This window comes from Ranitomeya imitator, chromosome 2 (assembly GCF_032444005.1).
Source record: "Ranitomeya imitator isolate aRanImi1 chromosome 2, aRanImi1.pri, whole genome shotgun sequence".
Classification (NCBI taxonomy): Eukaryota; Metazoa; Chordata; class Amphibia; order Anura; family Dendrobatidae; genus Ranitomeya; species Ranitomeya imitator.
In genome coordinates this window covers 257,473,091-257,545,179 of record NC_091283.1, presented here as the reverse complement: position 1 = coordinate 257,545,179, position 72,089 = coordinate 257,473,091, and the positions used below count along the sequence as shown (strand labels likewise).

Genomic DNA, 72,089 nt, shown 5'->3' with positions numbered 1-72,089 from the left:
TATAGAAAAGGGCTTTCAATGACCAAAGTTATTTGAGCAGTTTTGGGTGGAGGAGAATGTTGTGGTCTAAAGGCAAAATGGTGATCATGGTAATATGGCCGGACTACACCACCGATAAAGCAGCCACAGCCGGTGATGAGAAGAATCTGTGACCTCTCTGCATTTAGTGGTTACTACTCACCTGGGTAGTCATATGTGGGAATCTCCTCTTTACACCACTCATCATCTCTCACATATGTCTCTGTAGTATTAATATGGGTCAGATCTTCACCCTGAAACAAATATTGTAAAAGTCACCGACAGATGGAGAAGTCACATCTATGATCAGCTCTAATCCTGCCATCTCCACCGTTCTCATTACACAAGTATAAACATATAATACTGGTGGATAAAACAAGACTGAGCACAAGACCTTCACCGGCATCTACACATCATAGGGGAGATCTCCTGACACCTTCTCTCCATCTACCTGATGGTCCTGAGGAGCATTGGGATCTTCTTGGTTACAGTCCTGTGGAGGAAGAGGACGGGGACATCTCTCTGGTGTTGTCCTCTTACTGGATAGATCTGGAGGGAACACATACAGGGAGTGAATTCATTCTTTACATACAGATAATTATAGGCCGTGTGTATTTAGTCCTGTCTATTACCTGGAGATGTGAGGGGCTGGGGAACCTCCATTATGACGTTCTTGTACAGATCTCTGTGTCCTTCTAAATACTCCCACTCCTCCATGGAGAAATAGACAGCGACATCCTGACACCTTATAGGAACCTGACACATACAATGATACCGTCATCCCCCGATCCCGTCATAGTGTTACTGTATAATGTCCCAGCATTCCCAGCAGTGTCACCTCTCCAGTCAGCAGCTCAATCATCTTGTAGAGGAGTTCTAGGATCTTCTGGTCATTGATGTCCTCATGGATCAGGAGGTGAGGTGGAGGCCCCGTGATTGGGCTCAGGGGTCTTCCCCATCCCTCAGCGATCACTAGAGGTCTTCTTCACCACTGTGTAATCCTGGTAATGGAGAGACACATTAATAAATCTCACTACAGACATTTCCAGAGTCCTCACCTCTCCAGTTCTGTCCATCTGTTATTCCCATAGATAAGAATGATGTAATGTGACGTCATCAGAATCTCTCACCTCTCCAGTAAGCCGGAAGAGGATCTCTAGGGTGAGGTGTAATATCCTCTCCGCCATCTTGTCTCTGTCCATATCCATCTTTGATGGGTAAATCAGGAAAATGTTCTTTTGTAGAAGATCTTCACTGAGAGGATCCGATATTGTAGAGACCTGAATGAGAAGATGAGCTGATGTAACATCATAAGAATCCTGTGTAATAATACAATTACTGGAGATAATAAGGGAAACATATGAGGAGATTTATTATTTTACAGTATTTAGTTTCCTTCTTTACATCTACTAATAAATCCTATATATTTAGGCTACAGTCACTGACTCCATCACCACCGGCCTCTATATGAAGGTTTCCCGTCTTCCCAGCACTGTAATCTTCTATCACGTTAGATCTCTGCTCTGATTCACACACAGAAGTTTGAGGCTTTAATAAAAGCTTTTTTGTTTCCACAATCAACGCGGACAGAAATGATCTGATCCCAAAGTCTCCGTGTACAGTGATTTATGGGGTTTATTTCTGGACTTAGGCTTTCCTATATTACAGGAAAAACACCAGAAGATATTGAAATATTTCTAAAGAACATTGGCTCCAACAATTCTTGTAATTTCGTGATATCTTCCCTCTGACTATCAACCACATTCGGATCCTTCAGACGGATCCTGAAAACCAACCTCTTCAGGAAAGCCTACAGCCTGCACTGACCCCGCTGCCTCCTCACCAACACCGGAGCTCCTGCAACCCCCAACCTACTGTCTCCTTCCCCACCATCCTGTAGAATGTAAGACCGCAAGGGCAGGGTCCTCTCCCCTCTGTATCAGTCTGTGATTGTTAGTTTACTGTAAGTGATATTTGTATGGAACCCCTCCTCATGTACAGCACCATGGAATCAATGGGGTTATATAAATAATAATAATAATAGTATATGGGTACTGGACTATGGGATGCAGGATGTGTGATGATCTCCCGCTTCGACTTCTGCAACATCCTTTTCTGTGGCCTCCCTGCTAAAACCCTTGCACCTCTCCAGTCCATCCTTAACTCTGCTGCCCGACTAATTCATCTCTCTCCTTGCTACTCCTCTGCTTCTCCCTGCAAATCTCTTCACTGGCTCCCATTCCCTCTTGCCTTGTCCATGTGTGGTTTGGTCCAGTAGACCATTTATCATCAGATTGTCCTGGTTCCTCGACATCTGACGTGGACCTTGTTAATCCAGGTGACTTCTGAGCCGGCATGACTCTCTTTGCTCGTGACACTCTCATGTTTATGGAGGTAGGCACCATAGTGTTATGGACAACTACTGGTATATTATGTCCCACAGGGCAGAGCCAGGATTTGAACCCCAGTCTCCCACATTGGTGGCTGTGATTTTACTAAACGAGGCACATGTATTGCCGGCTTCTATTATATCTTTCACCGAATGCTACCGACTTTTTCCGATCTTAAGAAAAATGCTCGTGTTACCGATCATGAATCCGAATGCACCATATTCCTGCCGAATTTATGTTCGGTGATCGTTTTCTGAACATATTTGCTCATCTCTAATCATGGCCACCACAACCTGCTACACAAAATAATAACCCCCACTCAGTATGGAAGCATTTACAGTCCACCACAACCCCAGTATAATGGCCCCTACCAGCCACACATTCAGTATGAGAGTCCCAACAGCTCTTCTCTTAATATGATGCCCCCACAATTCCTGATATAAACCACACACTACTCAGCCATCCCGGTTCCTGAGGAGCGCTGCTCTGGTCTGTGCGGTGTGAGTACTGAGGCTCCGTACTACAGGTGTGATGTAGTGACGTCATTGTGCCTGCAGTGCACGGAGTCTCAGACTCAGAAGTGAAGGCTGAATGGTGGATCAGGAGCTTTCCACTCCCTGATCCACTAATCTATTCAGCGGTATCACCGTCATGGGAATGTGGATATCGCTGACATTGTGATGATGGGAAGGAGAGGGTGACCAATACCGCACCCCACCGAGCCCTGTCAATTCATAGGTATCATAGCAACCGAGTGGGCGACCTTTATGGATGATACACTCCTGCCTATCCAACTATCGTATGGTAAATATCTCATAGATCCTGGGTTCATTAGTATCTGCACCAAGAATGAGAATAAGTGAGTATTTATTAACTCCTTCATGAACTTGGGATTTTTCGTTTTTCCGTGTTCGTTTTTCACTCCCCTCCTTCCCAGAGCCATAACTTTTTTATTTTTCAGTCAATTTGGCCATGTGAGGGTTTATTTTTTGCGGGACGAGTTGTACTTTTGAATGACATCATTGGTTTTAGCATGTCGTGTACTAGAAAACGGGAAAAAAATTCCAAGTGCGGTGAAATTGCAAAAAAAAGTGCAATCCCACACTTGTTTTTTGCTTTGCTTTTTTGCTAGGTTCACTAAATGCTAAAAATGACCTGACATTATGATTCTCCAGGTCAGTACGAGTTCATAGACACCTAACATGACTAAGTTATTTTTTACCTAAGTAATGAAAAAAAATTCCAAACTTTGCTAAAAAAAAAAATTGCGCCATTTTGCGATACCCGTAGCGTCTCCATTTTTCATGATCTGGGGTCGGTTGAGGGCTTATTTTTTGCATGCCGAGATGACGTTTTTAATGATAGCATTTCGGTGCAGATACGTTCTTTTGATCACCCTTTATTGCATTTTAATGCAATGTCGCAGCGACCAAAAAAACGTAATTCTGGTGTTTCGAATTTTTTTCTCGCTACACTGTTTAGCGATCAAGTTAATGCTTTTTTTAATTGATAGATCGGGCGATTCTGAGCGCGGCGATACCAAATATGTGTAGATTTGATTTTTTTTTATTGATTTATTTTGATTGGGGCGAAAGGGGGGTGATTGAAACTTTTATATATTTTTTATTTTTTTTCACATTTTTTTTTTACTTTTGCCATGCTTCAATAGCCTCCATGGGAGGCTAGAAGCAGGCACAGCACGATCGGCTCTGCCACATAGCAGTGATCTGCTGTTCGCTGCTATGTAGCAGAAAATCAGGTGTGCTGTGAGCGCCGACCACAAGGTGGCGCTCACAGCTACCGGGAATCAGTAACCATAGATGTCTCAAGGACCTCTATGGTTACAATGGAGACGCATCACCGACCTCCGATCATGTGACGGGGGTCGGCGATTATGTCATTTCCGGCCGCTCGGCCGGATGCGGTAGTTAAATGCCGCTGTCTGCGTTTGACAGCGGCATTTAACTAGTTAATAGGCGCGGGCAGATCGCGATTCTGCTCGCGCCTATTACGGGCACATGTCAGCTGTTCAAAACAGCTGACATGTCCCGGCTTTGATGCGGGCTCAACGCCGGAGCCCGCATCAAAGCGGGGCTTCTGACCTCGGACGTACTATCCCGTCCGAGGTGAGAAAGGGGTTAATTGTCGGTGGTCGGAGGAAGTCAGTGAGATGGATGATACCATATTGTGCATGTAGGGGACAGTACTGTGGGAACATTAGAAAGTGGGGGGATGGCAGTACTGTGGGGACATTATACTGTGTGTGAGGGGGATGCCAGTCCTGTGGAAACATTGTCCTGTGCCTGTGGGAAGCCACTATTGTGGGAACAAAATACTGTGTGTGTTGGAATGGAGGTACTGTGAGAACATTATACTGTGTGGGGGTATGGCGGTACTGTAGGAACATTATATTGTGTGTGGGGGTATGGCGGTACTATGAGAAGATTATACTGTGTGTGGTGGGATGGAGGTACTGTAGGAACATTATACTGTGTGTGGGGGTATGGCGGTACTATGAGAACATTATACTGTGTGTGGTGGGATGGAGGTACTGTGAGAACATTATACTGTGTGTGTGGGGTATGGCGGTACTATGAGAACATTATACTGCGTGTGGTGGTATGGCGGTACTGTAGGAACATTATACTGTGTGTGGTGGGTATGGTGGTACTATGAGAACATTATACTGTGTGTGGGGGTATGGTGGTACTATGAGAACATTATACTGTGTGTGGTGGGATGGAGGTACTGTAGGAACATTATACTGTGTGTGTGGGGTATGGCGGTACTATGAGAACATTATACTGCGTGTGGTGGTATGGCGGTACTGTAGGAACATTATACTGTGTGTGGTGGGTATGGCGGTACTATGAGAACATTATACTGTGTGAGGGTGTGGCGGTACTATGAGAACATTATACTGTGTGGGGGTATGGCGGTACTATGAGAACATTATAATGTGTGTGGGGGTATGGCGGTACTGTGAGAACATTATACTGTGTGTGGGGGTATGGCGGTACTATGAGAACATTATACTGTGTGGGGGTATGGCGGTACTATGAGAACATTATACTGTGTGTGGGGGTATGGCGGTACTATGAGAACATTATACTGTATGTGGTGGGATAGAGGTACTGTAGGAACATTATACTGTGTGTGGGAGTATGGCGGTACTATGAGAACATTATACTGTGTGTGGGGGTATGGCGGTACTATGAGAACATTATTCTGTATGTGGGGGTATGGAGGTAATATGAGAACATTATAATGTGTGTGGGGGTATGGCGGTACTATGAGAACATTATACTGTGTGTGGGGTATGGCGGTACTATGAGAACATTATACAGTGTGTGGGGTATGGCGGTAGTGTGAAAATACCTTTTTTACGAGAGCTGCCAGTACTGTGGAAACATTATACTGTGTGAGCGCCATCATATATATTACATAAGGGGTGTAAAAAGGAGAGTCATAAAAAAGACTCCTCAGGGCTGTGCTGCATTTGTACAGACTGCTATCTGCCGTCCAGACGGGACCATGTGACATCAATGGGAAGAGGGAGGGTTTCCGGAGGGAAGAGTCTAGCGGGTGCACCTGGTCAGGAGACCTTGATGACGCAGTTACTGATATTATAAAGGCCGGAGCCCCAAAGGCAGAACAGATTTGGCGCCAACAAAGGAAAGGGGTGCGGGGAAGAATCTAAGGTACCAGCTCATGGTAAAGTGCCCGAGGCAGCTGGGTGTGGGGCAGAACCTGCTTACAGGGCATAATGGGGGCATTACACTGTGTGGGGCCAAGAAAGGGGCCCTGTACTAGGAGAACAATCCGCTCCCTCACTTCCTGTCCTCCATAGTTGGCTCGTATGTATCTATTACAGGAAACAGAACAACAACGTTATGATTCTTATAAAGAGTCTCCGTGCAGAAGGGGTTAATGTCCCCCCCGCGCTCAGTAATGGGGAATCTCCACATACCTCCACCTGCAGAGCCGCACTCCACATATATGGCTGCTCTGTGCGCACAGGACCTGTGATGAGGTCACAGGGGGAGGAGTCAGGGGTCACGTGATCCGCAGTGAAGACGCTACATGGAGACTTCTCCTCAGTAATGCCGTAGCCGTGTTGGTTGTGGCATTACAGTGATTGGCTGGCCGCACAGCATCATCGGGTCTATAAGAGACCTGGCACCGCCCTGCTCATCACATTCAGATCTGGAATCAGACAGTGTAGGGAGAGCTTCTGCCGAGATCGGGTCAGATGTGGGGGGTTTTCAGTTAGTGAGGGTCTACCATCATAGAATCCACAAATCCAGCTAAACCAACAGTCCTTCTAAGGACTAATTCCGGAGTATATAGATTGCAGTGCTAGGTAGGCAGGGAGTGTATGTGACTCTATACAGTGGCGTAACTACAAAGTTATGGGCCCCGGTGCGAACTTTCAAATGGGGCCCCCCCCGCCAAAATATTTTTCACCCAAATCCACATCCTGCCCATGCTCCTGCCCCATCCGACTCCGCACTCTGCCCCATCAGACTCCGCACTCTGCCCCATCAGACTCCGCACTCTGCCCCATCCGACTCCTCACTCTGCCCCATCCGACTCCTCACTCTGCCCCATCCGACTCCTCACTCTGCCCCATCCGACTCCTCACTCTGCCCCATCCGACTCCGCACTCTGCCCCATCCGACTCCGCACTCTGCCCCATCCGACTCCGCACTCTGCCCCATCCGTCTCCGCACTCTGCCCCATCCGTCTCCGCACTCTGCCCCATCCGTCTCCGCACTCTGCCCCATCCGTCTCCGCATTCTGCCCCATCCGTCTCCTCACTCTGCCCCATCCGACTCCTCACTCTGCCCCATCCGACTCCTCACTCTGCCCCATCCGACTCCTCACTCTGCCCCATCCGACTCCTCACTCTGCCCCATCCGACTCCTCACTCTGCCCCATCCGTCTCCGCACTCTGCCCCATCCGTCTCCGCACTCTGCCCCATCCGACTCCTCACTCTGCCCCATCCGACTCCCCACTCTGCCCCATCCGACTCCCCACTCTGCCCCATCCGACTCCTCACTCTGCCCCATCCGACTCCTCACTCTGCCCCATCCGTCTCCGCACTCTGCCCCATCCGTCTCCGCACTCTGCCCCATCCGTCTCCGCACTCTGCCCCATCCGTCTCCGCATTCTGCCCCATCCGTCTCCTCACTCTGCCCCATCCGACTCCTCACTCTGCCCCATCCGACTCCTCACTCTGCCCCATCCGACTCCTCACTCTGCCCCATCCGACTCCTCACTCTGCCCCATCCGACTCCTCACTCTGCCCCATCCGTCTCCGCACTCTGCCCCATCCGTCTCCGCACTCTGCCCCATCCGACTCCTCACTCTGCCCCATCCGACTCCGCACTCTGCCCCATCCGACTCCTCACTCTGCCCCATCCGACTCCTCACTCTGCCCCATCCGACTCCTCACTCTGCCCCATCCGTCTCCGCACTCTGCCCCATCCGACTCCTCACTCTGCCCCATCCGACTCCTCACTCTGCCCCATCCGACTCCTCACTCTGCCCCATCCGACTCCTCACTCTGCCCCATCCGTCTCCGCACTCTGCCCCATCCGTCTCCGCACTCTGCCCCATCCGACTCCTCACTCTGCCCCATCCGACTCCGCACTCTGCCCCATCCGACTCCTCACTCTGCCCCATCCGACTCCGCACTCTGCCCCATCCGACTCCTCACTCTGCCCCATCCGACTCCGCACTCTGCCCCATCCGTCTCCGCATTCTGCCCCATCCGTCTCCCCATTCTGCCCCATCCGTCTCCGCATTCTGCCCCATCCGTCTCCACATTCTGCCCCATCCGTCTCCACATTCTGCCCGATCCGTCTCCACATTCTGCCCCATCCGACTCCTCACTCTGCCCCATCCGACTCCTCACTCTGCCCCATCCGACTCCTCATTCTGCCCCATCCGTCTCCACATTCTGCCCGATCCGTCTCCACATTCTGCCCCATCCGTCTCCACATTCTGCCCCATCCGTCTCCACATTCTGCCCCTGTCTCCACATCTCACCAGAACAGCAGGAACCGGAAATCTGCTGCTGGTTGATACCAGAGAACACGAGCTGCACACAACCAGGACTGAGCTGCTGAGAGCTGAAGGACCTGTGGTGACGTCATCGTCATGTGATCAGGAGGCGGAGCTGATAAATGGTGAAAGCCCTATGATAGTGATGACGTCACCACAGGATCTTCAGCTCTTCCTTTCAGATCAGGCGTCGGCTGCTGATCTGATGTGTGCGCCCGGCAGGTCAGGTGGAGGGCCGGTCTGTCTGTTGCCGTGCGGGAGGAATCACCTGCACGGCAACAGTTTTTAACTTTTTGCTGGTGTCGGCGTGCATCTGACCTGCTTGGGCCCCTGACTTCCCCCGGGCCCGGTCGCAGTGGCGACTGCTGCGACCGTGGTAGTTACGCCACTGGCTCTATACATATCAGTACAAGGCCTGCAGGCGCTGTATGTGGGTATATAGATATCACTGCATACATCAAGAGGGCCCATTCATCACTGTCTGCTGCTGCCTATTACATATATACATAGCCCCAGGTATCAGTGGCCAGGAATAATTTTTTTTTCATCTTAATCTTGATTATTTTATTCCAGATCCCCCTTTTTTCTCCATTTGCTTGTTGACACTGCAGACTACAGCCAGATCCTTTTCAGAGTTCAGCGTAAAAATCCGGCTATTTTACACGGGTTTGTCCGTCCCAGCGATCATATCTGAGTGCGCAGAAAATTCTGCCATTTTTTGTGGTACTGTAACATTTTTTGCAGTGTCTTATCCAATTTCTTGACACCATTTTGCTGCCCAAAAAATATTTAGCAACAGGGCAGATATTGTAAACTGGGTTTTATACCCCACACGCATCACATATCTCTGCGCTCATGATTGCGCCATTTCAGGGGTCCATAGAATTTTTTTGTTGTTGTGCCATTGCAACTTATTGACACAGTTTTGCTGGCCAAAAAAAATACAGGCCTGATATATGATTGAAAGTGGCTCTCTCTGTCACACGCCTCATCTATCTGTGGGCTACAAATTGTGGCATTTGAGGCCTCCATTGAACTGTTTTTGCTGTGTGTTACCCTAGTTATTGACCAGTTTGCTAAAAAAAATCTTGTTACCTACAGGGCAGATATTGTAAACTGTGGTTTTCCCGCACACAGATCACATATAAGTTCGCTCCAAATTCAGCCATTTGTAGTGAATGTGAAAAATATTGTAGCCCACTTAAAATGGGCAAGGTGCGAGGCAAGGGATGGGGAAGTGGACGTGATGGTGATGGTGCATGCAGAGGCCGTGGGAAGATGAAAGTGGCCACAACAAACACCCACATTTGCTGGCTCGACCTTCCTGTCCCAATTACTAGGGGACAGCAGCAGGACAGCAGTATTGGAGCCAGAGCAGTGTGAAAAGGTTGTTGGTTGGATGGCGGATAATAGAAAATAGCAAAAAATGGAAACCTAAAATAAATATTTAATAAGACTATTAAAATGACGGACACAACAACAAAAATCAAACCTATATTTAGCAAAAGCTAACCAGATAGGAAGCAGATTATAAGTCCAGAGACCACTAGTTAATATACAAAAATAGGTTGCACTCTATCGTGCCAAAACATGTCGAATATGAAATACATGAAATATGAATAGCAAAATGGCTTTTTGAACGTTAGGAAAAATATTTGAGAGACCCTTTGCACAGAATTTGGCCAAATAGTGTGAGCCCATCAACCATCGTCATGGTGGTCTCATTAATCTGATGGGTCCCTGACCTCCCTGTCCATGTGCCAGTCGTTTTTCTGTCATTTCTATGTTAGCTTACTGACTGAGCACTCCTCCCGTCACCATGTGGTTTTTAATTACATCTATCACACTTGGTTCCGGCCAACCCATATGTAGGCTTTACTGACAGAGGTGTCCACATTCACCCAGGCATACAGACATTAGCCTTCGGTAAGTGTTCACATTTGGACAGGGAGGTCAGGGACCCATCAGATTAATGAGACCACCTTGACGATGGTTGATGGGCTCACACTATTTGGCCAAATTAAGTGCAAAGGGTCTCTCAAATATTTTTCCTAATGTTCAAAAAGCCATTTTGCTATTCATATTTCATGTATTTCATATTAGACATGCTTTGGCACAATAGAGTACAACCTTTTTTTGTATATTTGTGTATGGAGGTAGCTGCTCCTGGTATGCACCTATTCACACTAGTTTGGATGTGCCAGTCGTTTTTCTGTCATCACTCGTTAATATAGGCAGACTTCCCTGCTCCCTTAACTTGAAACAGTCACTAAACTGATAGACATTTATAATCAAGCAGAGGAAAGAAACAAGGTACATAGATCCAAAAGAATAATACCACCACTGCCAGTAATATTGGTCAACATTACTGAAGCGCAACCTGCCCTACCCTCTCCTAGTGTATCCTCACCCATCCCTGCAGACTGTGAGCCCTCGCGGCAGGGTCCTCCCTCCTTATGTACCCGTGTGCCTTGTTATTTGCTCATGTTTAATGTATTTGTCTATATTTGCCCCATATTCACATGTAAAGCGCCATGGAATAAATGGCGCTATAAAAATGTATAATAATAATAATAATAACATGTCCAAATTATTACCCATTAGGAAAATCAGTACCACTGATAATCATACAGATTATGTTAACAAAGAAAAGATCGGGGTACATGAATAATTGGAGCAATCTCACCAAACGATGGGGATGCCTCATGGAGAATAAACCCTCCTATTACAGTTCAACAGGAATCCGTAAGTTTGATACAGGATTTCTCAAACCATTCCTATATAAGACCACCTCCCTACATGTTTCATCTCGGGGGGACTCATCAGGGGATAGGGCAGACAAGTGTTAATCTAAAGGATGGAGCGCTCCGCCATCGCTGGCCTCTATATGGAGCCTCTCACAAGAAGGATTCCACATGAACACAGATATCTAGGCACAAAGAGATCAAGGACATCAAAAGGAGGTCAGGAAACCTAAATTAGAGAAAGTCGGGCACCAGCACCAACAGGAGTGAATCACACTGCCACTATGAACCGGAATGGAAAAGGAAGGAGTAAAAAGCCTACGTAATACCCTACCACCTTCCCCTATACTAAATACACCCTACCTGACAGCGGAGGTGGCACCCTAGACCTGCGCAGTGGCGCCCCCACTCGGCGGCGGCTCACCCTCACTGGAGGACCTGTCCATGTAGTAATATGTGATCCCAGCCCAAACCCCTTTACTATACTGACTGATTGCATTATTCAGTCATTTCTCATTTTTTTACTCGTTTCCCTAATGTTTGGCAGATTGTGATTGTTTATGACACAATTTCTAAATGCCCCTCAATTACGTCCAGTGTTATTTAATAATTATGGTAACATACGACACCATCTAATATAATGCTTATATGTGATCCATGTGCGGGAAAACCACAGTTTACAATATCTGCCCTGTAGATAACAATATTTTTTAGCAAACTGGTGTCAATAACTAGGGTAACACACAGCAAAAACAGTTCAATGGAGGCCTCAAATGCCACAATTTGTAGCCACAGATAGATGAGGCGTGTCACGGAGATACCACACTGTAAAATATGTGGCCTGTATTTCTATTTTGTACAGCAAAACTGTGTCAATAAGTTGCAATGGCACAAAAATAAAAATTCTATGGAATCCTGAAATGGCACAATTTTGAGAGCAATGATATGTGATCCGTGTGCCGTACAAAACTCAGTTTACAATATCTGCTCTGTTGCTAAATATTTTTCTGGGAATCAAAATAGTGTCAAGAAATTGGATAAGACACTGCAAAAAAAATTATACAGTACAAAAAATGGCAGCATTTTCTGCAGACTCAGATGTGATCGCTGGGACGGACAAACCCGTGTAAAATAGCTGAATTTTTGCCCTGATTTTTGGAAAGGATCTGGCTGTAATCTGCAGTGTCAACAAGCAAATGGAGAAAAAAAAGGGCTCTGGAATAAATAATCAGGATTAAGATGAAAAAAAAAATATTCCTGACCACTAGTGTTGAGCATTCCGATACCGCAAGTATCGGGTATCAGCCGATATTTGCGGTATCGGAATTCCGATATCGAGTTCCGATATTTTTGCGATATCGGGAATCGGTATCGGGATGAAGATTGATGTGTAAAATAAAGAATAAAAAATAAAAAATATTGATATACTTACCCTCGGACGCGTCCTGGTTGAAACCGCTGCAACCGCCATACTTCCCTTCCTAAGAATGAGCGCGTGAAGGACCTTCGATGACGTCGCGGCTTGTGATTGGTCGCATGAGCGGTCACATGACCAATCACAAGCCGCAACGTCATCGAAGGTCCTTCACGCGCTCATTCTTAGAAACGGAAGCATGGCGGTTGCAGCGGTTACAACCAGGGCGCGTCTGAGGGTGAGTATATCAATATTTTTTATTTTTATTCTTTATTTTACACATGAATATGGATCCCAGGGCCTGAAGGAGAGTTTCCTCTCCTTCAGACCCTGGGATCCATTACAGGATACCTTCCGATATTTGTGTCCCATTGACTTGTATTGGTATCGGATATCGGTGATATCCAATATTTTTCGGATATCGGCCCGATACCATCCGATACCGATACTTTCAAATATTGGAAGGTATCGCTCAACACTACTGACCACTGATACCTGGGGCTAGGTATATATGTAATAGGCAGCAGCAGACAGTAATGGAATGGACCCTCTTGATGTATGCAGTGATATCTATATACCCACATACAGCGCCTGCAGGCCTTGTACTGATATGTATAGAGCCACATACACTCCCCTGCCTACCTAGCACTGCAATCTATATACTCCGGAATTAGTCATTAGAAGGACTGTTGGTTTAGCTGGATTTGTGGATTCTATGATGGTAGACCCTCACTAACTGAAACCCCCCACATCTGACCCTATCTCGGCAGAAGCTCTCCCTACACTGTCTGAATCAGGAGCTGAATGTGACGAGCAGGGCGAGGCCAGGTCTCTTATAGACCTGATGATGCTGTGCGGCCAGCCAATCACTGTAATGCCACAACCAACATGGCTATGGCATTACAGTGCGTGGCAGACAATCCCTGCATGTTTATTGGCTCTCAAAAGAGCGCCAAACATGCAGGGCGCGGACCCAAACTCTCGCCGAGCAAACCCGGAAATGCATTAACCATTGGGTTACATATTTGTCTTCTGCTTCAATGGATTCTTTCCCAATAATCCTATTTTTTCAGTCCGATGCTGATCCATCAAGTTCACTAGTGGTGCACAGCTTTACACCACTATACCTGTGACTTCAGAACCTTCCAGAACACCAGGTCACATTTCATACAGGAAACTACTGACACAACTCAATAACACCATTTATAAATGATTTATTTACTGGCAAGAACTTTCTCATTCACATCACATACATGCTTATTCATTCTTTTAGGTGACCTCACTTCATTCATAAGTACTTTTTAATATACGGTAATTAATGTATGTAAATGTTTTTTTTTCATAAACCATCATTTATTTTTGCTTGTCAGACTTCCTCATGAACTTAGACATATCGTACTTTGTTTGGATTTTTTTTTCATAAAGACTGCATTTAAAATGTTCCACACTTGACATGTTCATCCGCTATCAGGTTTGTCCTGAGGAAGAGGTCCTATGTGACTGTGAAACGCGTTGACTGTGAAAACCTATGTGAATAAATGTTTTTAAGGAAATCTCCATATCTGATAGTCTTCATCAGCAGTGCAGGTACAGACACATTATACCCGGATCAGCTATTCTGCTCGGTCTTTGGCCCCGTGTCCTGCAGCAGCTGATTTATACATTGAACATGTTGCTGAGGTGCTGCTCTATCAGGTGAGTGTAATACTCCTCTATTCTCACTATATCTTGTTATCAGATAAGACCCTATTTTTCGCTTGTTTGTTCCTCAGGATCTCGACTACAAGAAATCTCTAACGCTTTCAGGTTACTTGGTTAGAAGCAATCAAGGACTGCTTGGACCTTAACGGGGTCCATCTGAAACCCCAATGCAGAAGCCAAATGTCCTGAGAACTGGACCTGCTGTACCACAAATTGCCATTTTTCCAGGTTAGCAAATAAATAGTTGTCACGTAGAACCTGGAGAACCTGTCTGACATGCTCACCATGTTCCTCCAGTGTACGTGAGAAACTCAATATATCACCCAGGAAAATTACCACAAATCCACGAATCAGTGAGAATTATATAATTAATGACATTTTCAAAGACTGGAAGCATTGGTTACCCCGAATGGCAGCATCAAATGTTCAATCTGCCCCTCAGGTGTATTGTGTGCGGTCTTCCATCCGTCACCATGGCTTATACGTATAAGGTTATATGCCCCTCTCACGTTAAGGCCGGCATCACACTGGCGAGTTTTGCGGACGTATGAGCGCAGAAAATACATCCGTAAAATACGCATAACACACAGCCCAATGATTCTCTATGGCCCAGCTCCTATCAGCCATATTTTACTGATCCGTATTATACGGTCTTCTACGGCCGTAGAAAATCGCAGCATGCTGCATGCTGCGTTTGTCACCATATTGCGCAAAAAATCCGCCAATGGAAGTCTATGGGGGCCAGAAAAATATGGATTACACACGGACCAGCAGTGTGACTTGCGAGAAATACGCAGCGGTGTTAGAGAGAAAAGCCGGCAATTCAGTGCGGTGTACAGTAAAATCACACTGACAGCTTACATTAGAATAGGTAGAATAAATGTGTACACATAGAATAGGTATATATATATATATATATATATAATGTCAGTGAGACCAGTGTACCTGGTAGCCACTTTACGGCATCTCTCTTATACCAGGTCCTACCCCTCCACAGAGAGAGAGAATTTTAGTCTAGGAAGAGGTTTCGCATGTACCCATTCAGATGGAGACGTTTATTCTCAGCGAGGTAAGGCAAGTGTAGGACCTGGTATAAGAGAGATGCCGTAAAGTGGCTACCAGGTACACATAAAATTGGCCATTTTTATGCGCTAAACGCTCTCATTTTTCATATTTCTAGTGCAGTAATGCAGTTCAAATTTCGTGTTTCAAGTTTGCATGTTTCAGCGCTGCAGTGTGCTGCCTTATTTACTTAACTATATACGAGTTGGCGACTCTAGGTTCAGCACCTGTTCACACTTAGTCTATGTTGGATGTGCCGGTCAGGTTTTTGAAATGTATTCTTTAGCCTTCTGATCGTGCACTCCGCCTCCTAGCCACAGGTGTTTTAATTACAGCAGGTCCATTACCCCTCCACAGAGAGAGAGAGAATTTTAGTCTAGGAAGAGGTTTCACATGTACCCATTCAGATGGAGACGTTTATTCTCAGCGAGGTAAGGCAAGTGTAGGACCTGGTATAAGAGAGATGCCGTAAAGTGGCTACCAGGTACACATAAAATTGGCCATTTTTATGCGCTAAACGCTCTCATTTTTCATATTTCTAGTGCAGTAATGCAGTTCAAATTTCGTGTTTCAAGTTTGCATGTTTCAGCGCTGCAGTGTGCTGCCTTATTTACTTAACTATATACGAGTTGGCGACTCTAGGTTCAGCACCTGTTCACACTTAGTCTATGTTGGATGTGCCGGTCAGGTTTTTGAAATTACGGTTATTGCCCCCCCCCCCCCCCCCGGCTAAAAACATCTGCCCCCAGCCACCCCAGAAAAGGCACATCTGGAAGATGCGCCTATTCTGGCACTTGGCCACTCTCTTCCCATTCCCGTGTAGCGGTGGGATATGGGGTAATGAAGGGTTAATGCCACCTTGCTATTGTAAGGTGACATTAAGCCAGATTAATAATGGAGAGGCGTCAATTATGACACCTATCCATTATTAATCCAATTGTATGAAATGGTTAAAAAAACACACACATTATTACAAATTATTTTAATGAAATAAAAACACAGGTTGTTGGAATATTTTATTATCCTGGTAATCTACCTGAAGACCCTCGCTCTGTAACAAAGGAAAAATAAAAAAACAACAATATCTCATACCTTCCGATGATCTGTCACGTCCCACGATGTAAATCCATCTGAAGGGGTTAAATAATTTTACAGCCAGGAGCTCTGCTATAATGCAGCTGTGCTCCTGGCTGTAAAACCCCAGCGAATTAATGGAAAGTAGGTCAATGACCTGTAGTTACCTTCATTCGCGGTGATGCGCCCTCTGCTGGTTGTCCTCATATGAACTCGAGCGTGGGAACTTTTCAGAATATTTTCCCAGGCTCGACATTAGTAGTGTGGAATATGCAACAGGGATATGAGATGGTTTACTGTATGTAATCATGTCTCATATCATGTCCGGTTTAGGAACGAGATAGCAAAAGCCGGCAATTGAATTACCGGCTTTAAAGCTATCTCGTGCTGGATGAAATATTAATATATATACATATATGTGTCTACTGACATATATATAAATATATATATATATATATATCTATAGACAGTATATATGTTGTTACAATTTTTTGAGCACATGGATCCATTGTATATCCATATGTCGGTTTTGCAAGCCTGCGAGAAAATCTCGCAGTACGGATGCCATACGGATTACATACGGAGGATGCCATGTGCAAAATACGCTGACACACCCTGCCTATGGAGGAGATACGGACCACTATTTTGGGGACTTTTCTGCGTATTACGGCCGTAAATTACAGACCGTATTTTTATACGCTGAGTGTGATGCCGGCCTAAAGGCCCCTTCACACATAGCGACGCTGCAGCGATACCGACAACGATCCGGATCGCTGCAGCGTCGCTGTTTGGTCGCTGGAGAGCTGTCACACAGACAGCTCTCCAGCGACCAACGATGCCGGTAACCAGGGTAAACATCGGGTTACTAAGCGCAGGGCCGCGCTTAGTAACCCGATGTTTACCCTGGTTACCATCCTAAAAGTAAAAAAACAAACACTACATACTTACCTACCGCTGTCTGTCCCCGGCGCTCTGCTTTCTCTGCACTCCTCCTGTACTGACTGTGAGCACAGCGGCCGGAAAGCAGAGCGGTGACGTCACCGCTCTGCTTTCCGGCCGCTGTGCTCACAGCCAGTACAGGAGGAATGCAGAGAAGCAGAGCGCCGGGGACAGACAGCGTTAGGTAAGTATGTAGTGTTTGTTTTTTTTACTTTTACGCTGGTAACCAGGGTAAACATCGGGTTACTAAGCGCGGCCCTGCGCTTAGTTACCCGATGTTTACCCTGGTTACCAGTGAAGACATCGCTGGATCGGTGTCACACACGCCGATTCAGCGATGTCTGCGGGAGATCCAGCGACGAAATAAAGTTCTGGACTTTGTTCAGCGACCAACGATCTCCCAGCAGGGGCCTGATCGTTGGTCGCTGTCACACATAACGATTTCCTTAACGATATCGTTGCTACGTCACAAAAAGCAACGATATCGTTAACAATATCGTTATGTGTGAAGGTACCTTTAGTCTGTAAAACCATTTATCTCCAGGTAATTGGCGAAACAGGTCAGATATAAGGTGTAAAGGATAGGGAAGGTGAGCTGCGATTTTATTACTCTCTCTGAAGTCCAAATATTGACGCCGCCCTCCATCCTATTAACAAAAACCCCACAGCGACTGGAGAGGTGCATGGCCGTATATGACCCTAAGGCCGGGGTCACACTAGACCGTAATACGGACGAGTGCAATGCAATAAAAAATTGCATAGCACTCGTCCCAATGTTAATCTATGGGGCAGCTCCCATCATCCGATATTTTCTCGGCCGTATTCAGGATCCGAGTGAAATCGCAGCATGCTGCGATTGTCAGCGTATCTCGGCTGAGAATCGCCAATGAAAGTCTATGGGGGTGAGAAAAAATAGCACAGCACACGGCCCATCAGTGTGACTTGCGAGAAATTCTCAGGCATTGGGCAGGTGACAGGAAAGGCTCAGCCATTATTTGCTCATTTTGCAAGTGTGTTAGAAAATCTCACCATACGGATGCCATACGGATGTCACACGGATCATTTGATGCGAGAAAATCGCATCCTCGCACTGCACACGGATCACTGTTTTGGTAACATTTGTGCGATTCTCATCCGTCAAAAACGGACCGTTTTTTTATACGTTGTGTGTGTCCCCGGCCTAAGGCCGGGGTCACACTAGACCGTAATACGGACGAGTGCAATGCGATAAAAAATCGCATAGCACTCGCCCCAATGTTAATCTATGGGGCAGCTCCCATCATCCGATATTTTCTCGGCCGTATTCAGGATCCGAGTGAAATCGCAGCATGCTGCGATTGTCAGCGTATCTTGGGGCGAGACTCGCCAATGAAAGTCTATGGGTGCGAGAAAACATCGGATTACATACGGACCATGCGTGTGCATTGCGAGAAATACGGAAGACTTCTCCAGGTGACAGGAAATTGAATCATCCATTATCAGGAAGCTTTGGAATGCTAATTTCTGGCCCACGCCCGTTTGCAAACCAGGAAGCACGCCTCCACGGAGTGTTCTGTAGTAGCAGCATGGCCAGGCATATTAATGTGGAGATGCTCATTGCTCTGGTCCATGATAGGCCCGAATTATGGGACCAACGCGACGCACATTATGCAGACCGTGCACGTAAATACGCAGCATGGAGGGCAATATGTCGCCACATGTTCCCCGATTTTGATGAGCGACCTCAAGAGGTTAAGCAAGAAATATGTAAGTACCATTCTTCAAAATTTTTTTTTTTTTTCATGTAAGCCTGAAAGCATCATATGTGTTTTGCTTATGATGTTAGTAAATCATCCATGCTCTTGGTTGAAGATGCCAAAACATTCCCAAGAGACACAAATATGGCTTTAAATTAATTTAGCTATAGTCCGTTAATATAGGGCCAAAGGAATTTTATGTCCCCCTAGCCTCCTGGGCCCATGTGTTTTGGCAAAGCCTGTAACTGTTTGTGTGTGATATTTATCTCAAATGTTTTGTACATTTGCAGTCAATGATGTAAATAGACGCTGGCGGAGTTGCCGGGACCAATACCGGCGTGAGCGTCAAGTTCATGGGCGGAGTGGTGATGCAGCCCCCCAAAAAAGGAAATACCTTTATTATGACCGTCTAAATTTTCTTGCCCCGGTGATGGAGCTACGACCGTAAGTGCATGCATGTGTACAAATATTTAACACATTTTATGATGTGAATATGTATGTATTTTTTAATATAAATAATGTTTTGTGAAATACAGAACAGAGTCAAATCTGACTGAAAGAGAGACTGGATCTGACTTTGAGTTGCTGATTGACCCTGTTGCTGAAGATGCAGAATTGGCTGGACCATCTGGGCAAGCAACAGGCAGCAACCACCCTCCCCCACCACCACAACCAGCAGCAGCGTCTACCGCTCCACAGGAGGCAAATCCTGAGGTTGATGAAGGAGGCCAGAGCAGCAGTCCAACATTGGTTCTGGATACATCACCACAGCCTACTACCAGACCAAACCGTGGTCGTCGCAGAAGGGTGGCTTTGAACATTGGCACCAGGAGGCAAGTTGATACCGGGGTGTTGGACTATTTGTCCCGAGCTGCCAATGATGATGGGGAGGAAGCTTACTTCCGCAGTCTTGCCCGCTATTTACGTCCCATTCCCCGCTCACTCAGGCTGCGGACCAGAGGTTGCATCCAAATTTTGCTAGATGCGGCAACACCCCCAAACAACCCGACTAATATCTTTAATTATCTTGAACGGTGGCAAATGTCATCTACCAACCTTCTGGCGGTGCAAGACCTTCCACAGGACCAATCACAAACTGTGTCAGCACCACCCCCGCAACCTATAGCTCCACAACAACAGCCTGCACAAACCACACAACAAGGCCAAAACAGGGGTATTTATGATTTTGCAGCACATCCCCAATCTGACCACTTGAACAGACACATGTTTGGAGGCTGGTCCCAACATGTGTCTGCTCGACATGGCCATATTGGGGGTTCGGAACAAATGGGTCAAGCCAGTAGCCAGGACTTGATGCCCTTCTACCCTCCACATCAAGTGTTAGGTCATACACATGATCGCAGCTTGCAGCAACACCCGCAATTTCTATCTGCAATAACACAGGTAGACAGAGTGGTTGGTCAACCACCCAGGCCAAGTTCCGCACATGCTGGACACCCGCCATCACCATCACCACCCCCAACCTACCATAACCTGTAATGTTTTGGATGTTAGATTTTGCCTGTCATTTTGGCCTTTTGTTGGCCTTAGTTTTTTGTGACCATGGCATGTAAAGCTGTGTTGTTTGTTTTGTTTAAATTACATATGAAAATTGAAATATGTTTTGGGAATACATATATATATGCGCAGAGCAGTAAAAATTTGTTCTGAAAACAGAGTCTTATGTCTTGGTCCAGCTACATACATGATTTGTCAACTTTACACACTTACATCTTTTCATCATCAGATACATATTACACCAATTTCTGAAGGAAATTATGTGAATTATTAACTTAGAATCTAAACAAAAATTAAGGCAAAACAGCATTGTCTTGCCAAACCGTAGATCCCTCTGGTGACACAAAAAAATTGGTTAAAACATCACGAACTTTTAGGCCAGAGGGCTGACGACGTGAAGGACGAACACGTGTAGTTGTCAAGACAGTATTTGCATAATCAATGTCATCTGCAGCAGATGATGGGCAATCATGGTCTCTTGTAAAGTTGTGAAGAACAACACATGCTTTAATCACACCATTTACATTGCCTTCACTCAGTTGGATTGCAGACTGAAGGACCCGCCATTTTGCACTGAGAATGCCGAATGAACACTCGACCAGACGGCGGGCACGGGAAAGACGCAAATTAAAGATTCTGCGCCGGTAGTCCAGGCCTCTCCGTGGATAGGGTCTCATGACGTTCCTTGATAATTGAAAGGCCTCATCTGCTACCATCATGTAAGGCACCGCATCCAAATTAGCACCTGGTATGTGACTTGGGGGTGGGAGATCCAATTCATTGTTGTGCAGCCGCCGACCCATAATGGAAGAACTGAAGACTCTAGAGTCTCCAGTTCTCCCATAGGCCCCAATATCTACAATTATAAACCTGTAGTTGCTGTCGACTAGGGCCAACAGCACTACAGAGAAAAACTGTTTATAATTATAGAATTGGGTCCCTGAACCTGGCGGCTTACGCACACGGATGTGCTTTCCGTCAAGAGCCCCAATACAGTGCGGAAACTGGCATGTGTCCTGAAATCCTTGAGCAATACGTAACCAGTCTGCAATTTTTGGTTCAGGCATCACCTCTTGATGGAGTCTTCTCCAGATTTCCGTGCATGTATCCCGCACAATCCCAGAAATTGTAGATTTGCCCAATAAAAACTCTAAATGCAGGGCCGCATATGATAGGCCAGTGGCAAGGAAGCTAAAAGACAAAATAATATTTTTATCAAAGATAAAATTAACACAATACAGGGTGATATGGGGCAATCAAACACTTTTTTTTAATTTTTAAAAAAATGAGATGCTATGGCTTTGATCTTTTAAAAAAATTACATTAAGAAAATAAGGACAAATTATGTTGAAGTTACTTAACCATTTAAGTATACAGGAAAGAAAATGCGGTACATTCTGGTATCCTCCATTTTGATACAGGAAAGTATCAAAATCCATTTAAGTATATATCCATTTAAGTATAATCCATTTAAGTATAATCCATTTAAGTATATATAGTATAATCCATTTAAATTTAAATTTAAATTTAAATTTAAATTATAGTATAATCCATTTAAGTATATATCCATTTAAGTATATATATATAATCCGTTTAAGTATCAAAAACCATTTAAGTATATAATTTGAATAAGGGGTATCGACAAAAAAATGAGTAACATATTGGGTCAATTAGTATTAAGGCATACCGCAAGGTAAGGATAAGGCGCTCCTCAGCTGAAATAGATTTGCGCATCCTGGTGTCCTTCTTCGTGATCCCTGGACGCAAAATCTCCAACAAAATGTCAAAGGTTTGAATCCTCATCCGACAATAGTTGAAGAACTTGTCCGGATTAGTCCTCAGAGCAGCATACAGACGGCTGAAATGGCCTTTATTGATACGTTGTTTGATAAGTGGATGTACCCACATCCGTCTCCGCCTCCTCGGATCTACAATAACTGGGTATGGCTGCCCAAAACGTTGGGAAAGTACCCAGTTGAAAAGCACACGCTCTGTGGTGTTGAAAGTCAGTCGATCAGACATGTTGCTCATCAATCCGAAGTGCATCAACACAAGCAGGGACTCTACTGCATAGATTGGTGGGTGGCACCTGTGTTTTGGGCCATTAAATAATGTTCTTGGTGATGATTTAAATTTTTTCAGGTGGAAAAACCGTTATATGTCCATTTTGCAAGCCTGCGAGAAATTCTCGCCATACGGATGCCATACGGATGTCACACGGATGTCAAACGGCTCATTTGATGCGAGAAAATCGCATCCTCGCACTGCACTCGGATCACTGTTTTGTAAAAATTTGTGCGATTCTCGTCCGTCAAAAACGGACCGTTTTTTTATACCCCTAAGGCCGGGGTCACACTAGACCGTAATACGGACGAGTGCAATGCAATAAAAAATTGCATAGCACTCGTCCCAATGTTAATCTATGGGGCAGCTCCCATCATCCGATATTTTCTCGGCCGTATTCGCATGCTGCGATTGTCAGCGTATCTCGGCCGAGAATCGCCAATGAAAGTCTATGGGGGTGAGAAAAAATAGCACAGCACACGGCCCATCAGTGTGACTTGCGAGAAATTCTCAGGCATTGGGCAGGTGACAGGAAAGGCTCAACCATTATTTGCTCATTTTGCAAGTGTGTGAGAAAATCTCACCATACGGATGTCACACGGATCATTTGAGGCGAGAAAATCGCATCCTCGCACTGCACACGGATCACTGTTTTGGTAACATTTGTGCGATTCTCGTCCGTCAAAAACGGACCGTTTTTTTATACGTTGTGTGTGTCCCCGGCCTTAGCCGGACACTGGAAGGGGGTAAATAAGCGAGATTTCGGCATTTTAGCTCCTGGTGTGGAGGCGATAGCACAATCATATGCCGCCATATACTAGACGTCCGGTAACCGGTAATAATTCCCTCATGTGTGGGGTCTATTTGTCTCCAGAGAAATCACACGTTACATTCCACACATAACATTGTGTAGAAAAGGCGGCGCGAGGTAATTGTGCCTGTAGTGAGGGCGAATAATGGCGGAAATGTCACTGACTGAGGAGAAGTCTCCATGTAGAGTCTTCACTGCGGATCACGTGACCCCTGACTCCTCCCCCTGTGACCTCATCACAGGTCCTGTGCGCACAGAGCAGCCATATATGTGGAGTGCGGCTCTGCAGGTGGAGGTATGTGGAGATTCCCCATTACTGAGCGCGGGGACATTAACCCCTTCTGCACGGAGACTCTTTATAAGAATCATAACGTTGTTGTTCTGTTTCCTGTAATAGATACATACGAGCCAACTATGGAGGACAGGAAGTGGGGGAGCGGATTGTTCTCCTAGTACAGGCCCCTTTCTTAGCCCCACACAGTGTAATGCCCCCATTATGCCCTGTAAGCAGGGTTCTGCCCCACACCCAGCTGCCTCGGGCACTTTACCATGAGCTGGTACCTCAGATTCTTTCCCGCACCCCTTTCCTTTGTTGGCGCCAAATCTATTCTGCCTTTGGGGCTCCGGCCTTTATAATATCAGTAACTGCGTCATCAATGGAGATAAATGGTTTTACAGACTTAGGGTACCGTCACACTATACGATTTACCAACGATCACGACCAGCGATACGACCTGGCCGTGATCGTTGGTAAGTCGTTGTGTGGTCGCTGGAGAGCTGTCACACAGACAGCTCTCCAGCGACCAACGATGCCGAGGTCCCCAGGTAACCAGGGTAAACATCGGGTTACTAAGCGCAGGGCCGTGCTTAGTAACCCGATGTTTACCCTGGTTACTAGCGTAAAAATAAACAAAGAGTACATACTTACATTCCGGTGTCCGTCAGGTCCCTTGCCATCTGCTTCCCTGCACTCACTGACTGCCGGCCGTAAAGTGAAAGCAGAGCACAGCTCTGCTGTGTGACTCACCGCTGTGCTCTGCTTTCATTTACGGCCGGCAGTCAGTGAGTGCAGGGAAGCAGACGGCAAGGGACCTGACGGACACCGGAATGTAAGTATGTAGTGTTTGGTTTTTTTTTACGCTGGTAACCAGGGTAAACATCGGGTTACTAAGCGCGGCTCTGCGCTTAGTAACCCGATGTTTACCCTGGTTACAAGCGAACGCATCGCTGGATCGGTGTCACACACACCGATCCAGCGATGACAGCGGGAGATCCAGCGACGAAAGAAAGTTCCAAACGATGTGCTACGACGTACGATTCTCAGCAGGATCCCTGATCGCTGCTGCGTGTCAGACACAGCGATATCGTATGGATATCGCTGGAACGTCACGGATCGTACCGTCATAGCGACAAAAGTGGCATAGTGTGACGGTACCCTTAGGCTGGCGTCATACCCCCACACAGTATAATGTTCTCACAGTACCTCCATACCCCCACACACAGTATAATGTTCTCATAGTACCGCCATACTCCCCCCCCCCACACACAGTATAATGTTTTCATAGTACCGCCATACCCCCCCACACAGTATAATGTTCTCATAGTACCACCATACCCCCAAACACTGTATAATGTTCTCATACTACTGCCATACCCCCATACACAGTATAATGTTCTCATAATACCACCATACCCCCCACACAGTATAATGTTCTCATAGTACCTCCATCCCACCACACACAGTATAATGTTCCTACAGTACCGCCATACCCCCACACACAGTGTAATCTTCTCACAGTACCGCCATACCCCCACACACAGTATAATCTTCTAATAGTATCCCCATACCCCCACACACAGTATAATGTTCCTACCCTACAGTACCGCCATGCCCCCACACACAGTAAAATGTCCCTACAGTACCGCCATACCCCCACACACAGTATAATGTTCCTACAGTCCCGCTATACCCCCACACACAGTATAATGTTCCTACAGTACCCCCATACCCAACACACAGTATAATATTCTCACAGTACCGCCATACCCCCACACACAGTATAATGTTCATACAGTACCGCCATACACGCACACACAGTATAATATTATCACAGTACTGTCATACCCCCACACACAGTATAATGTTCCTACAGTACCGCCATACCCCCACACACATTATAATGTTTCCACAGTACCCCCATTCCACCACACACAGTATAATGTTCTCATAGTACCGCCATACCCCCACACACAGTATAATCTTCTCATAGTACCGCCATACCCCCACACACAGTATAATCTTCTCATAGTACCGCCATACCCCCACACAGTATAATGTTATCATAGTACCGCCATACCCCCACACAGTATAATGTTCATACAGTACCTTCATCCCACCACACACAGTATAATGTTCCTACAGTATGTCCATCCCACCACACAGTATAATCTTCTCATAGTACCTCCATACCCCCACACACAGTATAATCTTCTCACAGTACCGCCATACCCCCACACACAGTATAATGTTCCTACAGTACCGCCATACACGCACACACAGTATAATATTATCACAGTACTGTCATACCCCCACACACAGTATAATGTTCCTACAGTACCGCCATACCCCCACACACATTATAATGTTTCCACAGTACCCCCATTCCACCACACACAGTATAATGTTCTCATAGTACCGCCATACCCCCACACACAGTATAATCTTCTCATAGTACCGCCATACCCCCACACACAGTATAATCTTCTCATAGTACCGCCATACCCCCACACAGTATAATGTTATCATAGTACCGCCATACCCCCACACAGTATAATGTTCCTACAGTACCTTCATCCCACCACACACAGTATAATGTTCCTACAGTATGTCCATCCCACCACACAGTATAATCTTCTCATAGTACCGCCATACCCCCACACACAGTATAATCTTCTCACAGTACCGCCATACCCCCACACTCAGTATAAAGTTCCCACAGTACCTTCATCCCACCACATACAGTATTTTGTTCCCTCAATAGTGGCTTCCCACATACATAATGTTTCCACAGGACTGGCATCCCCCTCACACACAGTATAATGTCCCCACAGTACTGCCATCCCCCCACTTTTTAATGTTCCCACAGTACTGCCCCCTACATGCACAATATGGTACCATCCACCTCACTAACTACCTCCGACCACCGACAGTCACTTAGCCTCATTCTTGGTGCAAATGTTATTGATCCACCATGCAGCCTTCGCTTCTGAGTCTGAGACTCCGTGCACTGCAGGCACAATGACGTCACTACATCACACCTGTAGTACGGAGCCTCAGTACTCACACCGCACAGACCAGAGCAGCGCTCCTCAGGAACCGGGTTGGCTGAGTAGTGTGAGGTTTTATATCAGGAATTGTGGAGGCATCATATTAAGAGAAGAGCTGTTGGGACTCTCATACTGAATGTGTGGCTGGTAGGGGCCATTATACTGGGGTTGTGGTGGACTGTAAATGCCTCCATACTGAGTGGGGGTTTTATTTTGTGTAGCAGGTTGTCTTGGTCATAATTAGAGATGAGCGAATATGTTTGGAAAATGATCGCCAAACATAAATTTGGCACAAATATGGTACATTTGGATTCATGATCGGTAACAGGAGCATTTTTCTTAAGATTGGAAAAAGTCAGTAACATTCGGTAAAATACATAATAGAAGCCGGCAATACATGTGCCGCCTTTAGTAAAATCACAGACACCAATGTGGGAGACTGGGGTTCAAATCCTGTCCTGTTGGACATAATATACCAGTAGTGGTCCATAACACTATGGTGCCTACCTCAATAAACATGAGAGTGTCACGAACAAAGAGAGTCATGCCGGCTCAGACATCACCTGCATTAACAAGGTCGGCGTCAGATGTCGAGGAACCAGGACAATCTGATGATAAATGGGCTACTGGACCAAACCATACATGGACAAGACAAAAGAACCTGGATCTGGTGAAATGCTGCTATATCAGCAGACTAAATGAGAGAGGATATATGAAGCGTATGAGGAAACTCTGGAGGATACAAGACCTGCATGTCCACTGAGAAACAACTAGTCACCCAACGTTTCAATATCATAAAGAGAAAGCTATTATCACAACTTGAGATGGATCAACTGCACTGTAGATCCACCCCACATGAAGACCTGGAAGAAACACGTGCAACCCCCTGAAGATCCTGATCCAACCCTGCAACTAGAGAGCACAGCAGCTGGTCTGAAACAGAAGATCTTAGATAAACTAAATACCATCAATACCAGAGATCGACTGCCAAGGCTCAGCAAAGAAAGCCCAACAAACAGTATGCTAGAGGATGCCAATAGAGCAGCTCTTGCATCAATACCTACCACCACCATAACTCAAACTAATAACCTGATCTATGCTACTGCCTCAGCAATCATGGAAATGCTTGGCTATACAACCAGCAATAACAACAAAAGTACGTGCTCCCCTTGGAAAAGAAGACTAGACAAAGAAGGGAAGTCAGCCAACTATCATAAATATAGAAGTGTGTGAAGATCAAGAATAAGACCAAGTTGGACAAGTACAAAGGCCTTACCCCAACTGAAGAGACTGCTAAACAAAGGCTCACAGCACTCGCTGCAAGACTAGGGAGATACATTATAGAAGCTGAGGCCAAGAAGATAAATGCCCTGTTCTCCAAAAAAACATCCAACGTGTACTCCTAACTACAGATGAACAGCACAAAGGCAGCAACTCCACCAATAGAGACTGAACAGTACTGGAGTACCAGTCACCATTACAGAAGCAGGCATCCAACAGTGGATCAAGAACATGAAGAGCTGGACAGCACCTGGCCCAGACATGATCCTTACCTACTGGCTAAAGAAATTCACAGCGGTACATGAACGCATGGCAAAGCAGATGAACCAACTGCTGGAAGCAGGTCACCACCCAGCTTGGATAACACAAGGAAGAACAGTGCTGATCATGAAGGATCCTCACACAAACATTTCCATCCAACTACTGCCCATTAACCTGCCTTACAACAACATGAAAACTTCTGTCAGGCATCATAGCCACCAAGCTACAGAACCATACAAACCGGTACATGAATCCAGCTCAGAAAGGCATTGGGACTGACACAGAGGCTCTAAGCACCAGCTCCTAGTAGATAGAGCAGTCGCTCAATACTCAAGATCCAGACAGACCAATCTCAGCATGGCCTGGATTGACTACAGGAAAGCTTATGACTCAATGCCACACACATGGATCTGTGAATGCTTGGTTCTGTACAATGTCAACAGGAAATTAAGAACCTTCCTCAGAAACTCAATGTGGCTATGGAGAACAACATTGGAAGTCAACTCAAGACAACTAGCACAAGTGACCATCAAATGCGGCATATAACAAGGTGATGCACTGTCCCCATTGCTGTTCTGCATGGTCTTGAACCCCCTCAGTCAGATAATTCCAGAGACTGGCTATGGATACAAGTTCAAGAGTGGAAGCACCATCAGCCGTCTCCTCTACATGGATGACATCAAGCTGTATGCGAAAAACGAACGAGACCTCAATTACTGATCCACGTGACAAGAATCTACAGTGAAGACATCGGGGTGTCCTTCATACTGGAGAAGTGCGGCTGGTTTGTAATAAAGAGGGAGAAGGTAGTCAAGACTGATGGAGTGGAATTACCAGTAGGGCACATAGCAGATGTACAGACATGCTACAAGTACCTTGGCATTCCACAGGAATATGGTAACCATGATGAGGAGGCAAGGAAAGCAGCAACATCCAAATATCATCAAAGGGTAAGACAGGTCCTGAAGAGCCAGTTCAATGGGAAGAATAAAATCAGCGCCATCAATATATATGCCCTGCCAGTTATCAGATACCCTGCTGGCATAGTGTGCTGGCCAAAAGAAGAGATGGAAGCTGCAAATGTGAAAACATGAAAGCTCCTCACAATGCATGGAGGTCTCCACCCTAAGTCTAACACCCAAATATTGTATACCAGCAGAAAGGAGGGTGGTCGAGGCTTGATAAGCATCCAGGCCACCATCACTGATGAAACAAGGAGTATCCAGGAATACATAAGAAAAATGGCACCAAAATATGAGATGCTGAGAGAAAGCCTAAGCCAGCAACAATAACAGATCTAGAAGGAAGAACAGGAACACGAAGCGCCATGGCAAGACAAGCCGCTGCATGGGCTCTACCATCGGCAGATAATGGAGGTGGCTGACATGGAGAAATCCTATCAATGGCTGGAGAAAGCTGGACTCCAAGACAGTACAGAGGCACTAATCATATCCGCACAAGAGCAAATACTAAGTACCAGATCCATAGAAGCAGGAATCTACCACACAACACAAAACCCAAGGTGCAAACTGTGCAAAGAAACCTCAAAAACCATCTAACTCATAGTGGCAGGATGCAAAATGCATGCAAGAACAGCGTATACAGAATGCCACAACCAAGTAGTGGGAGTTGTATACAGGAACATCTGCACAGCATATGGGCTAATTCCCTCTAAGTCCAGGTGGGAGTCCCCAGAAAAAGTGGTGGAGAATGAAAGGGCTAAAATCCTGTGGGACTTCAAGATCCAGATGGATAAGCAGGTGTTGTCTAACCAACCAGACATTGTGATAGTAGACAAGGATCAGAAGACAGCAGTGATAATAGATGTGGCAGTGCTAAGTGACAGCAACATCAGAGAGAAGGAATATGAGAAGATGGAGAAATACCAGGGCCTGAAAGGAGAACTGGAGAAGATGTGGAAGGTGAAGGCAACAGTGATTCCAGTGGTGATAGGAGCACTTGGAGCAATGACCCCTAAGTGGGAACAATGGCTACAACAGATCCCATGAGCAACATCTGAGCTCTCTGTCTAGAAAAGCGCAATGCTTTGAATAACTAAGATCTTGCACACCAACCCTCGTACTCCAAGGCCTCTGGTAGAGGACCCGAGAATGAGCAAGAACAAAAAAGGCCACCCCCATTGGGGATGAGAAGGAAGTTTTTTTTATAGATTTCAGTGACAGTGTATAAATATATTACATAGAAAAAGAAAAGTCTGTAATTCTGAAGCCGCGGTAGTGTAAAATCACAACAGGAGGCGACAGGATAGAAGACATGGATTACATACAGTAAATACAAATAGAATAGGTAGATATATAGATGTCAGTGACACATATAATTAGTACAGTGTGTGCAGCTTACTGAACATGTATTTAATTAATAAACGATAATTTTTCTTTAAAAAATGGCGTGGGCTCTGTCAGATCCCCGCTAGCACCGTGAGGAAGTCGCACGGTGCAGAGGCGAGTTCACAGGGAGGATTTCACTGCGGTGAATTTCAACTCTCCTCTGCACTGTGCGACTTTCTCATGGTGGTAGCGGGGATCTCACTGAGGTCACCGCAGTTCAGCCCGGCTGGGAACGCAGCCTCAGTGACGTCACCGCTAGTCACTGACGTTATGTTCCCAGCAGCTCATTCAGCAGTGATTCTCAGCCTGGACGGTCACATCTTGGCACCGTCCAGGTTGTAAACTATTTCTTCCCAGACATGGATGACAGCGTGTGACAGAACGACAGACAGGTATGGTATATTGTTGTTTTTTTATTTTAGTTTTAGTACAGGAGATCGAGGGCTTTGGTGGAATTAGGCGAGGTCGTAAGTATGGTTTAATTGAGATTATTAAAGGAGTCTGTCATTTTTTTCAATTCACTTTATTCTTGCTGTGTCTTTATTTACCATATAACTATAGGATTAGTAATGGATAGGTGTCTTACTCTCCATTACTAAGTCGTGGGCTTAATGTCACCTGACAACACAAAGGTGACATCAACTACACAAATTTTAACCCCACTTGCCACCGCTATAGGGCAAGTGGGAAGAGCTGGGCAAAGCACTAGAATTGGCGCATCTAATAGATGTGGCTTTTCTGGACAGCTTCAGTCTGCTATTGTTAGGCTTTGGGGTCAATATCCATGGCGCCTTAGCAGCCTGAGAATACCAGCCCCAGCTGTCAGCTTTAGAAAGGCTGGTGGTCACAAAATGGGTGGACCCTATGCCATTTTTTAAAATTATTTAAATAATTTAAAAAAGAGCGTGAGGACCCCTTTATTCTTGATAACCAACCTTCCTGAAGCTGACAGCTGAGGGTTGCAGACCCCAGCTGTGAGTTTTGCCTGGCTGATTATCAAAAATTGGGGGGAACCCATACCTTTTTTTATTATTTATTTACAGCACAAGAGCAGCTAATGAATACCCCCCATCATCTGCTCCTGCTCTCACGGGTATGTTCACACTGGGCGTTTTTGCTGCATTTTTATATGCTAATTTTCATCTGCTTTTTCCATTACCAGCAAAGTCTATGAGATTTCAGAAATCTCATACACACATTGTTTTTTTGTCATCAGGATTTTATGCTTTGCAGCGTGCTTTTGACATAGAGCATGTCACTTCTTTCAGAGTTTTGCAGCATTTTTCACCCACTGACTTGGATGGATGGTAAAAAAATGCAGAAGATTCACTTTTTTTGCAGCACATTTCCAGCAGAAAAGTCAAGGACAGCCGGATGTGTCCTCACACTCGGCTCTGCTACCTCTAGATGGCAGGCTGCATGATGCGTCCATACAGCCTGTCATTGAGCAGAGTGGACCCAAACCCCATTCACTTGAATGGGGACTCGGCAATACAGTGTTGGACATTCTGTCATATGCATGACAGCGCGGCAAGCACCACTTCTTAACGGCGGTGAAACCTTCCCCGCCCATCAGAGAGCCGCAGTTCCCCCACTGTCAAAAACAGCGGCAGCGCTCAGCTGTGATCGGAGGTATACAGGTTACCTCTGGTCACTGGTGTCTGCTGATGGGACAACTGCTCCCATCATCCGACACCTGCTAATAACAGTGAGAGCAGGAGCAGATGATAGGAGTACTCATCAGCTGCTTCTGTGCGATAAATACATAATTTAAAAAAAAACCTGTGTGGGTTCCCCCTATTTCTGATAACAAGCCAGGCAAAACTCACAGCTGGGGGCTGCAACCCTCAACTGTTAGCTTCAGCAAGGCTAGTTATCAAGAATAGAGGGGTCCCCACACTGTATTTTTTAATAATTCTACCCGTGAACTCGTCTCTACACCGTGCGACTTTCTCACAGTGCTAGTGGGGTTTCTCACTGAGGTCACCGCAGTTCAGCCCGGCTGGGAACGGAGCATCAGTGATGTCACCGCTAGACACTGACACTGCACTCGCAGCAGCTCATTCACCAGTGGTTCTCAGCCTGTACGGTCACATCTTGGCACCGTCCAGGTTGGAAACTATTTCTCCCCCAGACATGGATTACGTCATGGGACAGAAAAATGGAGAGGTGAGGGACATTGTTGTTTTATTATTTTTGGTTAATTACAGGAGATTGAGGGCTTCGGTGGAATTAGGCGAGGTCGTAAGTATGGTTTAATTGAGATTATTAAAGGAGTCCATGTTATTCTTTCAATTAAAGAACTTTTTTCTGGGTGTCTGTTTTCTTACAATGTGACTATGGGGTTAGTAATGGGGGAGTCTTATTTACTCCACTTGCCACTGCTAAAGGGCAAGTGGGAAGAGAGAGGCTAAGTGCCAGAATTGGTGCATCTTAGAGATGTGCCTTTTTTCCGGGGTGGCCGAGAACTGGTGTTTTTAACATGGGAGGGCCAGTATCCATGGACCTTCCTAGGCTATTAATAGCGACCCGCAGCTGTCTGTATAGTCTTTGCTGGTTATTAAATAAAGGGGGACCCTACATCACTTGTTTGGGGGGTCCCCCATTTTAAAAGCCAGTATACAGTTGTGAGCTGATATTAGCCTGGGAAGTTCCATGGGTATTACCCCCTTCCTGGGCTATAAACAAACTTTTGTGTGTGAATCAGAGCTGAGATCTAATGTGATAGAAGATTACAGTGCGGGGAAGACGGGAAACCTTCATATAGAGGCCGGTGGTGATGGAGTCAGTGACCGACTCTGGCCAAATATGTTTCTAGAGCCGTAGTAGAAGATGAAGATGTCGTCCTCATCATGAAGTAGTTATTTCTCATGTCGCGTGTAATGAATATCTCCTGCAGTATTGCTAATGCCGATTCCAGGGTCGGTAAATGAGACGAGAATTAGCGTTATGGAAGATGAGTCTATGAGAAACGTATTCAGCTGCCGACTCCGAGGAAGAAACTGCTTGTTGTCTGTGGCATAAATATATAGGATTTATTAGTAGATGTAAAGAAGGAAACTAAATACTGCAAAATAATAAATCTCCTCATATGTTTCCCTTATTATCTCCAGTAATTGTATTATTACACAGGATTCTTTACCCATCAAAGATGGATATGGACAAAGACAAGATGGTGGAGAAAATATTACACCTCACCCTAGAGATTCTCTTCCGGCTCACTGGAGAGGTGAGAGATTCTGATGACGTCACATTACATCATTCTTATCTATGGGAATAACAGATGGACAGAACTGGAGAGGTGAGGACCCTGGAAATGTCTGTAGCGAGATTTATTAATGTGTCTCTCCATTACCAGGATTACACAGTGGTGAAGAAGACCTCTAGTGATCGCTGTCAGGACCCTGTGTCTGAGGGATGGGGAAGACCCCTGAGCCCAATCACGGGGCCTCCACCTCACCCCCTGATCCATGAGGACATCAATGACCAGAAGATCCTAGAACTCACCTACAAGATGATTGAGCTGCTGACTGGAGAGGTGACAGTTCTGGGAATGCTGGGACATTATACAGTAACACTATGAAGGGATCGGGGGATGACGGTATCATTGTATGTGTCAGGTTCTTATAAGGTGTGAGGATATCGCTGTCTATTTCTCCATGGAGGAGTGGGAGTATTTAGAAGGACACAGAGATCTGTACAAGGACGTCATAATGGAGGTTCCCCAGCCCCTCACATCTCCAGGTAATAGACAGGACTAAATACACACGGCCTATAATTATCTGTATGTAAAGAATGAATTCAGTCCCTGTATGTGTTTCCTCCAGATCTATCCAGTAAGAGGACAACACCAGAGAGATGTCCCCGTCCTCTTCTTCCACAGGACTGTAACCAAGAAGATCCCAATGCTCCTCAGGACCATCAGGTAGATGGAGAGAAGGTGTCAGGAGATCTCCCTATGATGTGTAGACGCCGGTGAAGGTCTTGTGCTCAGTCTTGTTTTATCCACCAGTATTATATGTTTTATACTTGTGTAATGAGAACGGTGGAGATGGCAGGATTAGAGCTGATCACAGATGTGACTTCTCCATCTGTTGGTGACTTTTATAATATTTGTTTCAGGGTGAAGATCAGACCCATATTAATACTACAGAGACATATGTGAGAGAAGATGAGCGGTATAAAGATGAGATTCCTACATATGGCTACCCAGGTGAGTAATAACCACTAAATGTAGAGAAGTCACAGATTCTTCTCATCACCGGCTGTGGCTGCTTTATCGGTGGTGTAGTCCGGCCGTATTACCATGATCACCATTTTGCCTCTAGACCACAATATTCTCCTCCACCCAAAACTGTTCAAATTACTTTGGGCATTGAAAGCCCTTTTCTATAGAACTTACAACCTGGTAGATCCACCTCCCCCCTGGGTTTAGGAGACGCTGTTACCTGCCCAGATCTGTGAACTATAAAGCCAAATGACAGCGTACGTAGAATGTGCTGACAAGATAGAAAATCACTAGAAGAAAAATATTCTGATGGGCCTGTAAGAGAAAGCGGAGGGTAATGATGCTGTTGGCTTCCTAGAACCCTGAGATCTTATCGGATGAATCTCCCTTCTCTCCCTTCTGTGCTGCTGAATGTGATCATATGGTCCCTACAAGACCAGGTCCAGTCTTTCTGGCCAAACTTCACTTTTATGATGGACAACATTAAATGTGCAGTGAGGCCAAGTGTGAATTTCTGGACAATAACAGAGTTTCCCTTTATCCTGACTTTTCAATTTGTATAAAACCGACTAACTTCCAGGAGGATTGTGATAATCTACATAAACCCATCACACCGGTGCCATGATATATCTCTGAGCTGTGCGTGGCTGATGGCTGTAATATACAGTTATTCCCCCTGCAGGAGATGTGTTGGCTTCAGCCCTGGTTTCATGGATTCACTCCACCTCATAAATTACATTGTTTTTGATCCTAAGAAATTCAGATTACTGCACAATCGCTCCTGAAATGGGGAGCAATATTATTTTCTCTATTCTTCTTGACAGGATTCATAGTAGCTCCAATGGTTAATGAGATTCTGGGGCGGCGCTTTATGTGGTGCTCTGGGGCGGGGCTGTGGGTGGTGCTCTGGGGCGGGGCTGTGGGCGGGGCTTTATGTGGTGTTCTGATTACATATTCATCTGTATTGGCTTATGACAGGTCTCTGATCCCTCACTGACCTGCCCCCCATTTTTACATTAAGCACAAAGGAGAATCCAGTATAGCGTACCAATATTAAAAAAGTACACCCTTTATTAAACTAAACTCAACAAAGTTAATACATAAATGATACAAAGTTAATCCACATAAAGAATCAGGCCACTACTTAACCATAATGGGGAAATATACCAACATTAGCCCGACCTACAACCCATGTATACAGTGGTCCCACTATGTATACAGTGGTCTTACCCAAGCGCCCCAACGTGCGTTTCGTCCCTTCGTCGTCCTGATGAAGGGATGAAACACGCTTTGGAGAGCTTGGGGAAGACCACATACAACAGACCACCCCTAATGTAAGTGCTATCTAAGTAACATATCTAATTATGGCCTCAGGAGAACACAGCTGGTACCGGAGATAGGACATTATAAGGGACCATAGAATAGGATTGTATCATGCATTGTATACATAGGTTGTACATCGGGCTAATGTTGGTATATCTCCCCATTATGGTTAAGTAGTGACCTGATCCTTTATGTGGATTAACTTTGTATCATTTATGTATTAACTTTGTTGAGTTTAGTTTAATAAAGGCTGTACTTTTTAATATTGGCACGCTATACTGGATTCTCTTTTGTGGTTATTGATATTCATCAGTTTTTGTGCCCTGGTTAGTTCAGTGGGTTTTTGTAATGACCCCATTTTTACATAATGCATATAATAGTGTTGATATTTTTGTTGATCATGCCTATAATATTGTGGCTATTGGGAGGCTTAGAAAAAAAATTACATCCAGCAAAATGTCACCAGCGGCGCCTGTCCAGTAGAATCTCTCTCTTAATTTTAGATGCTAGTGCGCAGGCACCGCCATCACCGGTGACATTTTGCTGGATGTAATTTTTTTTTCAGAGCACCACATAAAGCCCACCTACAATACCACATAAAGCCCAACCCACAGCCCCGCCCCAGAGCACCACATAAAGCCCCACCCACAGCACCACATAAAGCCCCACCCACAGCCCCACCCCAGAGCACTACATAAAGCCCCACCCACAGCCCCGCCCCAGAGCACAAGAATCTCATTAACTGAAGACAAATACAGATAAAACAACAACCACAAGACGGATTTCATCACCAGGTATCGGTGTAATCAGTATAACGGCACCAACCTGACAGTGTCTGTAGTCACTGAGCACAATCCTGCTGACAGGTTCCCTTTAAGACATCTCCGCTCTGCACTATTATACACAGTTCTCTTTAAATGTGTAATATTTCTTCTTGAAACTCATCTGACAGAAAATATTGGAGCTTCCGATAGTTTAGATTGTGAAGTCACCGAGCCCCGTGCTCTAATTCCCCCAGAGAGGTTTCACCACTAGCTGCTCATTTATTACTGATGGAGACTGTTCAGTTTGAGCATTTCAGTAGATGTTATTGTCTATAGTCAGTTTTTGATTACAGTAGTGTCCAGAATCCTCTGATTTAACCTCTTCCCACAGCCAGTTTTGTGTTCTTAATCCGGCCCCATTTTTACAATCTGACGTGTGTCACTTTATGTGGTGATAACTTTGGAATTATTCACAATAGATAATAGAAATAAATGGATCTTACAAATTATTTTCCATCTTCTCACAATACCCTACATATGATTGTACACTACTCTCTGGGCACACGGCAGTGTTCAGAAGGGAAGGAGCCATTTAGCTGTTTGAATGCAGATCTAGCTGGAATAGTTTGCAGACACAATGTATTGGGAGCACTGTTCGTGGTCAACTGGCAGCTCAAAAGATCTCCACCATGAACATGCTTGGCACTATCTCCTCTGCTTTCCAGATCCCAAGGATTGCCTTGCTCATCGCCCTTTAACACCATTACATGGATCTGGACTTACACTGGGACCCCTAGGCTTGGACCATGGTGTTACCTGCTATTCTGTGGTATTAGATGGCAAGAAGAATAGTCAGGTAGCTGGGTCAGAACCGGAAGGACAGAATACAGAATCAGAAGACACAAGAGTAGTCAGTAAACGGGCCACGGTCACAACAGGAAACAAATACACAAGCCACAAGCTGAGCACAGAGGACTGAACCAGAGGAGAACAACGCTGTTTCTGGCAGATTCCGGGCATGTGCTTTGGGCTTTAGTAGGGTGTGGTACTTTCCAATTGGCTGAAGTAGGGAGCAGATTACTCCAGCTGGACAGCAGGAACAGATCCCAGATGAGATTACACACACCATATGCAGAAGCCCTAATATGACTAAATGACAGAAAACGAGTATAGTCGAAATCCTCATAAAGTGATTCCATTTTATAAATTAACTAGATGGTGGCCCGATTCTAACGCATCGGGTATTCTAGAATATGTATGTAGTTTATTTATGAAGATTTTAGAATAATACAATGAATACACAGGATTCGGCTGGCCGGGCGCGACCAATTAGCAAAGCGTGCTTCAAATCCCGCGCCAATTCGCGGCCGGACTGTGCCTGTCGCTGATTGTTTGCGTAGAACATAGTATATTGCACAGCCATGTAGTATATTGTACAGCCCATGTAGTACATTGCACCGTCCACGGAGTAAATAGCAGCCACGTAGTATATAACACAGCCACGTAGTATATATCACAGCCAAGTAGCATAACACAGCCCACGTAGTATATAGCACAGCCAAGTAGCATAACACAGCCCACGCAGTATATGACACAGCCACGTAGTACATTACACAGCCCACATAGTATATTGCACAGCCACATAGTATATAGCACAGCCCACATAGTGTATAACACAGCCCACGTAGTATATAACACAGCCACGTAGTATATAGCACAGCCAAGTAGCATAACACAGCCACGTAGTATATAGCACAGCCAAGTAGCATAACACAGCCACGTAGTATATAGCACAGCCAAGTAGCATAACACAGCCCATGTAGTATATAGCACAGCCAAGTAGCATAGCACAGCCCACGTAGTATATTGCACAGCCACGTAGAATATTGCACAGCCACGTAGTATATTACACAGCCACGTAGTATATTGCACAGCCCACGTAGTATATTGCACAGCCACGTAGTATATTGCACAGCCACGTAGTATATTGCACAGCCACGTAGTATATTGCACAGCCACGTAGTATATTGCACAGCCACGTAGTATATTGCACAGTCATGTAGTATATTGCACAGCCACGTAGTATATAGCACAGCAACGTAGTATATTACACAGCCCACATAGTATATAGCACAGCCCATGCAGTATATAGCACAGCCACGTAGTATATTACACAGCCCACGCAGTATATTACACACTCATGTAGTATATAGCAGCCACGTAGTATATTGCACAGCCCACGTAGTATATAACAGCCCATGCAGTATGTAACACAGCCACGTAGTATATTGCACAGCCCACGTAGTATATTGCACAGCCCACGTAGTATATTGCACAGCCCACGTAGTATATTGCACAGCCCACGTAGTATATTGCACAGCCACATAGTATATTGCACAGCCACATAGTATATTGCACAGCCCACATAGTATATTGCACAGCCACGTAGTATATAACGCAGCCCACATATTATATTGCACAGCCACGTAGTATATAACACAGCCCACGTAGTATATTGTACAACCACGTAGTATATTGCACAGCCCACATAGTATATTGCACAGCCCACGTAGTATATTGTACAGCCATGTAGTATATTGCGCAGCCCACATAGTATATTACACAGCCCACGCAGTATATTACACAGCCGACGTAGTATATAACACAGCCCACGTAGTATATAGCAATGTGGGCACCATATCCCGGTCCCAAGGATGCCTTACGGCAATAACACGTGATGATGTAGCGGTCTCGCGAGACCGCTTCGTCATTGCCGCAATGCATTCTGGAGACCGGAGCGGTGTGCGAGGAGCGGGAAAGGCCTGGGCTCGATCCGGGGGCTGTCGGAGGGTGAGTATATAATGATTTTTTTTTTTTTTATTATTATTATTTTTAACATTATATGTTTTTACTATTGATGCTGCATAGGCAGCATCAATAGTAAAAAGTTGGTCACACAGAGGGTTACTGGCAGCGTTAACGGACTTCCTTACACCGCGTTATGCCGCGGTGTAGGGCAGTCTGTTTAACGCTATGTGGGCGCTGACTGGGGGGAGAGTATGGAGGGGGCACTGACTGCAGGGGAGGAGGGAGGGGTCAATTCACGGCTGGACTGTGCCCGCCGCTGATTGGTCAACTAGGGTTGAGCGAAACGGATCGGACAAATTGAAAAATCGCCGACTTCCGGCAAAGTCGGGTTTCGTGAAACCCGACCCGATCCTAGTGTGGGATCGGCCATGAGGTCGGCGATCTTCGTGCTAAAGTCGCGTTTCGTATGACGCTTTCAGTGCCATTTTTCAGCCAATGAAGGAGGACGCAGAGTGTGGGCAGCGTGATGACATAGGTCTCGGTCCCCACCATCTTAGAGAAGGGCATGACAATGATTGGCTTGCTTTCTGCGGCGTCACAGGGACTATAAAGGGGCGTGCACGCCGACCGCCATCTTACTTCTGCCGATCTTAGCATAGGGAGAGGTTGCTGCAGCTGCATCAGAAGAAGGGATATAGTAAGGGAGGGAAGATTAACCCAGAAACTGCTTGTGCTGTAGCGATTTCCACTGTCCAACACCACCTTTTCTTTGCAGGGACAGTGGAGTTTATATTTTTGTGCATCAGCTCTGTAACTTATTAGGCTGCCTTACAAGGCTCCCTGATGGCTGCATTGCTGTTTGTACGCCGATGTGCAAACCAACTGCTTTTTTAAAAGCAAAAATCCTGTTGCTCCTTTCTGCACAGTTCTCTTGGTTATTTGTCCACACTTTTGTGTGCAGCAGTCCTTTTTATTGCTGCCATACTTGTCCTGAGATCATTGTAGGGAGATTGAAATTGTACTACAGCCCTTGTATTTTTTTATATATCTTCCAGCCACGTTCTGCCACTTACATTGTGTAGTGTAATACACTGGGTCTGAGTTTTGTTGCAATCTCTCCCCCCCCCCAAAAAAGGGAGATTGAAATTGCCACTAAGTGGATCTATGTCAGTTCTGTTAGTTTGTCGTACATCTTCCAGCCACGTTCTGCCACTTACATTGTGTAGTGTAATACACTAAGCCTGAGTTTTGTTGTAGTCTCCCCCCCCCCCCCCTCAAAAAAAGGGAGATTTAAATTCTCCACAAGTTTATATACACCTTCTACCTTGTTTCACAGTACCATATAACGGTTGTTATTTTGGTTAGATTTTTCCAAAAATGATGAAGTCTGGTGTTAGAGGCTGTTGGCAGTCGTTGCTAGCTGTTACTGATGGTGGTGGTGGAGCATCTGGTGGTAGTGGGAAAAGCAAAATAGCACCAAAGGCTCGAGGTGTTGAGCCAGCGTCATCGTCTGGCTACACAAGGCCTCGAAGGCTCCCTTATTTGGGAGTAGGAAATCAGCTTTTAAAGCCGGAGCAGCAGGAAAAAGGCCTTTGGCTTTCCTTGCTGACTCAGCCTCTAGCTCTTTCGCCTCTTCAGAAGGTTCGAAATCTAAAAGCAGCGAGTCGTCAGTGGATGCTCCCAGTCAGGAACAAGTCGCTTCCTTGTGTTCTTCACCCAAACCAAAAGTGAAGGATGCGTCAGGCGACACTACAGGTTACTCCATGGAGCTCTTTACACATACCGTGCCTGGGTTAGAGAGGGAAATTGTTAACAGCCCATTACAAGATGAATCAGACATGGAGTGCACAGATGCACAGCCACAGCTAGATTATGCTGTTTCATTGACTCAGATCACTACATTGCCCTTGCAGTGTACTGAACCAGAATCTGACCCTGATGAGACTAGGGTGCCCCGTCACAAACGCTATAGCACCTTACAAGCTGGCACAGAGGAAGGTGCACATGACATTGAAGAGGAGGTGATAGATGACCCAGTTGTTGACCCAGATTGGCAGCCATTGGGGAAAGAGGGTGCCGCTGCCAGTAGCTCGGAAGTGGAGGAGGATGATCCGCAGCAGCCATCTACATCGCAACTGCTTTCATCTGGCAGGCCCGTATCTGGCCAAAAATGTTTGTCAAAACCAAAAACAGTTTTAGGACAGCGTGGTCATCCGGTGAAAGTAGCACAGCGTGCAATGCCTGAAAAGGTAATCCATAGTAGGAAGAGTGCAGTGTGGGAATTTTTTTAAAAAGATCCGAATTATCAGTGCAAAGTTATCTGTAAGAAATGCTCAAAGACCTTTAGCAGAGGGAAGAATCTCCTAAATTTAAATACAACGTGCATATGTGTAGACCTTTAACCAGCATGCACTTACAAGCCTGGACTAACTTCCAAACGTTCCGTACCGTTGGTCCACCTGCTCAGAATGAAGGTAGTCAGCAACGCTACATTGCTTCCCTCACTGTAAGCCCACCGGTTAGGACACCACCAGCAGCAAATGTGGAGGTATCGTCGCAAGGACAAAGCAGTCAGGGAATCACAAGGTTATTGGTAGGAAACACTGTATGTAGGCCAACAGCAAGAATACCATCACCAACCCTCTCTGTCTGCCATGTCCATCGGCACCCCCGCTAGTACCACCATATGCAGCTCTCCAGTCCAGCTCACCCTACAAGAGACTCTTGTTAGGAAAAGAAAGTACTCATCCTGTCATCCGCGTACACAGGGTTTGAATGCCCACATTGCTAGACTAATCTTGTTAGAGATGATGCCCTACCGGTTGGTTGAAAGCAAAGCTTTCAAAGCCCTGATGGCCTACACAGTACCACGCTATGACCTACCCAATCGACACTTCTTTCGAGAAAAGCCATCCCAGCCCTCCACCAGCATGTCAAAGACCGCATTGTCCATGCACTCCGGCAATCTGTCAGTAGAAAGGTGCACCTCACAACAGATGCATGGACCAGTAGGCATGGCCAGGGACGTTACGTGTCCATCACGGCGCACTGGGTTAATGTGGTGGATGCAGGGTCCACAGGGGACAGCCATAGTGGGGCAGTTCTGCCTAGCCCACGGACTAGGAAACAGTTTGCTGTAGGCATTCGCCACCCCTCCTCCTCCTCCTCCTCCTCCAGAAGTGAAAGCTCATCCACAGAGCGAAGTCGCACGACCACTCCATCCAGAGCTGCCAGTGTTGCACACGAGGTGTCCCATTATGGAACAGCTAGTGGTAAGCGTCAGCAGGCTGTGCTGCAAATGAAGTGTTTGGGCGACAACAGACAAACCGCGGAAGTACTGGCCGAGTACTTGCAGCAAGAAACTCAGTCATGGCTGGGCAGTGTACATCTTGAGGCAGGCAAGGTAGTCAGTGATAACGGAAGGAATTTTATGACTGCCATAGTCCCTTCAGAACTGAAACACAATCCTTGCCTGGCTCACACCTTGAACCTGGTGGTGCAGTGCTTCCTGAAAAATTATCCGGAGATACCAGCCCTGCTCCTGAAGGTGCGAAGACTTAGCTTGCACATCCGCCGGTCGCCCGTACACTTCAGCCGTATGCAGAACCATCAGCGATCGCTGAATCTTCCCCAGCATTGCCTAATAATCGACGTTGCAACAAGGTGGAACTCCACACTGCACATGCTTTAGAGCCTGTGCGAACAGAGGCGTGCTGTCATTTATTTGTGGGAGGATACACATACACGGGCAGGCAGTTGGATGTCAGACATGGAGTTGTCTGGTGTGCAGTGGTCGAAGCTCCAAGACCTCTGTCAAGTCCTTCAGTGTTTTGAGGAATGCACATGGCTGGTAAGTGCAGATGACGCCATCATAAGCATGAGCATCCCACTAATGTGTCTGCTGATGCAAAGTTTGACGCACATCAAGGAGCAGGCGTCTGCAGCCGAGGAGGAGGGAAGCCTTGATGACAGTCAGCCATTGTCTGGTCAGGGAACTCTCCTGGACGAGGTGGCGGATTTAGAGGAGGAGGAGGATGATGCGGATGAATATTTATGGGAGGAGGATGCTTCTCAGGTGGCAATAAAAACTGATGGCGTTGCAAGGTCAGGTACAGGGTTTTTGCGGGCCACAAGTGATGTTGATTTGCAAGAAAGTGCTCCTCAACCCAGCACAAGCAGTGAATTGGCATCTGGAACATTATCCCACATGGCAGAGTATGCCTTGCGTATCCTAAAAAGGTACCCCCGCATTATCAAAATGATGACCGATGACGATTACTGGTTGACCTGTCTCCTGGATCCACGATACAAAGGAAAATTACAAAATATCATGCCACATGAGAACCTTGAGCAAATATTGGCTACCAAACAAGCAACTGTTGTTGACCGTTTGGTTCAGGCATTCCCAGCACACAGCGGCGGTGATGGTTCTCACACGAGCTGTAGGGGACAACATGGCAGAGGTGTTAGAGGTGCACAAATCAGAAGTGGCGTTGGACAGAGGGGTTTTATGACCAGGTTGTGGAGTGATTTCGCAATGACCGCTGACACGACAGGTACTGCTGCATCAATTCAAAGTGGCAGGAGACAGCTTTTGTTCAGTATGGTTACCAACTATTTTTCCTCCCTTATCGATGTTCTCCCTCACAGGTCATTCCCCTTTGATTACTGGTCATCTAAAATAGACACCTGGCCTGAATTGGCAGAATATGCATTACAGGAGCTCACTTGCCCAGCTGCTAGTATGCTATCAGAAAGAGTCTTCAGTGCTGCTGGTTCAATACTGACCGAAAAAAGGACACATCTGGCTACCCGAAATGTTGATGATCTAACCTTCATTAAAATGAACCAATCATGGATTTCAAATAATTTTGACCCACTTGCCCCTGCTGACACGTAGCTTGCCTGAAAAATGTCTTGATTTTGGCCTGCTCTTACTGACTGCTCCAATTCCTCCATTTGCAGCTGCTGAATGTCTACCATAGGCCATTTTTATATCTCCCTAAATGGGCTGACTCCCCCCACAGGGCCGTGGTCACCGCCTGGCGCAAGCACCCGTGCGAGTGTTGTTTGCCTGGACAGGTGGGTGCCCCCACTCTTGGGTGACTGCACTGGCACAGGGTCCCTCATAGCACAATGAAGTGTCTCTGATGGTGGTGGTGCACAATCAACGTCAGACACACCGTCGTAATATGAGGGGCCCTGTGCCAGTACCGCCGCCCACGAGAGTGTTCCCCCCCCCAGCTCGAACAGTGCTCTACCACTTGCAATACTTACCTCTCCCTGCTCCACCACTGTGTAGTCTGTGCTGTTAAATCCTTGAATGGCACTGCCAATACAAATTTGTTGAAATGATAGATGATAGTTAAAATATACAGGGGCATGGGCTCCATTTAGACCAGTTAATACTTTGCACCAACTACCACTGTCTGCTACCCAGCAGAGGAGCCCACCCTTGTACCTAGCTATGCCACCTGTTTATTTATGAACATTTTTGGCTGACATTTAGCCCACTTTATTATTTTGGCCTACTAACTGTGTCAGCCACTTATTACAGTTGTCCTCCACTGAACAAAGCAATGCCACCTGTGTACTCCTGGTACCAATTTTGAACTGCATTTAGCCTACTTACTTACTTGGGCCTAGTAACTGTGTGAGCCACTCATTACAGTTGTCCTCCTCCGCTGGACAAAGCTATGCCGCCTGTGTACTCCTCTTACCAATTTTGAACTGCATTTAGCCTAATTACTTACTTGGGCCTAGTAACTGTGTGAGCCTCTCATTACAGTTGTTGTCCTCCTCCGCTGAACAAAGCTATGCCGCCTGTGTACTCCTCTTACCAATTTTGAACTGCATTTAGCCTACTTTTTTATTTTAGCCTACTTTTTTATTTTAGCCCTACTAAGTCTGTGTGAGCCTCTCATTACAGTTGTCCTCCGCTGAACAAAGCTATGCCGCCTGTGTACTCCTGTTACCAATTTTGAACTGCATTTAGCCTATTTTTTTATTTTAGGCCTACTAAGTCTGTCTGAGACACTCATTACAATTGTTCTCCACTGAACAAAGCAATGCCGCCTATTTAGTCCTGTTACCCATTTTGGACTGCTTTTAGCCTATTTTTTCATTTTGGGCCTATATCTGTGTTTCCTCCTCATCCTGCCCATTGCCCAGCCACTGCTAGGTGAGTCTGCTGGTACATTGACCCGGACCACTACATTCCCTTGCACTCTACACAGCCAGAATCTGACCCAGATGAAAGTCAGGTTCCCCTTCCCGCATACTATACCACCTTACACGGGGACAAAGAGGAAGGTGCAGATGAAAGTGCAGGTTCCTTCATCAGGTGGGGGGGGCATACTCGTTGGCACTGGCACAGGGCCCCTCATAGTACGCAAAAGTGTCTGGCAGTGGGAGGCGCCACCCGCCGTCAAACACACCGCCGTACTATGAGGGGTCCTGTGCCAGTGCCAACTAGTGGGCCCCCCTGCTTGCTCAGGATCACAGCACTTGCAAAGTTAAAATACTTACCTCTCCCTGCTCCACCGCCGTGATGTATTCCGTGTTTCCTGGGCCCACGAAAATCTTGAGCCAGCCCTACCCCCCACAACTTTAGCCAAATGACCCCCAGTTTTCAATGCCTAACTATTATTATAAAGTAAATTAAGACTGACAAGCTTCAGTAATACGAATTGATGTTTTTGGCATTAACATGTGCACTGTAGGTGTTTTCCTGTCCTCCACTCACTGCTGACTTTGATTCCCCATTGACTTGCATTGGGTTTCGTGTTTCGGTCGGCCCCCGACTTTTCGCAATAATCGGTTGATTTCACCCGACCCGACTTTTAACCCGACTCGATCCTAAAAAAGTAAAAGTCGCTCAACTCTAGCCGCGACCAGTCAGCGACACGGGATTTCCGTGACAGACAAACAGACGGAAGTGGATAGACAAATATATATATATTCACTGAGTGTTATAATCTATACATATATGGTCAATGTTGTTGTTTCCCCTCGTTTAATGACAGAAAAACCCACAATGGTGACAGAAATAGCTTGAATCTGACAAAAGTGATAAGAAATAAAAGATCTATGAAAATGAACAAATGAAAGTCAGACATTGCTTTTAAACCATTCTTCCATAGAATTAAAAAAAAAATTAAAACTCATGAAATAGGCCTGGACAGAAATGATGGGACCCCTGAAAATAATGTGTCAAAATGGACATGTTAAATCGCGTGTCCAGTGACTATCATCACAGGTGTCTACAATCCTGGAATCAGTGAGTGGCCTGTATATAGGGCTACAGATACTCACTGTGTTGTTTGGAGACATGGTGTGTATCACACTCAACATGGACCAGGGGAAGCAAAGAAAAGAGTTTTCTCGGGAGATTAGAAAAAAATTATAGACAAACATGTTAAAGGTAAAAGTTATAAGACCATCTCCATGCAGCTTGATGTTCCTGTGACTTCAGTTGCACATATTATTCAGAATTGTAAGATCCATGGGACTGTAGACAACCTCCCTGGATGTGGCCGCATGAGGAAAGTTGATGACAAATCAAAGAGATGGATAAGCATGGTAACAAAAGAGCCCAGAAAAACTTCTAAACAGATTAAAGGTGAACTTCAAGCTCAAGAAACATCCGTGTCCGATCGCACCATCTGTCGTTATATGAGCCAAAGTGGACTTCATGGAAGACAACCAAGGAGGACACCATTGTTGAAAAAAAATCATAAAAAAGCCATACTGGAATTTGCCAAACTATATGTTGACAAGCCACAAAGCTTCTGGGAGAATGTCCTATGGACAAATGAGACAGAAATTGAACTTTTTGGCAAAGCACATCAGCTCTATGTTCACAGACGGAAAAATGAAGCGTATCAAGAAAAGAACGCTGTCCCTACTGTGAAACATGGAGGAGGCTCTGTTATGTTCTGGGGCTGCTTTGCTGCATCTGTCACAGGGTGTCTAGAATCTGTGCAGGGTACAGTGAAATCTCAAGACGATCAAGGGATTCTAGAGAAAAATATGCTGCCCAGTGTCAGATAGCTTGGTCTCAGTCGCAGGTCATGGGTCTTGCAAAAGGAAAATAACCCAAAACACACAGCTAAAATCACCCATGAATGGCTAAGAGGGAAACATTGGACTATTCTGAAGTGGCCTTCTATGAGCCCTGACCTAAATCCTATTGAGCATCTTTGGAAAGAGCTGAAACATGCCGTCTGAAAAAGGCAACCTTCAGACACAAGACAACAGGAGCTGTTTGCTCTTCAGGAGTGGCCAAAATACCTGTCGAGAGGTGCAGAAGTCTCATTGACAGTTACAGGAATCGTTTGATTGCAGTGATTGCCTCAAAAGGTTGTGCAGCAAAATATTATCCCTTTGGCGCTAGAGCCTGTTTTTGCCTTTGTGACCTGGTCAATTTTTTCAATTCCGACCAGTGTTATTTTATGAGGTCATAACTCTAACACTTCAATGAATCCTGGTGATTCTGAGATTGTTTTCTTGTGACATATTGTACTTTATGATAGTGGTAAAATTTCTCTGATATAACTTGCGTTTATTTGTTAAAAAAACGTAAATTTGGCGAAAACTTTGAAAATTTTGCAATTTTCTAAATTTAAATATTTTATGATCTTAAATCAGAGAGTCATATCACACAAAATAGCTAATAAATAACATTTCCAAAATGTCTACTTTACATCAGCACAAGGGTTAAAAGGTGACTAGCAATTTCTCATTTTTTCAAAAAAATTTACTAAACCATTTTTTTAGGGACCACATCACATTTGAGGTGAGTTTGGGGGGTCAATATGACAGAAAATACTCAAAAGTGACAACATTCTAAAAACTGCACCCGTCAAGGTGCTCAAAACCACATTCAAGAAGTTTATTAACCCTTCAGGTGCTTCACAGGAATGAATAGAAAGTGGAAGGAAAAAATAAACATTTAGCTTTCTTTCACAAAAATTTTCCTTTAGACCTAATTTTTTTTACTTTCATAAGGGTAACAGGAGAAAATGGACTATACCTTTTGTTTTGCAATTTCTCCTGAGCACGTGGATACCGCATATGTGGGGGAAATCTACTGTTTTGGTGCACGGCAGGGCTTGGAAGGGAAGGAGCGCCATTTGACTTTTTTAATGTAAAATATGTTGGAATAATTAGCGTTTGCCATATCACGTTTGCAGAGCCCCTAATGTGCCGAAACAGTGGAAACACCCCACAAGTGACACCATTTTAGAAACTTGACCCCTTAGGGAACTTATCTGGATGTGTATTGAGCACCATGAACCCAGAGGTGTTTCACAGAAGTTTATAATGTAGAGCCGTGGAAATAAAAAAAATTACATTTTTCACAAATCAATCTTTTTAGCTCCATATTTTGCATTTTCGTAAGGGTAACAGGAGAAATTGCTCCATGCAATTTGTTGTGCAATTTCTCCTGAGCACGCCGATACCCTGCGTGGCAGATCTTGGAAGGGAAGGAGCGCCATATTGGACAGCAGATTTTGCTGGAATTGTTTATCAATGACATGTCACATTGTCAGAGCCCCTGAGGTGCCAGAACAGCATAAGCCCCCAAAAGTGACTGCATTTTACAAAATACTTCCCTGAATGAATTCTTCTAGTGGTGCAGTGAGCATACTGACACCACAGCTGTTCCATAGAAAATTACACCATTGGACAGTGAAGAAAAATAATTACATTTTAACCACTAAAATGTTGTTTTAACCCCAGATCTTACATTGGAAAATAGGTAGATAGGTAAATGGTCACTACACACATAGATGAATTCGCAGAGGGGTGTCATTTCCAAAATGGCGTCACTTCAGGGGGGATTCTGCTGTTATGGCACTTTGGAGAGCCGCAAAGTGCCAGAACAACCGAATCCCTCCTGAAGTGACCCTGTTTTGGAAATGACACCCCTCTGGGAATTCATCTTTGGATATAGTGACCATGTTTACTACATAGATGATTTCCAGAAACATGTAGTGGAAGTTTTAGAGCAAAAATTGCAAAAATGTCAGTGTAGTGCCCAATATATTGTGCCCAGCTTGTGTCTCTGGAGACATCCCCCCCCAGCTACTCCCGGAAATTGTTAAGTCCACTCTACTCACATGTGTCTGTCACTATATAAACCAAATGCTTGAATGTCAAAACAGTCTAAAGCGTGGTTCTGTGTGGAAGATTTTAAATCAGTCATGGAGGTATAAGGCCGGCAATGATGGGCATTGTGGGCAATAATAGCGGGTATCATGCCTCATTCCTCTCTTGGAACATACACGACATCTTCTCTGGGGGTTATTTCCTGTTTCAGTTGCTGGAATGAGTGCAATAATATGTCCCTCAGTGAGTCTTCTGACATCTTCAGATTATAAAGGATTGGCGGGGACAACATTTTCAAAAACAAGAATTTCAATAACCTTTTCCTGATAATTAAAGAAAGTATCTGCATTTCCGGCTTTTTTGTATAACACAAAAGAATTATATGTGGCCACCTGAAACAAATGAATGACTAACTTTCTATACCAGGTTGTATGATTTTCTTGATACCTGGTATGGCTGTAGAACCTGATCTGCAAGGTCCGCACCCCAATATGGCAGGCATTGACTATTGTCAATAAAATGCCGAAATCTCATGAGCATTTCATAATTGGTCCTAGGAAGAACAGCAGAAAACATTGGCTTGAACAGGGCAGTTGGACCAATAGGACCGAATGCCTGTTTTTTTTTTTTTTAAAAAAGCCCCATAGCGAATGTAAGTCCTAATTTTTTTTTTTAATTTCTAGGACATTGGTGTCCATAAAATTGACCTAGCATAATAGGATAATGGATTCTGCCTGATTAATTGGGACACATATAAATTTGTTTGTAGGACAGTATAAGCTGGTCCAAAATTTTCCACCTCCACATTTATACAAGGAATGGCATTAAAATTAGAGATGAATAGAGTAGCCGAATCCGAAGCCTCCCATCTGGGAAATGCTACATCAAGAGGCAAAGCCCCTTGGACATTGATGTGCACCAATTCACGAGCACTAGGGACAGCGCTAGTACTGGGCATTGTTCCCTGAGTTGGAGACATTTCTCCAGAAGCGCTATTTGTCCTTCTTGTTGTACTGGTCCTTGTGTGTGAGGATGGACCAGAATCACTGCTCATTTCTGAGCTATCACTGTCGCTGCTACTAAAGCCCTCAAAATCCACATCGCCATCTGGCCCTGCACTTTCTTCGCTGTCCGAACATAAAAGTGCATAAGTCTCCTCTGCACTATAATGGGACGTGAATCTGGGGATTTATTATGATGGAATATAGGCTGAACTGCATGGACAAATGTCTTTTTTCAGCCTTACTAACTATGTTACTATAATACTGACGGCCATTTTATTCGTTTTTCTTTTTCCGGGAATAGAAAACTCTGATTTGACTGACTGAGGTGACCAAATTATTGGGGAGACAATTATTATTATAATTATTATTATTTATTGTTATAGCGCCATTTATTCCATGGCTCTTTACATGCATGGAGGGGTATACATAATAAAAACAAGTACAATAATTTTAAACAATACAAGTCGTAACTGGTACAGGAGGAGAGAGGACCCTGCCTGCGAAGGCTCACAATCTACAAGGGATGGGTGATAATACAGTAGGTGAGGAAAATTGAGAAAAGCCTAATTCTTTAGCCTAACCCTAACTTTAGAATAAACCCTAACTTTAGCCTAACAGTAATCCTAACTTTAGCCTAACAGCAACCCTACATTTAGCCTAACAGTAACCCTAACAGTAACCCTAACTTTAGCCCCAACACTAACCCTAACCTGCCATGTCTGGTTTTTTTTTACTTTATAACAAGATCGCTGACTCACAGCTGTTGCCAGCAGCACTTCTAACACTGTTTGTCCTCTAATCTCTCACTGACAGGAGATCTGAGGAGAAACAGCATTTTTATGAGGCAGATCACCCAGAAAAATTCATTGCTATAACAAACTTTCCTAGTGATTTGTCTCATTGGCTAGTGTGATGCTGACGTCATCAGCACCTTAACCAATCAGGGCTCGATGAGGTCGGGGTCACAGGAAGCGTTGTGCTCCGGAATCCCCTCATTACACGGTACGTCGGATTCCGATGAGCAGTGGATGTTGGAGCGTGAAAATTATAATTTGCCATTTTATTACCCAGCACATAGTGCCCAGATTGTGCTCCAGGAGACACCGCAAATTAAGCGGATTCTTCTCACTATAATATTGCTAAATACAAGGATCCTAAATGTTGTTTGAGCACATTGCAAGACTCAAGTGAGAGCAGATTTTGCTGGATTGGTTTATGGAAACTCTTGCTTTTCAACAGCCTTTGAGCCACTAGTAGTGTGGGAACCTCTGTTTTTCCATTGACAGATGATGGACCTGAGTGGGGCTTGTTTTTTGTGAGATGAGAATTGGTATTATTATTTTCGCCTACATAACATTGATTGGTTTCTTTTTATTCGATATTTGGGAGGCAGAATGAACAGTTGAACACCATGCACTACTTGTTCATCGAACAAAGTTTTCTATTAGTCTGAACAATCATTATCTTGATAAATATATTTTTTTTACATAGCTTGCCATTTTTATGGACAGTTTAAGTAGAAATGTTCAATAATATAAAACTCAAGGATATTTTATTAAAAAATGTTTTTATCTTAGCAGATGACTGTACCAGGAGATCAAAGGGACAGCTGACACCTTCAATTTTTAAATCTGATGATTTTGAGATCCTACAAGATACAACTGAAGTGATTGCTGTTACTAAGGATATATCATCATCCATTCACAGCAAAGATCTGTCATCTGATCCTATGAAACAGGTCTCATCTTCTGACTCATTACTGACGACTAAGGAAAATCAAAGTCACAAAAGAGGCATTAAAAAACAAACTTCTCCTAAAGCAAATAAGTCATTTTCATGTTCAGAATGTGGGAAATGTTTTAAACAGAAATCACATTTTGCTAGCCACCAGAGAATTCACACAGGGGAGAAGCCTTTTTCTTGTTCAGAATGTGGGAAATGTTTTACCATCAAAAAGGCTTTTGTTAGACACCAAGAAACTCACACGGGGGAGAAGCCTTTTTCCTGTTCAGAATGTGGGAAATGTTATATCCAGAAATCAGATTTGGTTAACCACCGTAGAACTCACACAGGGGAAAAGCCTTTTTCATGTTCAGAATGTGGGAAATGTTTTAACCAGAAAGGGCATCTTGTTAGTCACCAGAGAACTCACACAGGGGAGAAGCCTTTTTTATGTCCAGAATGTGGGAAATGTTTTACCCTTAAAGAGAATCTTGTTAGACACCAAATAACTCACACAGGGGAGAAGCCTTTTTCCTGTTTAGAATGTGGGAAATGTTTTAACCAGAAAGGGCATCTTGTTAGTCACCAGAGAACTCACACAGGGGAGAAGCCTTTTTTATGTCCAGAGTGTGGGAAATGTTTTACCCTTAAAGAGAATCTTGTTAGACACCAAATAACTCACACAGGGGAGAAGCATTTTTCATGTCCAGAATGTGGGAAATGTTTTACCCTTAAAGAGAATCTTGTTACACACCAAAGAACCCACACAGGGGAGAAGCCTTTCTCATGTTCAGAATGTGGGAAATGTTTTAAACAGAAAGAGCATCTTGTTAGTCACCATAGAATTCACACAGGGGAGAAGCCTTTTTCATGTTCAGAATGTGGGAAATGTTTTAACCAGAAAGGGACTTTTGTTAGTCACCAGAGAACTCACATGGGGGAGAAGCCTTTTTTATGTTCAGAATGTGGGAAATGTTTTAACCGGAAAGGGAGTCTTGTTACACACCAAAGAACCCACACAGGAGAGAAGCCTTTTTCATGTTCAGAATGTGGGAAATATTTTAAATGGAAAGCGCTTCTTGTTAGACATCAGAGCAGTCACACAGGGGAGATGTCGTTTTCATTTTCTTAATGTCGGAAATATTTTACTTGGAAATCAACTGTTAATAACCATCAGAGATGTCACATAGGTGAGAATCCTTTTTTATGTTCATAATGTTGGAATAGTTTTAACCAAAATTGAATCTTCTTAAATGGGTTGTCTCTTGTCATTCCTCATGTTTGCTGGCAAAAGGATAAAACTAAACTTTATTAATTCCAAATGTAAAACTATACCCATAATTTACTCCCCTGAAGGTTAGTCAGTAGGTGACTAATAGAAAAAACATGTTCCCCACAGTTCAGTATATAGGGTGAGGTGACATATACACACTCAGTCTCCAAGCCTCTCATTTCTACGGGTTTCATCATCCTCACCAAAGGCGACTCATCAGGAGACCTATAGTCAAGCGAGACTAGACAAAAAAACCTAAAGTCATGTATCATGTTATCCAAAACAGTCAGAAAACTAGCCACATATTGGCAGATCCCAGACCTCAAACCATATACTTTGTAAGTTTTTAAGCCACTCTAGTGTCAAGAATAGATAGTATGTGGAAATACAGTATAAAGGTACCGTTACACTAAACGATTTACCAACGATCACGACCAGCCATACGACCTGGCCGTGATCGTTGGTAAGTCATTGTGTGATCGCTGGGGAGCTGTCACACAGACAGCTCTCTCCAGCGACCAACAATCAGGGGAACGACTTCGGCATCGTTGAAACTGTCTTCAACAATGCCGAAGTCCCCCTGCAGCACCAGGGTAAACATCGGGTTACTAAGTGCAGGGCCGCGCTTAGTAACCCGATATTTACCCTGGTTACCATTGTAAAAGTAAAAAAAAAAAAAACAGTACTTACATTCTGATGTCTGTCACATCCTCCGACGTCAGCTTCCCGCACTGACTGTGTCAAGCGCCGGCCGTAAAGCAGAGCACAGCGGTGACATCACCGCTGTGCTCTGCTTTACGGCCGGTGTGACAGTCAGTGCAGGGAAGCTGACGGCGGGGGACGTGACAGACATCAGAATGTAAGTACTGTTTTTTTTTTTTTTTTACTTTTACAATGGTAACCAGGGTAAATATCAGGTTACTAAGCACGGCCCTGCGCTTAGTAACCCGATATTTACCCTGGTTACAAGTGAACACATCGCTGGATCGGCGTCACACACGCCGATCCAGCGATGACAGCGGGTGATCAGCGACCAAAAAAAGGTCCTGATCATTCCCCAGCGACCAACGATCTCCCAGCAGGGGCCTGATCATTGGTCGCTTTCACACCTAACGAGATCGTTAGCGGGATCGTTGCTATGTCACAAAAAGAGTGACGTTGCAACTATATCGTTAACGATATCATTATGTGTGAAGGTACCTTAATTCTTGTGTTTTTCCTCCTATAGGTACTGCCCTAGTTTGGTATTGTAACAGCTGTTAATTAGTAGTGCAGACAAATTGTCCTAGACTAAACTCCGTTTTCAGACGGCCCAATATGTACAACTCAGGGAAAACTTACCATCTCCAAAGATTAATAGCAGCTTCTAACTAATGGCCATGCTGCGGTCTGTCAAGGAATGAGTGCAGTATCATTATAAAGACTTGGGATGTGTGCAATCATAATGTCTGGAAGATCTGTGCCATTATTTAGTATTAATATGGAGATTATCTCTGAAAGTTAACTGTTCCCTGAGCGGTATATACTGTATTCTCACATACTATCTATTCCTGACACTGGAGTGGCTTAGGCTAGGGTCACATTGCGTTAGTGCAATCCGTTTAGTGCTAGCGCTAGCGGATTGCGCTAACGCAATGTTTTTACCGGGGCCGCGTTCCGGGGTCGCGGTAACGTCCCCGTTCTCGCAGATCCCCGATCTGCGAGAGCGGGAAACGGACCGCGGGCGCGCCTCGGACGCTGCAAGCAGCGTCCGCGGCGCGCTACAAAACACCGGCGAACATGGCACGCGCTAGTGCTGCGCGTTCCCATTGCCGTGAATGGGCGCGCTAACGGACGCGTTGCACGGTGTTAATTTCGCCGTGCAACGCTGTCCTTTAGCGCGTTCCCATTAACGCAATGGGAACCTAGCCTTATAAACTTATGAAGTATATAGTTTGAGGTCTGGGATCTGCTAGTATGTGGCTTGTTTTCTGACTGTTTCGGATAACATGATACATGATTTTAGGGTTTTCTGCATCTAGTCCCGCTTGAGTATAGTTCAATATTAAATAGTCTCATGATCTGCAGCTGTGACACGCATTCTCTAGACAGTGGAAAAGGTCACCGATAGTGGTACAGAGTGACAGTATATTGAATATACTTGGTTCACAGATGGGTATTAGGGTTTTATATCGCTAATTTACAGGGGACTGCTGGATACTTTTTTGGACAGACACCCATTGATGGCTAGATCTAAATGGACAAGGGATTTGGGAGTTGATTTTACTATATGTCCGTAGAATATCTATAAGTGAATCTGGGAGGGTGTCGCAGTTATTCACTATACATAGGGTATACAGGACACCTGTGTGGATAAAAAGGCTGGACTAAGGGCAGACTCTGGATGCCCGAGGTGTACTATGGATAAAGCTGACATTCTTCATATGCTATGGTCTTGTCCAAGATTACAGGCATTTTGGATAGTGGTCCTAAACTTAGTGGAAAGAGTGACGGAAACGACTATTACTCGAGTGAGACCCATTGACATGTATTTTAGGATATGTAGAGGAGGTGGCGTCGGATGAATGGGATAGGCTAGCAATAGCCAGACTGCTTTATATTGCAAGGAAGACTATCACATTGCACTGGTTAGATGAAAATCCTCCTACTAGGAAAGAATTTGTAAATAGAGTTAATTTTTTAATCCTTATGGAGCGAAGCGTATACATGAAAAGTGCCAAGATGAACTACTACAAGAATATCTGGGGGGCTGGTTGGACATTCCCGGATTGGCTTCCACAGAACTTGTCAAACATAGGATATGAGGGTTATACAACCCCTGGCAAAAATTATGGAATCACCGGCCTTGGATGTTCATTCAGTTGTTTAATTATGTAGAAAAAAAGCAGATCAAAGACATGGCACAAAACTAAAGTCATTTCAAATGACAACGTTCTAGGTTTAATAGACACTAAAAGAAATCAAGAACAAAAAATGTTGCAGTCAGTAATTGTTACTTTTTTTAGAACAAGCAGAGGGAAAAAATTATAGAATCGCTCAATTATGTGGGAAAAAAATATGGAATCACTCTCTAAATTTTCATTCCCAAAACTAACACCTGCATCAAATTAGATCTACTCGTTAGTCTGCATCTAAAAAGGAGAGATCACACCTTGGAGATCTGTTACACCAAGTGGACTGACATGAATCATGGCTCCAACACGAGAGATGTTGATTGAAACAAAGGAGAGGATTATCAGTCTCTTAAAAGAGGGTAAATTATCACGCAATGTTGCAAAAGATGTTACATACATAGTAACATAGTTATTATTGAAGGAAGACTTTAAGTCCATCTAGTTCAATCCTTATTGGTTGTTCACAGTCAGCTGTGTCTAAAATCTGGACCAAATACAAACAGCATAGGAAGGTTGTTAAAGGCAAACATACTGGTAGACCAATGAAGACATCAAAGCATCAAGACCGGAAACTTAAAGCAATATGTCTCCAAAACAGGAAATGCAAAACAAAACAATAGAGGAACGAATGGGTGGAAACTGGAGTTAACGTCTGTGACCTAACTGTAAGAAACCGCCTAAAGGAAATCGGATTTACATACAGAAAAGCTAAACTAAAGCCATCATTAACACCTAAACAGAAAAAAACAAGGTTACACTGGGCTAAGGAAAACCAATCGTGGATGACTGGATAAAAGTCATATTCAGTGATGAATCGCAAATCTGCATTGGGCAAGGTGATGATGCTGGAACTTTTGTTTGGTTCTGTTCTAATGAGATTTATAAAGATGACTGCCTGAAGAGAACACGCAAATTCCACAGTTATTGATATGGGGCTGCATGTCAGGTAAAGGCACAGGGGAGATGGCTGTCATTACATCTTCGATAAATGCACAAGATTATGTTTATATTTTAGACACTTTTCTTATCCCATCAATTGAAAGGATGTTTGGGGATGATGAAGTCATTTTTCAAGATGATAATGCATCCTGCCATAGAGCAAAAACTGCAAACATTCCTTGAAAACACTTTGTGAATGTTTTTCCCCGCAATATGCGCTCGCGAAGGAGGATGATGGAACTCGATATTCTGACTCAAGGATGATTTTTAATTCAAATTAAAATACAACCGGTTTGGACTTCTTGGAGTCTTCCCCTGGTATATTGTCATGCATATAAACAGATCGATCTGAACACATTTTATAGCAGATATCCCTGCATGTCAATTTGGGTGGAGGCTGAAAGATCTGTTTGTCAGACACACCCAGATACTCAGATATGCAGGATGTTGCACTCTGAGGAATCTAACAAAATTCATATACCAAATAAATTTTATACACAAGTTTTTTCACACAAGGTAAAAAATTTCACACCAAAAATGTTTTTTACACACAAATTTTTCACTAACAGGATTTTTTCTTTTCTAAAAAAACTCTATAAATATCATTATACTATATATAAAATTTATTTTAAAATGTTATTAAACATACTAAAGTGTGATTTCATACTAAAATGTCAAATCCTACAAACATATACATTATAACAAAAAAAAAAAAAACAGTTCCTTTTTTGTGCCAAAGAGAATTTTCAGATATTTCATTCATGTAAAAACTAAAACAAAAAAAAACTTAATATGCAATCTTGTACCTGTCAATGTATTTGTTTTGTACATCATATAGCCTCTATAACATCATTTAATCCATCTGGGTGTAATGTTCCCAGACGGAAGATCCAATATTATTCTTTTCGGTGTAACTTTTGTCCCCTATTAGTACAATTCTCAGGTATTTGCTCCAACGGGGTGACGGAAATATTGAATGTTTTCTTATGCTTCAAGCATAAATGCCGGGATAAGCTCTGTATAAAAAGCCATTTTTAGTATTGTGTCTGTGGCCGTTCATACGGGATCGTGAGGACTGAATAGTGCGACCCACGTATTGCAGGCCACAGGCACAGGTAATGACATATATCACACGGTAGTTTTTGTGTGATCGCTATGGTTTCACCCGTACTATACGACGTGATGTAATGAGTCATATGGGTGATAATTTTGCAGGTACAGCATTTTCAGGAACCACATCGATAAATAGCCGGTTTGGAAGCCTCGGTTTTTTTATCCAAATTTTTTTCTTTTCTCTTTATACGTTCCCATTCCCCATCTTTGGTCATTCTGAGACTCCTAGGGCCAATTATACCATTCACTGTTTGTCCCCTACGAAAAGTGATATTGGGTTTATCTGGTAAGTTTTTTCAAAAATGTCTCTTTTTTCAATAAGTGCCAATATTTATTTAAAATGTTTCTTATCTCTGTATTACTGCGATTAAAAGCGGTGATAAAATTATACTGCCACCCATCTATTTTTTCTATCCTTATTTTTGTTTTTATTAGTTATCTGCTCCGGTTTTTCTCCTCCTTCCTTAGTTATCCCCTCTTCAACTTCCTTATTCTTATTATTCTCTCTAGATTAGCCCTCCTGCTTAGTTCTTTCTAGATTGGTTCTATATGCTGCCATAATTAATCACTTTAGATATTTCTTATCTGTAAATCTATCGATCAAAATTTTCAATTATTCCACATAATCTTTCTTATTTGTATTTTTTTCTCCCAATTCGACAGGACTGGCTATAAGAAATGTTTTACTTCCATTTTTGATGGTGTGTGCTCCGACAATCAAGGAAACCATTGGTGTCAGTTTTCTTGAAGTACGTTTTAGTGCTAATTTTTTTTACTTTTTATGAGCTATTTATAGATCAAGAAAATGTATTTTTTCTTTATTAACCTCTGCGGAAAAAGTGATACCCCAGTCATTCCTGTTTAATGTCACAATAAGTTCTTGAGCTTCACCTTCAGTGCCTTTCCAGAATATAAATAAATCGTCAAGGAAACATCGGTAAAATAATAATAATTTTCATAATAATAATCTTTATTTATATAGTGTCAACATATTCCGCAGCTCTTTACAGTTTAACAGTATCAAACACAACAGACATAAGTAACAACGTTAACAATACAATAATTAAAGCAAAATAAGCCGCCCCTGCTCATGAGAGCTTACAATCTACAATGAGGTGGGGGAGATACAAAGTACAGGTGTGTATTTACAATGATGTATTTACAATGATGGTCCAGCCATCTTCAGAGGGTGCGTGATAGATGGGGATAGTGAATGGGCTCCACACACACAAACATAAAATGAGTTTGATTAGTGAACGTGGTAAGTCGCTCTGAACAAATGTGTTTTGAGCGAGCGTCTAAAATTATGGAAATTGAGGATGGTCCTAATATCTTGGGGTAGAGCATTCCAGAGGATTGGTGCAGCACGGGAGAAGTCTTGGAGTCGGGAGTGGGGGGTACGGATTAGTGCAGAGGTTAGTCGAAAGTCAGAGCGCAGCGGTCGGTTAGGCCGATAGACAGAAATGAGGGAGGAGATGTAAGGGGGTGCTGCACTGTGGAGAGCTTTGTGGGTGAGAACAAGTACTTTGAATTGTATCCTGTAATGAATGGGCAGCCAGTGTAATGACTGGCGAAGAGTGGACGCGTCCGAGTAACGATTAGCCAGATGGACGACCCTGGCTGCTGCATTAAGGATGGACTGGAGAGGGGAAAGTCGCGTGAGGGGGAGACCAAATAATAGAGCATTACAGTAGTTTAGACGGGAGTGGATCAGGGCGACAGTGAGGGTTTTTGTTGTTTCCATGGTGAGAAAAGGGCGGATTCTAGAGATGTTCTTTAGGTGTAATCGGCACGAGCGGGCAAGAGATTGTATATGGGAGGTGAAGGAGAGATCGGAGTCAAACATAACACCCAGACAGCGCGCCTGCTGCCGGGGTCTTATGGTGCCATCCACGGAGAGGGAAATATCAGATTTAGGGAGGTTAGTACATGGCGGGAGCAGAAGAAGTTCAGTTTTGGAGAGGTTGAGTTTCAGATAGAGAGCGGACATGATGTTGGAGACTGCAGACAGACAGTCAGTGGCGTTCTGTAGTACAGCGGGGTAAGGTCAGGGGATGACGTGTATAGTTGTGTGTCATCAGCATAAAGATGATACTGAAATCTAAATCTGCTGATGGTCTGTCCAATTGGGGCCGTGTAGAGGGAAAAGAGAAGGGGGCCAAGGACTGAGCCCTGAGTTACCCCGACAGTGAGAGAAAGAGGAGAGGAAGTGGAGCCAAAGAACAGAACACTGAAGGAGCAGTCAGAAAGGTAGGAAGAGAACCAGGAGAGAGCAGTGTCCTTAATGCCTAGTGACTGGAGCCTAGAGAGAAGGAGAGGGTGGTCAACAGTGTCGAAAGCTGCAGAAAGGTCGAGAAGAATGAGCAGAGAGTGATCACCGTTACGTTTTGCTGTCAAAAGGTCATTGGTCACTTTGAGTGCAGTTTCTGTCAAATGTAGGGGTTGGAAACTGGACTGTGAAGGGTCTAGGAGGGAGTGAGTGGAGAGGTAACGGGTAAGGCAGGAGTATATCAGGCGCTCCAAGAGTTTAGAGATGAAGGGGAGATTGGAGACTGGTCTGTAGTTATTTGGGCAGGATGGGTCGAGAGCTGGTTTCTTTAGTAATGGAGTAATGATAGAGTGTTTGCAGGAGGAGGGGAAAATGCCAGATGAGAGCGAGAGGTTAAAGATTGTAGTTAGGTGAGTTGTGACGGCTGGAGAGAGAGACTGGAGGCGATGAGGGAATGGGGTCAGTGGTGCATGTAGTTGGACGAGAAGAAGAGAGGAGCCTGGAGACTTCTTCTGTGATGGGATCGAATTTGAACAGTGAGCCAGGGGAAATGCAGGGAGGGATGGGAGTCACTGAACTTGGTGACTGGGAGCGGATTTCCTGATAGATATTGTCTATTTTCTCTATAAAGTGGGAGGCCAGGTCATCAGCACAGTTGTCTGTGATAGGGGCTCGTGCTTTTGGCCTGAGGAGGGAAAGGTGTCAAAAAGTTTCTTGGGGTTGTTGGCTAGTGAGGAGATCAGGGTGGTGAAGTAGGTCTGTTTGGCGAGGTGAAGGGCAGAGTTATAGGTCCTTAACATAAATTTGAAGTGTATGAAGTCTTCTGGTGTGCGTGTTTTCCTCCATAAGCGTTCAGCACACCTAGAGTATCGCTGGAGAAATTGGGTTTGCGATGTGAGCCAGGGCTGTTTCACTCTGTGTTTGGAGGTTCTGAGGGTGAGGGGTGCTACTTGGTGCTTCTAAGAGTGTCATTGAAGTGATGTACAGCCAGATCAGGACAGGAAAAAGAAGAGATTGGGGACAATGATGAGTGTAGGGAGTCTGAAAGTGTATGAGGGTTAATGGCATGTAGATTTCTGAATGTGCGGTAGGTAGGAGTGTGCTGGGGTGGGCGAGGATTTGTGAGTGTGAAGGAATGTTGTGGTCAGAGAGGGGAAGCGGTGAGTTATCTAGGTAGGAGATTGAGCAGAGCCGGGCGAAGACCAGGTCCAGGGTGTTACTGTCCTCGTGTGTCTGAGGTTGAAAGCTGTGAGAGGCCTAGAGAAGTGGTTAGTGATAGAAGCTGGGATGCAGATGTGGAAGTGGGGCTGTTTATGGGGATGTTGAAGTCTCCCAGGATAAGGGTTGGTAGTTCTGAGGACATGAAGTGCGGCAGCAAGGCAGAGAAATGGTCCAGGAAGTGGGTGGGTGAGCCTGGGGCCGGTATATGACCGCTACTCTGAGGGAGAGGAGACGAAAGAGCCTGATGGTGTGGACCTCAAAAGAAGGGAATGAGAGTGATGGAGTTGGTGGGATGACCTGGAAGGTGCATTGTGGGGAGAGAAGTATGCCGACTCCACCATGTCTGTTTGTGGGTCTCGGGGAATGTGAGAATTGTAAGCCACCATGGGAAATGGCAGCAGGAGAGACCGTGTCAGAATCCTGAATCCAGGTTTCCGTGAGGGCCAGCAGATTCAGAGAGTTTTTCAGAAAGTAATTGTGTAGGAAAGGAAGCTTGTTGCATACAGACTGTGGATTCCAAAGGGCACAATTAAAAGAAGGAGATGAAGGACTGCAAGTAACATTAGTAAGATTATTAAGGTTTCTATGTGAGGTAGGGTATGGGTTGAGGTTGGTGGATAGTGGACCAGGGTTGGGGGAGATGTCCCCTGAAATCAGTAGGAGTAGGAAGATAACAAGCAAGTAGCTTTTGGAATTGTATGAAGTTTTTTTGTGCAGAGAGTTTGGGCAAGATGGGCTGAGGTTTTTCAGAAAGGTGAGAAGTTCATGGGAGCTGTACATGGGAGAGGGAAGGAGTGAGGAGCTGATGTATATGAGTCGTGACGGAGGGGGGATTGGTTGGTGAAAGTGGATTGCAAGGGAACATAGGAGGGTAGGAATGAGGCGCATAGATAGAGGGGAGTGCAGAGTGTGGGTTACCCGACTCCTGCCCTGACTAACTGCCATGGAATAACTGCTGTATCACGACGCTTAGCTCCGTGACACTTTGCTTCTGGGATGCTTGCGTGCACCCCCACATGCATATCTATATATAATATATTGTTACAGTAAGGCAGCTGACATAAGGGGGATGAGGACTCGAAGCACCCCATGAAAAGATTTGCGAAGCTTGGGGCTACCCAAGTCCCCATCGCAGTGCTAAGCCACTGTATATACAATTGCCCCTGGAAAGTAAAAAAGGTTGTGTTCCAATATGAATTTTAGACCCATTATTAAAAATTCTCTCTGATGTTCTGGCATATCAACTACCTCATTCAAATAATGTGAAACTGAATTTATTCCCAATCTATGATCAATATTGGAGTAAAGAGCATGTACGTCTAATGTTATGAACATGTAATCTTCTTCCCAAGCAAAATGTTCACATTCTTTTAATTGACTGGAGTCTAGGAGAAAAAAAGGTAATATTCTAACTAGATCCTGCAGGTACAGATCAATGTAATGAGACAGCTGACTAGTTAGTGACCCTATACCCGAAATGATCGGTTGTCTGGGTGGTTTCACAGGATTTTTATGTGGAGCGCCCCCAGACACAGGGCCACAAGTCTCTCGGTACCTGTCCTTTCTGCTCGGTTCTGCGGTTGTCACGGTGGCTGGACCTGGTCGTGACCCTGCTAAGGGGCGTCCAATGAAAGTGGTAGTACAGTCTGTCAGGAGTTCGTGAAGCCACCTGTGGTGTTCGGTCAGGGTGACCGACGCTGCTGTGGGGTCCGCTGGGGTGGTGGAATAGCAGCTGGATGGTATACCTTCCCACAGGTTAAGTAAATCCCCAGGGCTTCCCAATAAGGTGGATGGTGATGGTGTGAGGTGCCGGCAATAACGAGGACACAGGGTTGCAGTCTCTTTACCTTTTTACTGAAGGCTTCAATACACTCAGTCCAGAGCACGTTCAACCGGGCTATCAGAGACCGGCCGGTCCGATGGGCACATCCAGAGTTTCCCTTGCAGATGGAAATCGTTGCCTACCAATAGCGCCTGTGTGTTGTAGTCCTACCCTGCTGAGCATTCGGAATAGTCCTCACAACTGCTGTACTCCTTCGTTCGTTCTCTACAGCTTTCTCTCTCTCTCTCGTTCTTTGGTTCCAGATGTTGCTAGTTTCTAACATCCCCCAGGTATAGTATGGCTAGGACGCCACCCGTTTGACGGGAAGGCTTGGAGGTCTTCCGGGACGCTAGAGACGCCCCTCTCCCAATGTTGCCCCCTATGTCTTCGTAGGTGTAAAAGGTAGACAGCCAACCTATAATCAACTGTCCAGCGGAATTTGAAGTAAGGCCTGAAGTCAGTTACTCCTACGGTGATCCGGCCACCGACTACGCGCCTCTGCCAAATCAAGGGCTCTGCCATTGATTTAGAAACATTCATGGTGGGTCTGAACCGCAATGATTCCAACATCAAGCTTACCTACGTTTATGATTCAAAGGTGGTATCTTTTCTTTATGTTGAACTTAGGGTGCAGGCTGACGGGTCGATACACACTGATATGTATCGTAAAAAAACATCTGTCAATGCATTGCTACATGCATCCTCTGCACATCAGTATTCTACGATTGCCGCTATTCCAACAGGGCAGTTTCGGCGTGCTCGCAGAATCTGTACTTCTGATACTTTATTTGAGGGACAGGCCAAGGACCTTGGGCAGAGATTTAGAGATCGTGGGTATAGCAACAGGAGCATTAAGAAGGGCTATGTGAGAGCCAAAAATACCAGGAGAGTTGATCTCCTGGGTCCACAGGAGGGTGGTTCTAGTAGGAGAAAAGGAAAGGACACACAAGTACGTTTTATTTCTACATATAACCAACAATGGGACCTGATGAGAACTATCCTTAAAAAACATTGGTCGGTTTTGTTAACCGATCCAGTATTGAAAGAACAACTCTCCTCAACACCTCTTATGACAGCGCGTAGAGGGAGAAATTTTCGTGATGTTTTGGTGTCAAACCACTATGTCTCCAAACCCACTACCTTATTTGGTAGTGGTGGTGCTAGAAAAGGTTTCTTCCCCTGTGGAAAGTGTTTAGCATGTAAGAACCACACCAGATCCACATCCTTCACATCATCGAGTGACCTCAAGACATACGACATTAGAGCTAATATCACATGTACGTCTACGCATGCCTTGTGTAGTTGTAATTTGATTTATATTGGACTTACGTCACGTGAGTTACGGGTTAGAACCCGTGAACACGTGCGTGATATTGAGGCCGCTCGTGATGTGGACGATGTGGAATCTTTAAAAACAATCCCCAGACACTTTAAACTCAAACATAAATGTAATTCTAAAGAGTTGAGAGTCTGGGGGATCGATTGCGTACACTTTGGGATTAGAGGGGGTGATGCTGTGAGGATCTTAATGCAAAAAGAGTGCCGTTGGATAGTTAATCTTGACACCATGGTCCCTCATGGACTTAATGAGCAACTTAGTTTTGCATCATTCTTGTAATGTTAGTCATCTCTGGACGTAGGATCACTGGTTTTTTATTTATTTTTAACATTTGTCTCTTTTCTTCCTCTTTTTCTTTATTATGTATTTTTTAGTGCTATACTGTTTGGAAGGATTGTGTCATTAATATATCTCAATCAAAATTGGCCGGGATTTGCACTCTCAATTGTCATCGGTTGGAACAAGACTTCTGGACCTGGGATGCTTGTTTTATATTATATACATATATGTTGCACATCGTCACTTTAGCTTACTGCTGTTAGCTATGTATATTTTCACTATTACTGTAGTAATTATTTTTATGTTTCATTTGATTTTGTGTATTCATTCATCATATTATATCCACTATTGTAATTTTATTGTATACATACACTGTATCTTTCACCTTATCTTTATAATGGTTCTATATTTGTAACACTTTAGTGGTAGTTATAGCATCCTTTTTTGGCGAGTTGATGTTTTAATAGTGCTAGGCGCTTTGGGCGGTATAGATCTATGAATCGCCCTTACCTTGCATAACGATGTTCTATCTGTGTTAACATAGGAAGCCGGCGCATTGTCAGTGCGCATGTATGTGACGCGGATTAGCTGCGGCATCGTCTGGGTGCCTCTTGATGACGTATGCGGGTCAATGACGTCACCGGTTCATTCCGGTGACCCGCACCGCCATGTTGGCGCTCGTGATGATGCGCTTTGCAGCGCCCGTTACTGTCACAGACATGCGCCGCTTCAGTGGCATGGCCGCAGACTATAAAAGGCAGGATGTGGGAGACGTAGTTACTATGCGGGCCCCCCGACGAAGCTGTGGGCGAAACGCGCGTAGGGGCGCGTGTTGTTTACCATGGAGAAGGACAAGGGTAAGATGGGGATAGGGGATTAGTCTTTGTATACTCTGATTTTTGTGGGTGTTGCTGAGCTATGGGCTACTTGCCCGGTACTAGATGTTATGCTTCCAGTTGATATTGCTGCTAGGGGACTTCGTTAGCACTGTGCACTTTATCCCCCCTTGTAGACAGCGACTACTGCGTACTATTAGACACTGACCCCCTTATAAATCCCCCCCCTTTTGTTTTGCCTTCATCTATGGTGCAACACTGTTTTTATTGCACCCATTTCTCAATATTCGAATGTCTCTGTATTGTGTTATAATTATTATATATCTGGATATTTTTTCCGATATATATTTTTTAGTGTTGCTGATTTAGCACTAATAAATATACTATTTTTATATGAAATATTTCTTTCTGAGTCATTTTACTTCATTTCTTTTGTTTTTTTATATTCATAGAAGTATCTCAGGGTATTTACCCCATCAGTCCTGCGTACTCCAGACGGGACTGCGTTCTTTGGTAATGGTATCTGTATCTGAGGTTCTGTTTTTGCGCCTCAGTAAGATGTTGCCTTCCTCTCTCGGCACGACTCTTACTGGCTCTCCTTTGTGCTGATCTCGTTTACACTGTTCCACAATATTCTTCCCCTCTTGTCTCTTTCTTAGGACACCGCCGCAAGGTGTGCAGGCGCGGTTCCGTTACGTTCTGTTCGCTAGGCACCTGCCAGGTTCCCACGCCTGACAGGGACCCCCCTGTGCCTTCTCCCTGCAACACCCCCTGCCACGGGATGTTGCCTGGTTCCAACCCAGTCAGCTTCTGACTAACTTCCTCCCCAGCCCCTAGTTTTACCCGTGTGAGGAGTGGCCCAATAAATAAAGCCTTTTTCTCCCCCTAGTGGCCGGAGTGTGAAGTGTAATGTGTTCTGGTAATACCTGGTCAGGAGAATGCCATCGGACGTACCGCTACTCGCCTTGGGGCCATACTGCAACGACCAGGTCTCTGGGGCGCTGCATATGCACCTTTGGAGATGATAAAATAGGGCTGCATTTGTGATTTTTGTTGGTCAGGAACTGTTTTTCCCTTTTATTTAGAATGTTTTGATTAAAGACAGTGTCTATCAACGTTTTGTATTCTTCAATATGTTTTTTGGAAGGGTCAACATCTAATTTTTTATAGTATTTTACATCAAATAATATATGCTTCCTCCAAATAGTCCTCTTGGTCCTGAAAGACAATACCCTCTCCTTTGTATCAAATACCGGTCACACTCCGGGACACCTCCTTGTCCTGCGGTGGACACCGCGACATATGATACTCGGTACATATTTAGTTTGGGTAAGGGTACCGTCTCACAGTGGCACTTTGGTCGCTACGACGGCACGATCCCTTGACGCTCCAGCGTCGCTCGATTATCGCTCCAGCGTCGTAGACTGTGGTCACACTTCGCAATGCACGGCGCTGGAGCGATAATTTCATGACGTATTTGCGATGTAGAAGTCGTATGGGACAGTCGTACGGTCATGTCACACAGGGGGTGCTCTCACAATTCAGAGCACATTTTGCATAATCTGTGCGTGACGTTGTTCACGAGGGGCGTGTTGTGCTGCTAGCTAACTACACCTGTAGTGTGCTGATAGGCCATTGGTTACTGTGCACACATTGGTTGGAAAAATTGTCACCTGAGCGCTATTGTTCCCGACGCCACCTCAGCTTTCAAAATTACCTTCTTCACTTTGTACTTGGACACTTGGTGGACCTGGACGTCGGATTATGTATTTCCCAGACTATTACACGATTTACACCGCTGCTTCGGGGTATGTTAAAGCGCTTGGGCGTGGTGGATGGAACGATGTATGGTCGGCATGAGTGCTTCGTGCCACCGCTGAAGCGAAGCGGATGGTACGCTGTTGTGGCTTATGGTGGGCTAGGGTGTGGCAGATGGAATGATGTATGGTCAGCATGAGCGCTTTGTGCCGCCGCTGTAGTTAAGCGGGTGTTACGTTGTTTTGGCTTATGGTGGGCTAGGGCGTGGCAGATGGAACGATGTATGGTCGGCATGAGCGCTTTGTGCCGCCGCTGTAGTTAAGCGGGTGTTACGTTGTTTTGGCTTATGGTGGGCTAGGGCGTGGCAGATGGAACGATGTATGGTCGGCATGAGTGCTTTGTGCCGCCGCTGTAGTGAAGCGGGTGGTACGCTGTTTTGGGTTATGGTGGGCGTAGGGTGTGACAGATGGAACGATGTATGGTCGGCATGAGTGCTTTGTGCCGCCGCTGTAGTGAAGCGGGTGGTACGCTGTTTTGGGTTATGGTGGGCGTAGGGTGTGGCAGATGGAACGATGTATGGGGCGTGGCGGATGGAACGCTGACTGCTGTTTTGGAGTGGTGTTTGCACCTCTGTGAACCATTTTTTTTAATTTTTATTTTTTGTTTTTGTCCCTTTCACTGTTGCTGTTTTAAAGTACTCTTTGTCAAACGCCTAACTTTTTTTTGTTATGTTTCAGATGTCTAATCGCGTGGATTTTATCCATGATTTCATTGAGATACACCAGTCTTTTCCCTGCCTGTGGAAGATTAAATCTCCAGAGTATTGCAACAGGGAAAAGAGGAAGGAGGGATATTCGAAGCTAATTGAATTTTACCATCTCCATGCACCTGAAGGGCAAGCCAACGAAGCTGTTGTTAAGAAGAAAATTCAGGCACTGTGCACGGTGTGGAGGAAGGAGCTTAATAAGGTCCTGCACACTTCAAAGTCCGGGGCTTCAACGGAAGAGGTGTACGTGCCTAAGCTCTGGTATTTTGAGCATCTGAATTTTCTTCGGGACCAAGAGGTGCCACGGACATCTACGTGTTTTCGCTCGTTCGCACCTGTGGAACCGACATTATCAGAGAACCTCGTCGAGGTGGACTCTCAAGGGCAACAAGTAAGTACCTCTTTGCACCACTGGTTCACCAATGTGTCCTATAATTACAGTATATATAATTTATCAGCATTTTCTGTTTTATCCATCAGATTATACCATCAATTAGAAGTTATAACATTTTCCTGTACAGATAAGTAACCCTGTCGCAGAAAAGTATTAAATGGCGACCTTCATAACCCATACCATCTAAGCTAATTATTATTATTATTATTATTTATTATTATAGCGCCATTTATTCCATGGCGCTTTACATGTGAGGAGGGGTATACATAATAAAACAAGTACAATAATCTTGAAAAATACAAGTCACAACTGGTACAGGAGGAGAGAGGACCCTGCCCGCGAGGGCTCACAATCTACAAGGGATGGGTGAGGATACAGTAGGTGAGGGTAGAGCTGGCCGTGCAGCGGTTTGGTCAATCGGTGGTTACTGCAGGTTGTAGGCTTGTCGGAAGAGGTGGGTCTTCAGGTTCTTTTTGAAGGTTTCGATGGTAGGCGAGAGTCTGATATGTTGTGGTAGAGCATTCCAGAGTAGGGGGGATGCACGAGAGAAATCTTGTATGCGATTGTGGGAAGAGGAGATAATAGGGGAGTAGAGAAGGAGATCTTGTGAGGATCGGAGGTTGCGTGCAGGAAAGTACCGGGAGACGAGGTCACAGATGTATGGAGGAGACAGGTTGTGGATGAAAATAGTATCGCTTCCAGCTACAGATAAGTATTCTTGGTGAAACTATTTCGACCCTAAATTGATAATCTGGTTCCCCTAGTAGTCTGAACAGTGGAGTGCATAGTAATAAATAAATGGGAATGTTAAATAATATTACTAATATAATAACATATTACAATATTTTCGCATGTATACGAATATATAGTTTGAATGCGGTTAGGGTGGTGTAAATCGTTTTTTTTCTGTTTAATAACTTCATTTTTTATTCTCCCCAGGAGGACAGTGCACAGGACAGCTCGACGAGTCAAATAGTGGAGGCTGCACCTGCCCGGACTCAATGGAGGCAAGGTTCAAGGAAGCGTAAAGCCACCACTGACGTCTCCCTTGAACTTTTGACCCTGGCCAAACAGGCGTTAACGAACAATGTCAGCCCTGCGTTGCAGGGTTTTGGACAGTACATTGTAGACAAACTTTCTAAAATGGACGAGAGGCAAAGAACTCTTACGGAGCGTCTAATTATGGATGCTGTTAATAAGGGGACTGATGGCACTTTGGATGAGCACACGCGCTTGGCTTGTTCCCGGCCAATGGAGCGTCCAGAGTCGGCATATTTTCATGGTTGGCCACAGACACCAATACGCCCCAATGTCCCCGTGTCCCACTTCGGCCCGCCATCCCCTAACTCCTACACGACCATTCCGTCTCACATGGCTTCGCCCATCAGGCACCTTAATGTTAGAAATGAAGATTCGGCGTATCACGAATTGTGATCCTTTGCTTCTTTACTGTTATGTATTTTTTTGTCTTGTTAATAATGTGTTTTTAATAAAACCTTTTTCTTGAACTTCTATCTCGACAGCTTGATTGGTTGGTCTCGATCACAGAGACAAAATGGGTCCACAGCACAGTATGACGGCAGAAATTAACTTAAAGAAATGTACTTTTCAAAAAACAAAACATTGAAAATGGAATAAAAGTATATATATATATTTTAATTTACAACATAAACTTTACAAACAGAGAATAGTTATTATTTTTGCCCCGCCTCCAACAGTTGGCACATGTCCCTAAGCTTCTGCAGCTCCCCCATTGCCACACTCTGCTGCTCCTGAATCCGCGCCAGAGTGTCTAACAGCCTTTCAATTCCGGCTTCTAGATCCTCCATGGTCACACTGCTGGCTGCTGTTGGTAAAAAAGCATAACATAAATAACACAGTCGTCTCCCGATACTGGGCTGGGATGACATCCCCATACTAGCGTTTAGGATGAAGGAAACCTCTCGGTGGCGGGGGAGTCTCAGAAACTGCCCTTGCTGTCCCGGGTTACATAGAGAGAGGCAGTGAGTGACAATCTTAAGCGTGTTTGAAAAAACTTACATGGCAAGACCTCTTCTGGGGACATATTCTCAGAGTCTGGAGTGGTTCCACAGGGTGGTGGCGGCGGCGCTGTGTCTTTGCGCTGTCAGCATATATGGCAAAAGTGACTGCGGGGGGCGTACCTGCAACTAAAATCCAAATCACATTATTGTGGGAACCTACTAGGATGTTCAGGCATTGACCCGGAGGGCACATCTGGATCGGAGGCGGTGTGGGATGCCTCGTGGTGGCGGCGGCGCTGTGTCTTTGCCTCTTTGAAGGAAAAAAAAAAAAAAAGGTGCTGGCAGCATATATGGCAAAAGTGACTGCGGGGGGGCGGACCTGCAACTAAAATCCAAATCACATTATTGTCGGAACCTACTAGGATGTTGAGGCATTGACCCGGAGGGCACATGTGGATCAGAGGCAGTGTGGGATGCCTCGTGG

General features: G+C 44.9%; 2 protein-coding genes across 2 annotated transcripts; both read left to right on the top strand.

The window, feature by feature from the left end:
• Positions 1 to 23,782: 23,782 nt before the first annotated feature.
• Positions 23,783 to 53,978, top strand: LOC138662978 (oocyte zinc finger protein XlCOF22-like). Its single transcript, XM_069749004.1, has 7 exons — positions 23,783 to 23,836; positions 33,891 to 33,987; positions 34,117 to 34,296; positions 34,379 to 34,502; positions 34,586 to 34,683; positions 34,881 to 34,971; positions 52,579 to 53,978. The coding sequence occupies exons 2-7, from the start codon at positions 33,910 to 33,912 to the stop codon at positions 53,850 to 53,852; spliced, it is 1,845 nt and encodes a 614-aa protein (XP_069605105.1). The 5' UTR covers positions 23,783 to 23,836; positions 33,891 to 33,909; the 3' UTR covers positions 53,853 to 53,978.
• Positions 53,979 to 68,767: 14,789 nt separating this feature from the next.
• Positions 68,768 to 71,131, top strand: LOC138662979 (uncharacterized). Its single transcript, XM_069749005.1, has 2 exons — positions 68,768 to 69,620; positions 70,563 to 71,131. Exons 1-2 carry the CDS (start codon positions 69,192 to 69,194, stop codon positions 71,055 to 71,057), a joined length of 924 nt encoding a protein of 307 aa, XP_069605106.1. The 5' UTR covers positions 68,768 to 69,191; the 3' UTR covers positions 71,058 to 71,131.
• The last annotated feature ends 958 nt before the right edge of the window (positions 71,132 to 72,089 follow it).

Excerpts from the sequence above, each read along its gene's own strand:
- LOC138662978 (XM_069749004.1), top strand. The coding sequence starts at position 33,910 with ATGGATATGGACAAAGACAAGATGGTGGAGAAAATATTACACCTCACC. Across the intron at positions 33,988-34,116 it reads TCTTCCGGCTCACTGGAGAG|GATTACACAGTGGTGAAGAA; the intron begins GTGAGAGATTCT and ends CTCCATTACCAG. Across the intron at positions 34,684-34,880 it reads ATGCTCCTCAGGACCATCAG|GGTGAAGATCAGACCCATAT; the intron begins GTAGATGGAGAG and ends TATTTGTTTCAG.
- LOC138662979 (XM_069749005.1), top strand. The coding sequence starts at position 69,192 with ATGTTTCAGATGTCTAATCGCGTGGATTTTATCCATGATTTCATTGAG. Across the intron at positions 69,621-70,562 it reads TGGACTCTCAAGGGCAACAA|GAGGACAGTGCACAGGACAG; the intron begins GTAAGTACCTCT and ends TATTCTCCCCAG.